Genomic DNA, 71,736 nt, shown 5'->3' on the forward strand with positions numbered 1-71,736 from the left:
GAACAGTTTATCAGTAACAGAAAATAGGATTCTCTGACATTGAGGGGATGCTTGCTGCCTGGGCTCCCCTCTCTCTCCAAAGCGGTCCTCCTCTCAGATGTCGCTCAGCAGAACTGCACGTGCTCAGAGGAACTCTCAGCTATTCTACAATGGTGAATATTACTCAGATGTAAGGCCAGGCCAGGCTTTTGAGGAAAGGTCTTTCTGCTCAAAACGCCTAGAAACCTCGTGCAGACAGTTAAGTGCGCATCTTTCCACAATGGCCGGCTTCAGCTTTTAGCTTTCTGCCGTATGTATTATTGCAAACCGCTCAGGTATATTTTACGAGTAGTGGCACAGAATATTGTGAATAAATTATGTTGTTGTTGTTGTTGTTCATACCCCGCCCATATGGCTGAGCTTCCCCAACCACTCTGAGCAGCTTCCAACAAAAGATTAAAATACAGTAATGCGTCCAACTTTTGAATTATGGTGTTGGAGGAGACTCTCGAGAGTCCCATGGACTGCAAGAAGATCAAACGTATCCATTCTGAAGGAAATCAGCCCTGAGTGCTCACTGGAAGGACAGATCCTGAAGCTGAGGCTCCAATACTTTGGCCACCTCATGAGAAGAGAAGACTCCCTGGAAAAGACCCTGATGCTGGGAAAGATGGAGGGCACAAGGAGAAGGGGACGAGATGGTGGGACAGTGTTCTTGAAGCTACAAACATGAGTTTGACCAAACTGCGGGAGGCAGTGGAAGACAGGAGTGCTTGGTGTGCTCTGGTCCATGGGGGTCACGAAGAGTCGGACACGACTGAACGACTAAACAACAACAATGCATCAAACATTAAAAGCTTCCCTAAACAGATGTCTTCTAAAAGTCTGGTAGTTGTTGTTCTCTTTGACATCTGGTGGGAGGGTGTTCCACAGGGCGGGTGCCACCACCAAGAAGGCCCTCTGCCTGGTTCCATGTAACTTATAATGTAACATGTAAATGCATGAGACCTCAGCTGCCGACCCCGGTGTGGAGCCATGAGGTCTAGAAACTCGCTCCAAAGCGACGGTTGGCGCTGCCCGTTTCCGCGCTGCGGGTGGCTGGTTATTTTGAAATGCTCAAGAGTCGGAAATTCCCAACCACACCGGGATTTCTTCATCCCAGTCCCACGCCCTCCTATAGCCACTGGGCCCGGCAGCTGGTGTGTATATGCTTGCGTGTGGCGAGCCCAGTGCCCTGATGCCGTTGTGTGTGTGTATGTGTGTTTTGGAAACAGTTTGCCCTGCCCATACAGGTTGGGAGCTGAGGAACCCAGAAACACAGTCTCACTCTGTTCTCAGGAGCCAAGAGCTGAGGGCAAGGCAAGGGCAGGCCACAGCCTGCCCCCAAATCACTGCCATCTAGAATGAGCTGTGCTCCACTTTGAATGGCCACCCGTTCTTCCTGCGGCTACTGTGAGGAGGTTGGCGAGGTGCAGAGAGAGAGAGAGCCAGGCAGAACAGGTCAGAGATGGGGATCAGGTGCCAAGGAAACGGATCCTCCTCGCGCCCAAGACAGGAGCAGCCCGGAGGGGGTTTCGCTCGCTGGGAAAAGTGAGAGAGGAGATCCCATCAGCCTGGGTTTGTCAGAGGCTGGCATTGCTGTCACTCGAAAACCCCAAAACAACCGGGGGGGGCAGAGAGTGCAGAGAGACACCTATTTTTGCCCACAAAAATGCCCCTTTCCGGTGTGAGAGGGGCCCGTTTCCAAACTGCTGGATGTGTTGCTTGACCCCAGAGATTGGACCTTGATATTTCAGAACACTTCCTTTTATCATGTTGTTTTAATGCTAGTTTTGTACACCTCTTACGAAGTTTTTATTATTTTTTAAAGAAAGTCAATTAAAACAGCTTTTAAATGAATAAAATAATCTACAGTGGTACCTCAGGTTACATACGCTTCAGGTTACAGACTCCGCTAACCCAGAAATAGTACCTCGGGTTAAGAACTTTGCTTCAGGATGAGAACAGAAATTGTGCTGCGGCGGCACGGCGGCAGCAGGAGGCCCCATTAGCTAAAGTGGTGCTTCAGGTTAAGAACAGTTTCAGGTTAAGAACGGACCTCTCGAACGAATTAAGTTCTTAACCCGAGGTTACACTGTATTGGGATTCTTCCTCTTGTAGATGACCTTAATAACTGCTGATATGTACTATTGCTGTACTGTGTATTTGCGGTCTATGGACTGCAATAAAGCTGGGTGTGTGTTTTTTGAGATGGCTTTTAAACGGGCATTAATAATAATATTTTTTTATTTATACCCCGCCCTTCCCGGTTCAAAAACCGGGCTCAGGGCGGCCAACAACAAATTTAAAACGCGTACTGTAATTGTAAAAGCAGAATAAAATACAGTATAAAAACACGAATAACAATATAATTCAAAGTTCAGAAATCAATTTAGGGGAAATCCATCTAATAAGCATTAGATAATCACCAGGGCTAGCTGGCTGAATTGGTCCTACTCGGGCCAGTGAGGAGGCCAGGGGAGAATTAGCTGTGAGGTTTCAGAGCGGGTAATCTTCATAAAAGGGGAGGGGGAGGGAAGAGAAGGGAAATAAAAGATCCGGCTGAATGCAACATGCCTTGGGAATCCAGAAGGGATTTTGGTTCAATTCAGGGCTTTTCTTCAGCCGGAACTTACTGGCACCTCTCACCAAATGCAGACTTGCCAATCTAAATGTTATCCGATTGCAAAACAAAAACCCTAGCAGATCTGAATTACTCACACCCAAAAATATTTTAAAGACACCTCACTGAAGAAATTTGCAGAAATTAAGTTTCACCCCCTAAAATGGCACGCTCTAGTGCCAGTAGGGTCCCCCGTTTAAAGGCTGCCCTCCGGGGTCAAGTGGTTTGAATGCCGTAATATCCGCGATGACAATCGGAACCGTTCTGGGACAGACCACCCCAAGCCAAGAAATGAAATTTCTCCCAAGGCAATAAATGAGGCAAATAAAGTATTTACTCAGGTTTCTTCAACTGCGCCCCAGTACAAAATAATAATCAATTATCATCTTAAAAGTATCAGAAGATCAACAACAAAAAGCTATAAAGTCATCTTTACAGTATATTACAATTTAAATACATTCAGCCCACTCCCAGCTGGGGTTGGGGATACTGTTACCCTCCCACCCATTGTTCCTCCCCTTTTTCAAATCTGTACAAGTTCTATCTGATTCAGAGTAATGGATTATTCCTATTAATGGCAATAGCAATAATGCATACTCTGCCCAGTAGGGAAGGAGGGAGAGTCGGTCCTCAATTTGGGTCAGCAGCTGGCGGACTTTGGTCCAAATATGCCCAACAAACTCTGGATAACTCAGTTGATACGGCGCGAGACTCTTAAATTGCTTTTTTGTGGGTTCAAGTCCCACATTGGGCAAAAGATTTCCTGCTCTGCAGGGGGTTGGACTCCCCTGCTGGCAATGCGGTAAGCAGAGTATATTGAGGCGGGTGGATCCGTGGCAATGAGCATTCATGATCTTCGTCAACCTGGTGTTTTGGATTAAGACTCCCATCAGCCCCTGTCTCTAATTTCATTAATTTGAAACAAAAAAAATTCCTTTCAGTAGCACCTTAAAGACCAGCTAAGTTAGTAGGTCTTTAACTTAGTAGGTTAGTAGGTCTCTAACTTAGTTGGTCTTTAAGGTGCTACTGGAAGGAATTTTTTTTGTTTTGACTATGGCAGACCAACACGGCTACCTATCTGTAACTTCATTAATTTGGTCAGCTGACGTTGCTGCCTCCTGTATAGTTTTTGGGACGTCGCTCTTTCCCCAGATACTTCAGTTCCCTATTTATGCTGGAAGTTAAACGTGCAATAGGTAATGGTTTGACAAGGATACATTGAACATGTATAATGTATTATTTTGGTTTTCCCAGCTAGGGCCAGGGCCTTTTCAGTACTGGCCCCGACTTGGTGAAACGCTCTGTCACAAGAGACCAGGGCCCTGCGGGACTTGACATCTTTCCGCAGGGCCTGCGAGACAGAGCTGTTCCGCCTGGCCTTTGGTTTGGACTCAGTCTGACCCTTATATTTCCCTCCCCTTATGGTTTTGACTTTTAAAATGAGGCTGCATTTTAAATTGCATTTTAACCTGTATTTTAAATTGGTGTCCGTCCGTCCCCCCATTGTGTTTTTACTGTAATTTTACTGGTGTTAGCTGCCCTGAGCCCGGCTCTGGCCAGGGAGGGTGGGGTATAAGTAATTTTTTTTATTTTTTTTATTATTATTAGTTGCCAGTTCCAGTCTCCTCATTTCTGTGCCACATATAGTTAAGGGTGCGAATTTGAGAAACCGTTCTGAATACAGTGGTACCTCGGGTTACATACACTTCAGGTTACAGACTCCGCTAACCCAGAAATAGTGCTTCAGGTTAAGAACTTTGCTTCAGGATGAGAACAGAAATCGTGCAGCGGCAGCACAGTGGCAACAGGAGGCCCCATTAGCTAAAGTGGTGCTTCAGGTTAAGAACAGTTTCAGGTTAAGAACGGACCTCCAGAACGAATTAAGTACTTAACCTGAAATACCACTGTATATTTAAAACTTGTTTGTTCTTCGATAAACTGATCTCAAGCATTTCCCCGAATTCAAAGAGAACGATAATCAGACTCTTTCCTCATCTCGTTTGAAAGAGCATGCAATGGCTGATGGGAGTCATAGTCCAAAACATCCAGAGGGCACCAGGTTGGTGATTCCTACTATAACCAACAATTCAACGTTTCCTTGGAAGCACCAAGTGCAACTTGGGGTCTGCAATTTACAGGACTACGGCAACCGGGATGGTTTCACAAAGGAGTGGTTAGCAGCTGGGCCACCTCAGAGGCAGATAAGGAGACACAAAGGGGTCCAGTTTTTCTGAAACAGACTCAAACAGGCCATTTGCCAGACAGTCGCAACTGGGAAAAATAAGATACCCCAGGATGAAGGGAAAATACAAGGCCTTTCCCCGGGGCCTGCCCGTGACACTATGCTGCCGGTGTGATGGCCTGGGATTCAGACTCGGAGGCTGAACCTGAGGGATCCCAGCCTGCACAGGATTCCCCGCCTCCAGAACCAGCTGAGCCGGGGCTGGGGCTTGAGCCTGAAGGGTCCTCACCTGTGCTGGATCCTCAGGTGCTGAGTCTGCTCTGGCTCCTGAGGTGATGGAGGACCCATTGCCTGCAGGTGCTCCACTCTCAGCCCCGTCAGGGGAAGCTGAGGTTGCCTCTGGGTCCGGTAACCCTCCAGCCTCTCCAGAGCTGCAGAGGCTCAGGGCAGAGAGGCGGAGGGAACTAAGTTCTCGCAGGGGGAGTGCTCGCCTCCAGGCCAGGAGAGGCGAGTCACCAGAGGATCGGGGACGCCCTATGCCTCAGGGCAGATAAAAGCCAGCCAGCCCCAGTCCCAGGTTGCGGGAACAACATTGTTGGTAGCCTGTTCCTGCCGGCACCCTGTCCTGCTTTCTGCCAGAGTTCCTGATCCCACCCGACTCCCCGCCCTGGACCCCGCTTCAGCTTTGATGGACAGCCTCCATACCGCACCCTTGACCTCGGACTGGACTCGGGCCTCGCTGCGCAGTTAGCCCTTGGGACCAGCACAGCCGAAGGCAAATGGCAAGATGGCGTTGCCTTGTTCTGCGTACAGAATCCAACCAGACCGACGGCGACTCTGATTTCAACACTAGGTTGGCATCTTCCACCACATCTGAAGGTCATCAAGCTAGCTTAGGAGGTGACGAGTCAGCTAGTTTAGGGGAGTTGAGTATTGGGGTGTGTTTGTGTGCAGAAACTGCTGCCACCCGTTGCTAACTGCCGCCTGAGGCAGCTGCTCGCTCAGACTAATAGTAGGGCTGGCGCTAGCTTTCCCCTCCGCAACTGTGCAAACTTAAATCATCTTCTGCAACAGAAACCACAGCGGGCATGTCCTAATGTGGAGCGGCTTCTACATCCCATCATGCATTAGGACCAACATCCCAGCTTATTTGGAGATTACATTTTTAGTCTCAGTTTAGACCAGGGTAGGCAAACTAAGGCCCGGAGGCCGGATGTGGCCCAATTGCCTTCTCAATCCGGCCCGCGGATGGTCCAGGAATCAGCGTGGTTTTTACATGAGTAGAATGTGTCCTTTTATTTAAAATGCATCTCTGGGTTATCTGGGGGCCTGCCTGGTGTTTTTACATGAGTAGAATGTGTGCTTTTAGTAAAAATGCATCTCCGGGTTATTTGTGGGGAATAGGAATTCATTCTTCCCCCCCCCCCCAAAAAAAATATAGTCCAGCCCACCACATGGTCTGAGGGACAGTGGACCGGCCCACGGCTGAAAAAGGTTGCTGACCCCTGGTTTAGACCACCGGACCGTCCCCTTCATGGCTGTGGAGCTGGCCAGGGAGCAGGGGCAGGCGTCAAAGCGCTAGATATCTATACCCAGAACTCGTCAGGTGCTGCTTCCGGAGGCTAGGAAAATTCTCGAGAACGGAAAGTCTTGCACCAAATGGCTCTTAAGAAAGATGGACCAAAACTGGGCATTCCAGACGTTCACTAGACTACAGTTCCCATCATCCCTGACCAACGGCCACACTGGCTGGAGCGGATGGGAGTTGTAGTCCAGTGACACCCAGAGGACCACAGGTTCCGCCATCCCTGGCTTAAAACATCCAGGAGGCACTAGACTTAGGGGGGGGAGGGAACAGCGTGCCCACCCCCACAGGAGCATCCTCTGAGTCACCTGACCGGCTCTTATAGGCAGAAAAGATGACCTTCTGGTCTGATCCAGGAAGGGAGATCTTAGCTTTGATGCCCTGTGACAAGAGATGGCTGATACAATTGGTGGGGATGTAGGGCCTTCGACAGGCTTCTCCTTGGCCCATTTGCCACCCCTCCCAGCAGGGCCGGCCCATCATGACGCTCGATGAGGCAGTTGCCTCAGGCGGTAGGCTGTGATGGGTGGCAGATCCAGCCCTCCAAGGTGTGTGGCACTTGCTGCTTCCTGCGCTTTTTGTCAAAACCAGCCCCCTCTGCCTGCTTTTCGGGGGTCTCCATTCTTCTCCCCTGCTGTCTTCCCTGGCCCTCCTCCAGTCCCCTCAGGCAGAGGAGGAGGCAAAGGCTGGCATTTCCTGTTTTCCCTCGTGGCAAAACCGCCGGCAGTTGTCAGCAATGCTTGGCCACAAGGCAATCTTCCGCCTTGGCCCCCTTGCACTCCATAATGTTGCTTTCCGGACCATGTAGCCAATCGGTGGCTAGGTCCAGATGGGCGCGGCCCAGCTCCTCCAATCCCTTCTCTCCATTCAAATTAGACACACACACCCCTTTAACCCCTTCGGAAGCAGAAGCAAGGCAAGGTGACTTTTCATTGTCCTCCGGCCAACCTGGACTCTCTGAGAAAAGTCCGGCAGCGGAGCCAAAATCCTCCCAGCTTCCATATTGCCTTTGCCAGACTAAAGTTTGGAGGGACGGCTTTCCTCGCATCCAGAGAACTAATCTCCCCAACCGATCCCCCTTTAAGGGGTGGAGTCGTCATCCGGTGACCCAACCTGTTGGGCTTCCGCCTGCCAACGCACGTGTTTCACAGAAGCTGCTCCTCGCTGCCCTAAAGTGAAAGGCAGACAGGAACCCTGGAATCCTTTCCAAGTCAGAAATACAGCAGCGCTGGGCAAGTATGGACGGACTGCTACTACAAAAGGCTTGATTGGTCAGGAAGGTGCTTTGGGGGTCGCACACCCCACTTTTTCCGGGGGGGGGGCAGTGCCACTGGGCTCTTTAGCCCCTGATCGCAGTGCTGACGGAGTCCTCCTTTGCGGGTCCAATTCCCTTCTCCGCCTTTTTAATTTTTTTGCACACAGCTGAAACACCGTCCCCTCTCCCACTGGGTCAGAGCAGAGGCCTTGGCAAGGCCGGGGCGGCGTTCAGCCGGTTCAGTTTGGCCCTCTCCTCGTTGGAGATGTCTGTCTTTGGGAGCCCGCAGGGCGGGCGCGTTCCTGGGGGTCGCCCCGCCTTGGCCGTGGCCTCCTCCTCCCCGGGCCCACCCTCGGCATCGCCGTGGGTGAAGTTGCGGATCAGGTGGACGGCGTCGGGCTGCAGGCTGTTGTTGGTGGCAGGTTCTGGTGCGGCTGGAGGAGTCCCCCGGGATTTGCGGTGGATCCACAGCGCCAGGAGGACCAAGGTGGGGACCGCCAGGACGAGCAGGGCAGCCAGCGGCAGCAGCACATAGAGGATCGTTGGGTCGGCGGCGCCTGGAAGGGAGAGGAGGATGAATGAGGCCTTGCCCGCTGGGAAACAAAAAAAAAAAGGCATTCCCAACCTGGTCTTTCGGGCTACCACTCCCATCATCCTCGGTCAGGCAGCGTGGCTGATGGGAGTTGTAGTCTGGAGGGCTCCGGGTTGAGGAAGGTGGTCCCAAATTACCCCCAGGGCTCTGTAAGCAGAGCAGGAGGCTCCAGGTCTCTCCAGGGATGGGAAAGATGTTTTGTTGGACTACAACACCCATAATCGCCTGAAGAGGAAACGGGGCTTAGTGAGCTGGAGGAGTCTGGCGGAGAGCAGTCCGGAAGCAGAAGCAGAGGCTGGAGAGGAGCAGGGCTAAGAGGCAGAGATCGGGCATGCTGGTGAGGAAACCAGAAAGTCCCACCCCCTCCTGAAGGAATGGGTTTCTGTGCAGTCAGTTTAAAACTGACTCAACCCCCCCCCTTTTCTTGTTTCTCCAAGAGAGCACTCTAAAATGCATAAAACTTGAACTGTTGAGCAAATGCATAACAAGGACAAAGCTGTAAAACAAACTCTCTCCTTTATCAGTCACGGCAAGGAATGACCCTGACTGTACCAGTAGAACAGAGAAGACACGTCTGTGCCTTATCTTATGTCCTGACCACAAAAGACGCACAGACCTAAGTCCGGGAACAACGCCAGAGCATGTTCTCGGAGATGACGACCTCTTCCTCCAAGATAAGAGTAGGAAGAGGAAGATCCTTTTATGGTCAGAAGTACAGGAAGGAATACCCTTTTATGGTTAAGAATATCAGAGCAAGAACATACGTGATGTCAACCTGCGTACATAGGCTGACGTGGTTGGAGTCCTGGGGAAGGAGGAAGAGGGTGCCTGGAGGATATACCGGTATATTGCAGGTAATCTCTGATTTCTTTGGACTTGCTGTTGACTCACCACGCAAGTGCCTTCTGTTATCCGGAGAGCAGAATAAACTCTTTCTTTGAACCAACCTCAGTGTCATTTGACTTCCTTCCTCCTGTCCCGGAGCAACGCAGACCCAATCGGTGAACTCCAATAAGGCTACACTCCTGTTTCAACAAGCTTCCCTCCTGCCTGCTCTCCCAGGACCAGAAGAGGCATGAAATACGCCGTCTCCTTTTGCTTGGAGAAGAGGGGACTGCTGTGGGAAGGCAGGGACTTTCAGCCTTGGCAACTGATTCATGGGCCCAAACCTACCAGGATAAGTTGCTGTGCTCCTGAGGCCTGACACTCAACCAAGGCTGTGCAGATCGTTGGTTTTTTTGGCTAATAAACAGTTAACTCCAACTTCGAACAGTGTGATTTACTGCCGGCTCGCTCTTCGACACTCGGTTTGTGGCTTCAATGTGGCCCTCCGGGCTTCTCTATGTGGCCCCTCAGGGCTTTCCCCAGGCCCGCCCCTCACCGGTCTCACTTTGCAACCGGGCTGTAATGTGCCCTTGAACCCAGACAGTGTTTCTTCAGAGGACAGAGAGAGGGGTGTGTATACAAGTGGCAGCCGTTGTTGACCTCTCCTATAGCACACTGGCAGTGTTACCCTGGGCCCCGCCAGCGGCTCCTGGCACCTACCTTGGCACACGCCGTCCAGGCAGGCCTCTCGCAGTTGCCGGCAAGCAGCGCCTTCGGGGCAGGAGCAGACGTAGCTGCCCTCGCTGCCCACGCAGGAAGCGTTGTCAGGACACGGGTTCGAGGAGCAGGGATCCACAAAGACCTGCCGGATCCAAAGAACAAGGACACAAATTGGTGCGGAGGGGTGGAGAGGGGGCTGCAACCGGGTGGGGCAGAAATGTTCCAGATCGCCAGAGGTGGTTGCAAAGACGGCCATTTGCAGAAAGCCTGGACTCCACTCTTCTCTCTCCCCCCCACCCCCTGAAAAGGCACAATTTGCACAGGCAACGTTCTGCGATGCATACGTCGCTCAAAGTGAGCGCATCTGCGTGCATTTTGCATAACATATTCAACTTTGTGAATGCACTGCACGAAAGCATAGGTTGTGGAAAGCAAGCCTTATGAAGAAGCTGGGACTGTTTAGCCTGGAGAAGACGGAGAGGTGATATGATATACAGGGAAGTTGTTTAATGTTTGATGTTTTATTACGCTTTTATATATGTTGGAAGCCGCCCAGAGTGGCTGGGGAAACCCAGTCAGGTGGGCGGGGTACAAACAGTAAAACTATTACAGTGGTACCTCAGGTTACATACGCTTCAGGTTACATACGCTTCAGGTTAAAGACTCCGCTAACCCAGAAATAGTGCTTCAGGTTAAGAACTTTGCTTCAGGATATGAACAGAAATCAGGCTCCAGCGGTGTGGCAGCAGCAGGAGGCCCCATTAGCTAAAGTGGTGCTTCGGGTTAAGAACAGTTTCAGGTTAAATACGGACCTCCGGAACGAATTAAGTACTTAACCTGAGGTACCACTGTAGTAGTAGTATTATTATTATTATTATTATTATTATTATTATTACAGTGGACGCTCGGGTTGCCAACATGATCCGTGTGGGAGGTACATTCGCAACCCACAGCGCTGCATCTGCGCATGCGCGGGTCACGATTCGGCACTTCTGTGCATGCGCAAAATGCGATTTAGTGTATTTGCGCATGCGCGAGCGCCAAAACCCAGAAGTAACCCGTTCCAGTACTTCCGGGCTCGGCACGGTGCGCAACCCGAAAATGCGTAACCTGAAGCGTCTGTAACCCAAGGTATGACTGTATTATTATTATTATTATTATTATTATTAATTACGGCCATTTCAATCCAAAGGGCTTTCACATGGAAGATGTGTTTTCCACTGCTCTGGCAGGTAGGACCTGAACCAATGGATTCCAACGACCAGAAAGGAAATTTGGAGTAAACATCAGGAAGAACTTTCTGACAGCAGGAGCTGTTAGACAACAGGCTCCCTCGGGAGGTGATGGATTCTCTTTCCTTGGATATTTTAAGCAGAGGTTGGGTGGCCATCTGCCATGGACAGTCTAGCTGACATTCCTGTATTGCAGGGGGTTGGACTAGATGACCACAGGGGTCCCTTCCATCTATTCTATGAAGGCACAGGGGACCACGATCAGCTTTCGAGGCTTCACGAGAAACAACACCCAGATTGATGAAAGAGATCCGATGCCCCATGATCCTTTTAGGAACTGAAGAGTTTTAGCTTGGTTCTTTAATCCTTGCCCCACAGGAAGCCCCAGACACCCCAGGACCAGGGGACAATTACCTCGCAGCGACCAACGTGCTGCCATCTGCCTTATTGCAGGGCAGATTCGAGGGTAAACCATACGTGGAAGGAGTCTGCCCCTGCGGCTTGATGGAGGTAGAAACTGTCTCTCATGTCTTGTTACGCTGCCGTATCTACGGGGCTATACGCTCGGTATTTATCACTCCTGTTATACAAATATCTCCAAACGGGTCCGAACTTTCATAGAATCATAGAGTTGGAAGAGACCACAAGGGCCATCGAGTCCAACCCCCTGCCAAGCAGGAAACACCATCAGAGCACTCCTGACATATGGTTGTCAAGCCTCTGCTTAAAGACCCCCAAAGAAGGAGACTCCACCACACTCCTTGGCAGCAAATTCCACTGTCGAACAGCTCTTAATGTCAGGAAGTTCTTCCTAATGTTTAGGTGAAATCTTCTTTCTTGTAGTTTGGATCCATTGCTCCGTGTCTGCTTCTCTGGAGCAGCAGAAAACAACCTTTCTCCCTCCTCTATGTGACATCCTTCTATATATTTGAACATGGCTATCATATCACCCCTTAACCTCCTCTTCTCCAGGCTAAACATGCCCAGCTCCCTTAGCCGTTCCTCATAAGGCATCGTTTCCAGGCCTTTGACCATTTTGGTTGCCCTCCTCTGGACACGTTCCAGTTTGTCAGTGTCCTTCTTGAACTGTGGTGCCCAGAACTGGACACAGTACTCCAGGTGAGGTCTGACCAGTGCAGAATAACTTTAATGTCTGAAACTCCTGGTAGAGGACAAGGATCTAGAGATCACGCTAAGGGTGGCCAAATTCTGTGCGCCTGCCTTAAAACTTAGGGAACAAGCTGTACTACCAAAATGGTGATGATAATAATAATAATAATAATAATTTATTTATACCCCGCCCATCTGGCTGAGTTTCCCCAGCCACTCTGGGCAGCTTCCGATCGAGTTAAAAACAATACAGCATTAAAGGTTTTAAATGTCAATTTTAGATTATATTTTAGTGATCAAGATTTAACATATATTTTTAACTGCCGCTATAACTGTACTGTCTCTGTTATACCCAATTGCAATTCAATGTATTCCTGTTGTGTTTTATGATTTTCCTGATATTGTAAGTGAGCCGGAACTGGTCTGTGACCCTAATAATAAAATTCATTCAGTACCTCGCAGCGACTGCCACTAAGCCCGGGAGGGCAGTTGCAAAGAAAGGTCTTGTTTTCCATCTCCTGGCATTGCCCTCCGTGCAGGCAGGGGGCGCCACCACAGGCGCTCAGCTCCGTCTCGCACTCTGTGCCTGTGTAGCCCTCCCGGCAGGTGCAGAGGTGCCTTCCGCCTTTCACCTGTTGGGAACAGAGAGGAGGAGGAGAGAGAGGAACTGGCGTTAGCGAGTCTTCGAGTTGCGTAGGGAGGGGAATTGTGGAACACAGGAAGGGGCATAGGAATCATGGAGTCATAGCAGATGGCAGCTAACAGATTGAGGTTGAATCCTGACAAGACAGAAGTACTGTTTTTGGGGGACAGGAGGCAGGCAAGTGTAGAGGACTCCCTGGTCCTGAATAGGGTAACTGTGCCCCTGAAGGACCAGGTGCGTAGCCTGGGAGTCATTTTGGACTCGCAGCTGTCCATGGAGGCACCGGTCAATTCTGTGTCCAGGGCAGCTGTTTATCAGCTCCATCTGGTACGTAGGCTGAGACCCTACCTGCCTGTGGACTGACTTGCCAGAGTGGTGCATGCTCTGGTTATCTCCCACTTGGACTACTGCAATGTGCTCTACGTGGGGCTACCTTTGAAGGTGACCCGGAAACTACAACTAATCCAGAATGTGGCAGCTAGACTGGTGACTGGGAGCGGCTGCCGAGACCATATAACACCAGTCTTGAAAGACCTACATTGGCTCCCAGTATGTTTCCGAGCACAATTCAAAATGTTGGTGCTGACCTTTAAAGCCCTAAACGGCCTCAAAGGCCCAGTATACCTGAAGGAGCGTCTCCACCTCCATCGTTCTGCCCGGACACTGAGGTCCAGCGCTGAGGGCCTTCTGGCGGTTCCCACACTGCAAGAAGCCAAGTTACAGGGAACCTAGCCGAGGGCCTTCTCGGTGGTGGCACCCGCCCTGTTGAACACCCTCCCACCAGATGTCAAAGAGAAGAACAACTACCAGACTTTTAGAAGACATCTGAAGGCAGCCCTGTTTAGGGAAGCTTTTAATGTTTAACAGACCACTGTATTTTAATACTTTGTTGGAAGCCGCCCAGAGTGGCTGGGGAAGTCCAGCCAGATGGGTGGGGTATAAATAATAAATTATTATTATTGAGTTGTTGAGTTGGAAAGTACCCAAGGGTCATCTAGACCAGCTCCCCGCAATGCAGGAATAACGCAAATGGGCTAAAGAGGATCCCATTAAACGAAATTGCGGACAACTCACAGATGAACTTGCACAAAGGGAAACTGGCCCCCCAAGTATTGCTAAACCGCAACCCTTGTCATCCAGCTCATTGGCCATGCTGGGTTGAGCTTGGGGGATCTGCAGTCAAAGAGGTTCCCCATGCCAGAACAAATAATAATAATAATAATAATAATAATAATAATAATAATAATAATAATATTTTATTTATATCCCACCCTCCCCTGCTGAAGCCAGGCTCATTGTGGCTAGCAACAATAAAAGTAACACAGCATTCTAAAATCAATTCATTCTAAAATCAATTCAAAGTCAAATTAATGGCAACCATTGGGCTAGAGTTCTGTGAGGATTACCAAGTGGAAGTCTTCCTCCAGGCAGACGTAAGGCCCACAGAAAGATCATGGGCTGGCAAATATCACAGATCTAGAATACTTAAGCTACTTTATACTGAGGCAACCCATCTACTATATATTTTGGATAGTTGTCCATCCTGTCTGTTCTCTATAGGTTCGGCCGTCTCTTGATATCTCGTTGCCAAAGTCGGCACAAGGGTTTCTGTGGGGTGGCAATCTTTGTCTCTGTGTGGACGCCATGTTGAATCAAGATGGCGGGCCAAACTGGGCCTGACACTCAGCCCAATCTGTGGAGATGGTGTGTTCGCTAGCAAAGAGCTAAATCCGTCTTTGAACTTTGTGATTACTGGTTGGTGGGCTTCTGTGGCAGCAGGGCAGTGGTCCAAGAAATCCAGCAAGGCTGTGAGGGTGAAAACAACCTGGCAGAAAGTCTCTGTAAGCACAGAGTTGGGTGGATTTCTCAGGGTAGCATCCCTAAAACGGCAGCCCCCAATTCTTGATTTTGAAAATTTTCTCTTTCAATCTGACCTGAGCACCCACACACTTACCTGGCAGGTCCCTCCGTTGCGACATCGTCTCCGGCAAGAGTTTTCTCCTATTTGGGAATAAAGGGGTAAAGTAGAGAATGGGTGTGTGATCACTGAAGTTCTAACCAGTTCCCGTGAGAGTAATACACTATTTATTTAAGACAGTGGTTCCCAATGGGTGCTTCCACATAATCCATTTAGGGGTTCTGTGGCACAATTCACATAGCAAAAACTACCATAGAGACATCAAAATTTTCAAAAGTAAAGGGGTCCATGGCTTGGCTTTCGGAAAACAGCCAGTCCGCAGTACTTCGCTAAATTGGGAACCGCTGGTTTAAGACATTTCTATACCCCTTGATTATTCCCCTTTCTCAGCGGTGTACATAAAAAACTACCTATGGAAAACAGGCCAATAAAACAGTAAACATTTTATCCGTAAAACCAAACACTACCTTAAAATCTCTGCTGGAATGAGAAAGTTGTACTTCATATCCGCACTATGCATTGAAATTGCATTCAGTGCAGAGATAAAGCATGTGGCTTTCCTCAAAGAATTCTGGGAACTGTAGTTTTCCCCTCACAGGGCCACAATTCCTGGCACCCTTAACAAACTACAGTTCCCTGATTCTTTGGTGGGGGGGGTGTCATGGGGTTTAAATGTTTGTGGGGTGTGCTTTAAATTGGTGGTATGGATCTGCCCTCAGTCATGCGCCTGATGTTCAGCAAGGAAGCCAACCAGATTGCAAAAGGCCAGGACGGTTTTCAGCTGAGCTGTCTGGCTCGCAAGCAGCAGTCGGCAACTTCTGGTCTATAAATCCACCTTACAACACCTCCATCCCCGCTTTATCCAAATCTCTGCTGTTGCTTGAAACCGCCGTTTTAACACCTGCCTTCTCTTTTGCTCCCCTGACGTGATGCAAATCCAGAATTGTGATGGGGCATCCCCAGTCCTCCAAAGGCGGCTGCGTGACGACAGCCTTACAGTTCTATGTCTATAGGAAGATAGCTGCCTGGTTCAGAGTCTCTAACCAGTCATCCCTCCAGGGCTCAATTCTCTAATCTGATTGGACAAAGGTCTCTCTAAGGTCTCAGGCACAGGTTTCCCCCTAGCCTTGCTAAGGTGTGGATGTGTTCTTAGAATCATAGAATCATAGAGTTGGAAGAGACCAGAAGGGCCATCGAGTCCAACCCCCTGCCAAGCAGGAAACACCATCAGAGCACTCCTGACATATGGTTGTCAAGCCGCTGCTTAAAGACCTCCAAAGAAGGAGACTCCACCACACTCCTTGGCAGCAAATTCCACTGACAAACAGCTCTTACTGTCAGGAAGTTCTTCCTAGTGTTTAGGTGGAATCTTCTTTCTTGTAGTTTGGATCCATTGCTCCGTGTCCGCTTCTCTGGAGCAGCAGAAAACAACCTTTCTCCCTCCTCTATGTGACATCCTTTTATATATTTGAACATGGCTATCATATCACCCCTTAACCTCCTCTTCTCCAGGCTAAACATGCCCAGCTCCCTTAGCCGTTCCTCATAAGGCATCGTTTCCAGGCCTTTGACCATTTTGGTTGCCCTCCTCTGGACACGTTTCAGTTTGTCAGTGTCCTTCTTGAACTGTGGTGCCCAGAACTGGACACAGTACTCCAGGTGAGGTCTGAGTAACACTGGGTAAGAGCCCTTCTCCTTGCTACGGGTACAAATTGCAGTGCGTCAGCCAAATTAAGGCTTGCTTTGCCCCGACTCCTGAATGTATGTCGCACCCCACTGGGCTCCCCCGTCCTTACTGATATTGCAATTTGTTCCAGTCCAGCCATCCAGACAGTCACAGAAATAGCCCCCGATGAGGTTTTTGCACCCACGCGCATGGAGACATGGGTTCTTCTGGCATTCATTCACATCTGGAAACAAGAACATGGGGAATTGGCCAAGTCAAATCAGAGCAAAGGTTCACTGAGGTCAGCACCAACAGCTTCCAACCGTGATCAGCCAGATTTCTCTAGGAAGCAGGGGCGTAGTGGCCTAAGGGTTGCTTCTCACTGGTTGTACCCAGCCACTAGAGGTATACTACTCTTGTAAATGGAGGTTCAGTCTAAGTATGTGACTAAAACCCAAACGCACCCTTCCTACAGCAATATGCCCGGTCTGATTTGTAAAGCCATCTAAGAAGAGTGTATTTTGTGGCAACTGTAATTCACACCAGTTAATCATCAGAGTTCAGAACCTCCATAATGCTTAGATAGAAGTCATGCCCAGGGACTCCAAACTAGCTGACTCAGGAGAAAAACCAGAGAGATTACACCACTTTGCAAGTACCTGGCCTCACGGTTGCAGAGAAAAACCTGAAACCAACACAGAAAGCACCTGATATCAGCGCAGGATTTAGGGCAGTGCAGGTGGCCGAGTCGAGGGGGTGCAAGATTGGAAAGATCCATAATGGGAAAAGATCCATTTGTGGGCACCCAATTTTGGCTTGCACAGGGCGCCACATTACCAAAGATTACCCAAAGCCTGCCCCTGTTTAAAGGCTGAAAGCTCCCGGTTTTTCACCTCCCCTAAGTGGCCGTTCTACTGTGGAGCAGCGGAATGAGCACAAACATTCTAACATCCGAGGAGGAGGAAGTCCCAGCCTTCCAGAATGCTGAAAACAGGGCGAGGGAAAGAGGGGTGTTGATTTGGGGGCAGGAAAGAAAAGGAAAATCACACGGGATCAATTGGAAGGGCAAGGAGGTGGAACGTTGGGAAGAGCAGTGCCGTCTTTCCCATAGGGCTTGGTGGTGCGTCGCGCCAGGGCACCGGCCTCTCAGGGGTGCCCCAGTGAGTGGGGGAGCTGCACAGCTTTGCCGGCGGCCTCCCCTTTCCCTGCACCCTAACCCTAACCATATGGCTGGCGGGTGTGCAGCTTGCCTCCCAAGCCTCCGCGGGAGGAGAGCGATTCCTGCAGAGGCTTAGGATGGAAGCTGCGCCCCGCTAACTACCGTATTTTTGGCTCCATAAGACACACTTTTTTCCTCCTAAAAAGTAAGGGGAAATGTCTGTGCTTCTTATGCAGCGAATGTGTGGTCCCTGGAGCCGAATTGCCCAGGGGCAAAAAGCAAATCATGCTTTTTTAAAAAGAAAGAGGGAAGGGGGTGTTGAAAGGAATCCGCTGATCAGCTGATCAGCAAGCGATCAGGAGGGAGATAAGGGACTCTAGTGATAAAGGAGGCTGCCTGGGAGGGAGGAGGTAAAAGCACATGGCTCCTCAGGAATTTTGCATTGGGTAACCCCAAATTCACCATCAGATCACATAGCATATCCATGGCTACAGCCTGCACCCAAAAACATCATGCATCCACTGTTTCGTGGGGCCGCAATGGCACAAAAACGTGGTTACAAAGCACGGATCCACATGGATTCTTAGGATTTTTGCATTGGGCTACCCCAAAATCACATATCATGTCTGTGGCCACAGCATGAACCACAAAAATCATACATCCACTGTTCCATTCGGAATATTTTTTCCCCTTGTTTTCCTCCTCTAAAAACTAGGTGCGTCTTATGGAGCGAAAAATACGGTATGTGGCTGGCAGTGCGCAGCTTCCCCCCACCCCCATCCGTGGTAATTTGGGGGCGCTGGGCGGATATTTGCACCCCGGCACCGCATCCGCTAAAGACGATCCTGGGGAAAAGGGTAGGAGGGGGTGATGTAACCCAAGGAGGAAGGAGCGACTCTGGACCACAGAATGTCACGCAACGAAGGGCAAAAATCCTCACCGATCTGGCAGGTCTTCCCTGTCCATTGTGGAGGGCAGAGGCACTTGAAGCCGTCAGGGAGGTCCTTGCAAGTCCCGCCGTGGCTGCAGGGCTGTGAGAGGCAGTCGGTCACCTCTAGGGGGCAGCAAAACAATGCGCTGTGGTTAGGAGGATCCGGCAACAGAGGCAGAGGGAAATCCCAGCGCCTTAATAATCCCTTAACTTTACAGCCATCTAACGACAGTGGAATTAACATAGCGCCCGGCGGTTTGCAAAACTGCACTTCAGTTACGGCAAGCTGAACCTAATTTGTCTCAGGAAAAGAACAGAGAGGCTGTTTTTTTAAGGTTTCTGGCTCTTACGGCTACAGCGTTGGGGAAACTGAAACCACACAGAAAGCGTGTGGAATTCAATGCATAAATCATAGAAGAATTGGAAGGGACTCCAAGGCTCATCTACTCCAGGGGTTAGCAACCTTTTTCAGCAGGGGGCCGGTCCACTGTCCCTCAGACCTTGTGGGGGGCTGGACTATATTGGGGGAGGGGGCGAGAACCAATTCCTATGCCCCCCAAATAACCCAGAGATGCATTTTAAATAAAAGCACACATTCTACTTATGTGAAAACACCAGGCGGGCCCCCAAATAACCTACAGATGCACTTTAAATAAAAGGACACATTCTACTCATGTAAAAACCACGCTGATTCCCGGACCATCCGTGGGCCAGATTGAGAAGGCGATTGGGCCGGATCTGGCCCCCGGGCCTTAGTTTGCCTACCCCTGATCTAGCCAACCCCCTGCAATGCAGGAATCTCAACTGAAGCATCTGCGGTAGATAACCATTCAATGTATTGTCGCAAAAGACTTGTCAGTCCAGCCCAGTCACTACCAACCGGGTGTCCTCCAGCTGCTCTGAACTACAACTCCCATCCTGCACTGGGGCTGATGGGCGCTGTAGTCCAAAACAGCTGGGGGGAGGTCTCAGTTGGCTTGTTTTTTGTTGGTTTTGCTGCAATAGCCCAGACATGGCTATTCCACTGGAATGAATTAATACCACTTTAGCATTTACTGCAGCTTTGAAGTTCCCAAACTTCAGCTGTCTTTCTTTGTCTCCTTTGAAAACACCTTGGGCAGCCCAATTCCCTGAATCTGAAATCCAAAAAACCTCTGACACCTTTGCACTTGAAAAAGTAGCCTATATTTTTGATGAAGTTTAGAATTTCTGGGGCCTATCTTTGGACTGTGTCTCATTTTTAAGCATCCATGTGTGTCCCCAAAATTCATCAGTCCTCCACCACCCCAAAAAAGTGGGAGAAGGTCATCTCGTTAGCTGCAGGTACTGATGTATGAAACATCAACATTTTTTTATTATTATTTCTTTAACATCCAGTTGGCATATACAGAGTTTTAATGCATATAATCTATCAGCAAAATTAAGATGCAAAGTCGGATTTTGCATAACTTGGGTCTGAACCTCAATGGAGAAAATAAAAGTAGGGAAAACACTGAGAAAGCGAGGGAAAATAGGAAACACTTATTCATCCATTTGAGGTTCCCTTTCTACCCGGTGGAAAAATTGAACTCACATAAAAATGCATGCGGAATAAATGATTAAGTAGGCTCGGTCCTCTGAAATTCATGCCCATCTATTAAACGGTCTGAATCCAGTAAAAGATCAACGTTTAATAAGCATTTTCCATTCAGATTTAAAATGTGCAAAGCTGAGTGCACACACACACATCATACGCATCCCTCCTCGACAACTTCTACCAAAGCAGAAATTTGTGCATTTCCACCTTTGAAAATCTTTACATCTGTTGCCAAAGTTTGCAAGTGAGAGTGCTAACACTCTATTTCCTTCCTCGTGAGTAAACACTGTCATTTGTTTATTTTTTTAAAATGCCCTTAAGACCTTAAGACTGTTAAGATTGGTAAAAGCAAACATCGCATTGGTGACAGCAGTCACAAAATTAAAAGACGCCTGCTTCTTGGGAGAAAAGCAGTGACAAACCTAGACAGCATCTTAAAAAGCAGAGACATCACCTTGCCAACAAAGGTCCGTATAGTTAAAGCTATGGTTTTCCAAGTAGTGATGTATGGAAGTGAGAGCTGGACCATAAAGAAGGCTGATCGCCGAAGAATTGATGCTTTTGAATTCTGGTGCTGGAGGAGACTCTTGAGAGTCCCATGGACTGCAAAAAGATCAAACCTATCCATTCTTAGGGAAATCAGCCCTGAGTGCTCACTGGAAGGACAGATCCTGAAGGTAAGGCTCCAATACTTTGGCCACCTCATGAGAAGAGAAGACTCCTTGGAAAAGACCCTGATGTTGGGAAAGATGGAGGGCACAAGGAGAAGGGGACGACAGAGGACGAGATGGCTGGACAGTGTTCTCGAAGCTACAAACATGAGTTTGACCAAACTGCGGGAGGCAGTGGAAGACAGGAGTGCCTGGCGTGCTCTGGTCCAGGGGGTTGCAAAGAGTCGGACACAACTAAACGACTAAACAACAACAACAACACCACTCTACCCAGAATCCCTTGCAACCCACTTTGGTTCCATGATGCTGGGAAAGATTGAGGGCACAAGGAGAAGGAGATGACAGAGGACGAGATGGTTGAACAGTGTTCTAGAAGCTACAAACATGAGTCTGACCAAACTGCGGGATGTGGAAGATAGGAGTGCCTGGCGTGCTCTGGTCCAGGGGGTCACAAAGAGTCGGACACGACTAAACAACAACAAAAACAAGAAGCCACTTACCGTTCTGACACAACTCCCCGCTCCATCCTGGGGGGCACACGCAGCGGAAACCGGGTGAGGTGTTGAGGCACGTTCCGCCGTTGGCACAGAGCTCAGGAGCGCAAGTTAATTCAGCAACGGGTAACGGAAGGAGAGCTGGCATCGGGGAGACACGGGAAAGAGAAGGCACAAGGTTGTTCTGCAAACGGGCCTGCCCCAAAGCCACTAGTCCACAGCTAGCTAGTCTGCTAGCTCGCCCTCCCCTTCAGGCTTACGGCCGCCATGGGTTGGGCATTAAAAGAAAAAAAAAGACCCCACTCTCACTAAGTTCCTCTGTTCGCCTGGAAATTATCCTGAGAAGCCACCTGAGAAACAGTTTCTATTCAAGTGCGATTTTGGTTTTAAACACAGTGTAAGGTAGTCTATGGGACGCGGGTGGCGCTGTGGGTTAAACCACAGAGCCTAGGGCTTGCCGATCAGAAGGTCGGCGGTTCGATTCCCTGCGACAGGGTGAGCTCCCGTTGTTCGGTCCCTGCTCCTGCCCACCTAGCAGTTCGAAAGCATGTCAAAGTGCAAGTAGATAAATAGGTACCACTCCGGCGGGAATGTAAACGACGTTTCCCTGCGCTGCTCTGGTTCACCAGAAGCGGCTTAGTCATGCTGGCCACATGACCCGGAAGCTGTACGCCAGCTCCCTCGGCCAATAAAGCGAGATGAGCACCGCAACCCCAGAGTCGGTCACGACTGGACCTAATGGTCAGGGGTCCCTTTACCTTTAAGGTAGTATCTGTGGGAGTATATTGTATTCAATTATGGGGGTATAAGAGTTTTTAGGGGGCTAGCCAGGCTGGGATAGATGGGAATAGCAGGCTTGTTGGTTTCTGAATGTCTGACGTAGATTGTTCTGTGTAGGACAATGACAATAAAGATTATTATATCGTATTGTATCCTCACCTTGCCAAAGGCAATCAGGCAGGCAGTGGCAAAGCTTCATGCTCTGGCACTGGGGGGGGGGGGCAGAGAGCAGGCAGGGGCGGGGCTGGCACGCGTCCCAGGGGCGTGGCACGTGTCCTGGGGGCATGGCACGGCGCTTGTGGGAGCGTGGCACCCAGAGCGGGCAGGGGGGCAGGCGCGATGGCACCCCACCAGGATCGCACTACTGGGGGCGATGCACTCCCCCCGCACTCGTCTTCCTCTGCCAGTGCAGGCAGCCCTCCCAGCTTCTCCAAGCCCCTATTTGACCGCTGTATCCCACCCAATTTCCAGAGCTGGTGCAAAATGGGCGGGGGAGACACAGGTCTTTTCTCCCAGCCTGGATTGGAAAAAGAACCCTCCTCCCTTTATGACCTCTGCCTCTCCTCCTGGAGCAAAGAGCGGAGTCATTTTCCATGCCCAGACTATCATTCCGCCCAGTTCTCTGCTAACAGACCAGCTTCTGATTTTCAGTCCCTCGCATCGCACAGCTGAGAAAACATTTCTGAAGCAAGACAGGGGGGAAAGGAGGGGATTTTGTCCCATCCCAAAATGCAAAGGCACTTCCTGGCTGCAGCTAAAAATGAATCATCTTTTTTGGGAGCCAAAAGACAACCCAGATATACAAGCGACCCCACCAAATAAAATGAATTGCAAGATTATATTTTATGTACCATGTTTCTAGCTCAAACTTTCCCCACAGAGCTGAAGATGGCATAGATAGGAAGTGGGGGCACCTCTTTTTGCGGTAAATATTTATTTCTTAGGAGGTGAAATTTTAAACTGATTACCTGATTAGTCAAATAAACATTCTAGGCCTACTTATAAGTCAGGTGACTCCTAGGTTGCGTGGAGGTTTTCTCACAGAATCAAGTGGTATATGAGTTTTACGAAAGATATAAAAAATAAATAAACGACATTAGTGTATTTGGAAATAAGTTTATATATAGCTCCCAGTTAGGTCACTTTGTTTCCTTGGGTGCTAACAAGGTACCAGTATTTCAGTCAGAAAGTAAGCTGCGTATTCTACAAGGTTTGTTTTTTTGTTTGGTAATTTTAAGATGTCTGCTGTATTTATCCTCTTTTGTTAGTTATTTTGATTGTTTTGTGGTACAGTGTTGCCCCGCAAGACGAACGCCTCGCAAGACGGAAAACCCGCTAGACGAAAGGGTTTTCCGTTTTGGAGGCGCTTCGCAAAACGAATTTCCCTGTGGGCTTGCTTCACAAGACAAAAATGTCTTGCGAGTTCCTGCGGTTTATTCCCCCTCCCCCCCTTTTCCTAAGCCGCTAAGCCGCTTATCAGCTGATCCGCTGATAAGCCGCTTAACAGCTTATCGCTAAAAGCCGCTAAACCGCTAATAGCGCTAAGCTGTCAATGGGCTTGCTTCGCAAGACGAAAAAAACCGCTATACGAAGAGCCTCATGGAACGGATTAATTTCGTCTTGCGAGGCACCACTGTACGTATATTTTGGGAAGTGCGATTTGTATCGCATCCCTGCCCTGAGGCTTTTATGATGATGGGGAGATTAGAAATGTGCTTTATAACAAATGGGGGCACCTCATTCAGTTAGCTCGCTGGCTGACTGGGGGTAGGGACCCCTGCCACTCGTATTCAACTCTGACACCCAACCACTTTGCTAGTTTAGTTTATTTGATTCTACTTTGGTTTATTTTTGTTTAGTTAGAAAAGAGCACCTAAAAGTACAAGTTTAAATCAATATTTAACGGTACAGTGGACGCTTGGGTTGCGAACGTGATCCGTGCGGGATGCACATTCGCAAGCCACAGCGTTCGCAACCCACAGCTGCGCGTCTGCACACACGCAGGTTTTGATTCGGCTCTTCTGCGCATGCGCAAAGCGTGATTTAGCACTTCTGCGCATGCGCAATCGCCAAAACCCGGAAGTAACCCATTCCGGTACTTCTGGGTTTCGGCAGTCCGTAACCTGACAAAAACGCAACCTTAAGTGTCTGTAACCCAAGATATAGGTAAAGGGTCCCCTGACAATTAGGTCCAGTCGTGAGCAACTCTGGGGTTGCAGCGCTCATCTCGCTTTATTGTCCGAGGGAGCCGGCGTACAGCTTCCGGGTCATGTGGCCAGCATGACTAAGCCGTTTCTGGCGAAACAGAGCAGCGCACTGAAACGCCGTTTACCTTCCCGCCGGAGTGGTACCTATTTATCTACTTGCACTTTGACGTACTTTCGAACTGCTAGGTTGGCAGGAGCAGGGACTGAGCAACAGGAGCTCACCCTGTTGCGGGGATTTGAACCACTAACCTTCTGATCGGCAAGTCCTAGGCTCTGTGGTTTAACCCATAGCGCCACCCGCATCCCTAGATATGACTCTATAATTATTTAAGGTTGTTATTATTCTTATTATTATTATCATCATCATCACTATTAGCTTTTATTTTTACGTGTATTTAAGATTGTGTATGATATCATGGACTTCAATTAATAACAATATAAAAGGGGGGGAAAGGAAGTGGCCAATGAGGTGCCCTGAAGATGGGCTACATCTTCCCTGACCGCCTGCGGCCAATGGGAGTTGCACTCCAAAGCATTGGGAGGACTATACCTGTAGCACACCAAAATAGTTGTGCCTGCCCTGAGCACTGTACAGCATTGCAAAGGATTATGGGAGAGACCCTGGGAGACAACTGTCCTGGAGGGGCTTTTCTCACCCGACATTTTGAGTCGCCACTCACCTTCCTCGCAGTTCCGGCCGTGGAATCCATCAGGACAAAGGCACTCGTACTCGTTCGGCTCATTGTTTGCACAAGTGCCGCCGTTTTTGCACGGACGGTGAGACCCGCAGTAGTTCAGATCTGGGCAGGGAGGAAAGCTCAGGTGATTCCTTGGTTCCTGTGAGTTTGCATCTTTCCATCATGAGGTCCAGCTCCGAGGGCCTTCTGGCGGTTCCCTCATTGCGAGAAGCAAAGCTACATGGAACCAGGCAAAGGGCCTTCTCGGTAGTGGTGCCCGCCCTGTGGAACACCCTCCCATCGGATGTCAAAGAGATAAACAACTACGTGACATTTAGAAAACATCTGAAGGCAGTCCGGTTCAGGGAAGTTTTTAATATGTGACATTTTAATGTATTTTTATCTTTGTTGGAAGCCGCCCAGAGTGGCTGAGGAAACCCAGCCAGATGGGCGGGGTACAAATAATATATTATTATTATTATTATTATTATTATCATCATCATCATCATCATCATCATCGCTGTAAAGGTAAAGGGACCCCTGACCGTTAGGTCCAGTCGTGGCCGACTCTGGGGTTGTGGCGCTCATCTCGCTTTACTGGCCGAGGGAGCCGGCGTCCAGCTTCCGGGTCATGTGGCCAGCATGACTAAGTCGCTTCTGGCGAACCAGAGCAGCGCACGGAAATGCCGTTTACCTTCCCGCTGGTGCAGTACCTATTTATCTACTTGCACTTTGACGTGCTTTCGAACTGCTAGGTGGGCAGGAGCAGGGACCGAGCAATGGGAGCTCACCCCGTCGCGGGGATTCGAACTGCCGACCTTCTGATTGGCAAGTCCTAGGCTCTGTGGTTTAACCCTCAGCGCCACCCGTGTCCCATATTGTGCTTTGATGTACTAAGTATCCCCAGTCTATTGGCACGTATGAAGGGCACTTCTATATATCTGACAGCGACCTTGCTATCAATAACATTTATGAAGGATTTGCTGGAGATGTACATATCTGGGTGTACATCACACTAGGGATTGTCATGGTTTGGCTGCTGTGTTGCATAATTAGTTTAAAGAGAAGAAACCGCCATTTAACCTTGCCGCTCTGCAAATGGATCTCTGCTCCTGGCTCATCAGAGGTACAAAGAAAAATGGAAGAGGCCCATCCAGCAGAGAAAATGGCGACTCTCTTATCCGTGGGAATAAAAACTTCACAATGTGTGGCCGCAGAGCAGAAGCTGCAGGATCTTGACCTCTCTGGGTCTTAGAAGTATTTATTGTTGGGGTTTTTTGTATCTTTAGTATATAGATCTAACTGTGGTTTATGTGGAAATTGTTCAGTTTGGTTGGGTATTTGTTTAATATTTTATGTATTGTTTATGACCAATTTTGTTATGTTGTTTTTACGTATTTTTTGATAAGCTGCCTTGAGCATGGTTTGAACTGTGCAAAGGCGGCATTCAAATAAAATTATGTCTGTCTGTCTGTCTGTATGTATGTATTTATCTACCTGTTTGGGCCTGACTCTGTTCCCTTCTCTGGCTTACCATCGCCAGGCTTACTGGAGACAAATTTAGTGACCAATTTCCAGGCGCAACACAAAATAATTTAAAACAAAGGACCCTGTCAGTAGAACATGAAAAGCAATGGCAAAGAACCCCAGAGGTTGGGTTCAACTTGAGTCATAGAGTAGCCTGGGGGAAATTCCAGACTGGCCAATTTCCAGCAGAAGCCAAGCCTCTACTGAGCATGCTCCAAGTGGGGGGGGGGTTCACCTTTGTCACAGAGGATGCCCCCCCAGTTGGTCTCGCAGTCGCACTTCCAAGGCTCGGTGCAGCTGCCATGAACGCAGCCTGGGAAAAGAAAGCACTCGTCGCAGAGTTGACCGGTCCACCCGTAGTGGCATCTGCGAGAAGGAAGGGGAAAGCACAGTGGTTATGAGCGGGAGATGTGAGCCAGCCAGCCAGCTCGAGATGGCCTCGTCACGCAGTTACTGGCTTCATCGTTTTAAATGTATAATGCTAGTCTCACCCGAGAGCATCTTTTTTTAAAATACAGTGGTACCTCGGGTTAAGTACTTAATTCGTTCCGGAGGTCCGTACTTAACCTGAAACTGTTCTTAACAAGAAGCACCACTTTAGCTAATGGGGCCTCCCGCTGCCACCGCGCAGCCAGAGCACGATTTCTGTTCTCATCCTGAAGCAAAGTTCTTAACCTGAAGCACTATTTCTGGGATACCGCTGTAAAGGTAAAGGGACCCCTGACCGTTAGGTCCAGTCGTGACCGACTCTGGGGCTGCGGCGCTCATCTCGCTTTACTGGCCGAGGGAGCCGGCGTACAGCTTCCGGGTCATGTGGCCAGCATGACTAAGCCGCTTCTGGAGAAACAGAGCAGTGCACGGAAACACTGTTTACCTTCCCGCCAGAGTGGTACCTATTTATCTACTTGCACTTTGACGTGCTTTCGAACTGCTAGGTTGGCAGGAGCAGGGACTGAGCAACGGGAGCTCACCCCGCGGCGGGGATTCGAACCACCGACCTTCTGATCGGCAAGACCTAGGAACTGCCTCCCAGAATGGACTGGCTAATGCCATTTCTCACTCTCTCCCTCCCCCCCCCTATCCCTCCAAGTCCCTCAGAATCTACTGTTTTGAGTTTAGTCCTCTGGCACAACCCCCTGACACGGGCAACCGAATAGAAAGCTATGTTCTAGAAAAACAACTACCAGACTTTCCAAAGACATCTGAAGGCAGCCCTGTTTAGGGAAGCTTTTAATGTTTAACAGACCGTTGTATTTTAATATTTTGTTGGAAGCCGCCCAGAGTGGCTGGGGAAACCCAGCCAGATGGGCAGGGCATAAATAATAAATTCTTATTATTATTCCTCGTTTACATCTGCCTCAGTTTCGCACCCCTTCCATCTGCGGTCTTCCCCCTGTCAAATTTTAGACTGTAAGTGCCTCAGGGCAAGGGACTGTTCTTTTGTCTTCATCATGCGGTGATGGCATTAATTAATAATAGAAGATGTGCCCAAAGCAGCTTACAACAAACATTCGAAACATAAAAATACAGAGCACTGTGGGGAAACAAATATACAAATTACAGAGCATGTCACCAAATTCCTATACAGTCATACCCCATGTTATGTTTGCTTCTAGATACGTTCTTTCAGGTTACGCCCCGTGGCGACCCAGAAGTACCGGAAAGGGTTACTTCTGGGTTTCGCCGCTCGCGCATGTGCAGACGCGCAAAATGACATCACGCGCATGCGCAGATGCACTGCTGCGGGTTGCACTCTTTTCATGTTGCGAACGGGCCTCCGGAACAGATCCCGTTCACAACCAGAGGTACCGCTGTATAATTAACAAGAACAACAACAACTTATGCCATGTGGAACAGGGGAAGAAATGGCAGATACTTATCGTATTAAGGAATTGCACAGAGAGGAGGGGAGACAGAGACGTTTCTTCCTCCCCTTTTCCTAACTCTAGAAGTCATTGGAGTTACACAATGACACTGACAATGACACTGGAGTTACACAATGAACAGGCGGGGTGTTAACTTCTGGGACTCACCGCCACAACACGGTGATGGGCACTAGCTAAGACGCCTTCAAAAGGGTGATAGGAAAAATCAGGCTCTTTCCAAGAAACATGGCGGGACTTCTACCTCCTACGCCAATGCAGAACAGCGACAACACCCGAAAGAATTGTGAGGGCCATCGCCTGTCCAGGGCGCTGAGAGGTGTTAGGAGACACATACACACCCCATTCCCCTCACAAAGCTACAATTCCCAGAGCGGTTTGACAACTCAGCCAGATGGGCGGGATATAATTAATAAATTATTATTATTATTATTATTATTATTATTATTATTATTATTATTATTACCAATCCTTCCTCCCAGGGAACTCTGGGAATTGTAGCTCTCTCTCTCTCTGTGGGTGAACACAGGTCTCCTAACCACTCTCAGCACCCTGAACAAACTACAACTCCCAGGATTCCCTGGGGGAAGGCGTGGCTGTCTAGAGGAGGGTCACAGCGCTTGGAAACGGATGGTGTAAATGCATAGCTGTCAACTTTTCCCTTTTCTTGCGAGGAAACCTATTCGGAATAAGGGAATTTCCCTTAAAAAGGGGAAACGTTGACAGCTATGTGTAAATGTGGCATCGGGAACTTTCTGCGTTCCACGGAAACCCCATTTAGCTATCTTTGACGCAGCCGTTGCTCGGCTTGGCTCCCTCCCAGCTTGCCAAAAAAGCCTTCTTGCCCCACCGGGGCCATCGCGCTGGGCGGCCGGTCAAGATCCTGGCCCCTGCCCAGCCTTCCCAATCAGGGGCTGAGCCTCCTCATAACTGCAATCCATGCCGCACCCCATCCTTATCGGCCCTGGGATCCAAGGGTGACATCATTTTTCCTGGCCGGGACCCAGAACTTCCTTCTCCTCCCAGCGGGGCTTGGCTGGCTGTTTCCTGCCCTAGGCCATTGCCCCGGCGTTGGAGGGGAGCTGCCGGGCTTCCACTTGCTGGGGCCGGCCAGGAAATCGGCTCCTTCGTGGCGAGGGGAGAATTTGGGAAGCAGCGAAAGGGGGAGAGGTAACCCAGTTCCCAAACATTATGCACCTCGCAGGGCTGTGCAATCCAATTTTACGCAGAGAAAACCCACTGAAATTAATGGCCCCTGATTTCAACAGGCTACAACCACACGGCACATTTAAAGCACTAAGGTAAAGGTAAAGGGACCCCTGACCATTAGGTCCAGTCGTGACCGACTCTGGGGTTGCGGCGCTCATCTCACTTTATTGGCTGAGGGAGCCGACGTACAGCTTCCCACGCTTGAGAAACCTGATAGATGTAAGGAAACAATGAGCGTTGTGGTCAAGGCGAGTCCTACTCAGAGTAGACTCTCTGGGATTAATGTAAAGGGACCTGACCATTAGGTCCAGTCATGGCCGATTCTGGGGTTGTGGCGCTCATCTCGCTTTATTGGCCGAGGGAGCCGGCATACAGCTTCTGGGTCATGTGGCCAGCATGACTAAGCCGCTTCTGGCGAACCAGAGCAGCGCACAGAAACACCGTTTACCTTCCCGCCGGAGTGGTACCTGTTTATCTACTTTGACATGCTTTGGAGCTGCTAGGTTGGCAGGAGCTGGGACTGAGCAACGGGACCTCACCCCATTGTGGGGATTTGAACCGCCAACCTTCCGATAGGCAAGTCCTAGGCTCTTTGGTTTAACCCACAGCGCCACCCGTGTCCCTTATTTAAAGCACTACGATACCACTTTAAACACACATGGCTTCTCCCAAAGAATGCTGGGAAGTGTAGTTGGTTAAGGGTGCTGAGAGATGTTAGCAGACCCCCTCTATTCCTCTCACAGTGCCGCAATTCCCAGAGTACAAGTCCCATAATTCTTTGGAAGGGGCGAGCCATCGCTACTACTGTTCCCAGGGTAGCCGTTTTTGAAAGGAATGGCACGGGCTGCCCCTGTCCTAATGGACCAAGGCTAAAGTCTTCCCTTTCGTCTATAAAGCACTAAACAACTCAGGACCAGGTTATTTTAAGAGACCACCTTGCCCTCTCCTCAATAGCCCCACCTGGTGCCTGAGCTCAGCTGAGGGGGCCAGCCTGGCAGTGCCACGTAGCCAGTGGGAGCAGGGCCTTCACTGTGGTGTCACCCACATTAGAGAACTCTGTCCCCGTGAGACAGGCACCTCCTGTTCTGTGCTTTAGAAAGCCTCTCTTTTTAATCACTCCTTCCCCAGCTGAATTGTTGTTTTTGGTTTGCGGCCAATACGATCCACAACGCAGGATTTGTATTATTATTTTTTATTAAATTTCTATACCGCCCTTCATCTGTAGATCACTTCTTCTTTTTTTACGATTTTCAGGTTTATACATTTCAGTAATTTTTCAGCCATTTTAACATTTCAAAACTTGAGTTCCTTCCCCCTCTTTCTGCGGATCCTTAAATTTATTTTTAATTTATCTGCATAGCCAAACTAACTCAATTTGTTCATTTATTCATCTGCTTTAAATATATACTCTTACGAAACTGCAGGTTAGTACAATAATCCTGCCAATGTTCTTATCTGTTTTACAATTTGTCTGCAAATATTCAATAAACCATTTCCATTCTTTTTTTAATAAAAAGTTTATCTAGATTTCTTTTTTTTTCCGGTAAACTGTGCCATTCATCCACACTCAGCTGTACATACTTGCATTCTCCAGGCTCATCACAGGTCCCATGCGTTTCGTGACAACCCGGCCGGCAAATGGCTGCAAGAAACACGAGGGGAGGTTATGTGAGCGTTGCAAATTCAGCCCAGGGCAGAGCGATGATAATCATCACCATTACGATCTAATAAATTTATAAATCTAAAAGACAATCCAGATAATTAAAAGCCACAGGCCCTGGCAGAAAAGAAGTGATTTCGCCTGGCGCGCTGATGACGCCATGTGAGTCTCTGTGAGAGAGAGAGCTTTCCACAAGGAGGGAGTGACCACAGAAAAGGCCCTTTCCGGTGGTGCCACCCTCCGGACTTCTCATGAAGAAGGGCCTCAGATGATAATTGCAGGGTCTGGGACAGTTCCTAGGGGGAGAAGCATTGGGGTCCTTGAGGCGTTGGGTCCTGAGCTGCACAAGGATTTATGGGACAAAACAAGAAGTCAAATTTCCCAGAGGTCTGCTCCAAAGGTAAGCATTTAGGAGCTATGAAACGCAAGGTGCTTCTGTTTCAAGAGATAGGTTCTATTAGATAACAATGAAACTTCACAGTAAACACAGCTTAGGTCACTTGGAAAGAAGATATCTGAGCACTCCAAATCACCTGCCCAAGTACGTACAAAGAAAATAGTAGAACTAGCTGAAACTGATCATTGCTAGCAGTGTTTGAAACTGAGATATGAAGGTAAAGGTAAAGGGGCCCCTGACCATTAGGTCCAGTCGTGACCGACTCTGGGGTTGTGGCGCTCATCTCGCTTTATTGGCCAAGGGAGCCGGCGTTCAGCTTCCGGGTCATGCGGCCAGCATGACTAAGCCGCTTCTGGTGAACCAGAGCAGCGCACAGAAACACCGTTTACCTTCCCGCCAGAGTGGTACCTATTTATCTACTTGCACTTCGTGCTTTGGAACTGCTAGGTTGGCAGGAGCAAGGACTGAGCAACGGCAACTCACCCCGTCGTGGGGATTCGAACCGCCGACCTTCTGATTGGCAAGCCCTAGACTCTGTGGTTTACCCCACAGCGCCACCCGCGTCCCCTTCTTGCTGAGATAGCCCCCCCTACTGTCCTTTCGCATCCGGGGGGAAAAGGATTTAAAAGGGGGTGGAGTGATACATGCTCTGGTTTTCTCTCACTTGGACTACAATACGCTCTATGTGGGGCTACCTTTGAAGGTGACCCGAAAACTACAACTAATCCAGAATGCGGCAGCTACACTGGTGACTGGGAGCAGCCGCCGAGACCATATAACACCGGTCTTGAAAGACCTACACTGGCTCCCAGTATGTTTCCGAGCACAACGCAAAATGTTGGTGCTGACCTTTAAAGCCCTAAACGGCCTCGGTCCAGTATACCTGAAGGAGCGTCTCCACCTCCATCGTTCTGCCCGGACACTGAGGTCCAGCTCCGAGGGCCTTCTGGCGGTTCCCTCGCTACGAGAAGCCAAGTTACAGGGAACCGGTCAGAGGGCCTTCTCGGTAGTGGCACCCGCCCTGTGGAACGCCCTCCCACCAGATGTCAAAGAGAAAAACAACTACCAAACTTTTAGAAGACATCTGAAGGCAGCCCTGTTTAGGGAAGCCTTTAATGTTTAATAGGTTATTGTATTTTAGTGTTTTGTTGGAAGCTGCCCAGAGTGGCTGGGGAAAACCAGCCAGATGGGCGGGGTATAAATAATAAATTATTATTATTATTATTATTAATGAATCAATGAATCAATGAAGGGGCTGGGTAGGATCGAAGCAGAGCCTCAGGTTCTCTTTTCCAGATTTGAGGATGTGTAACAAAGCTTTATTACTGGCAGGAGGCCGGGATGGAAAATGGCACTCTGTGCAGGACTCCTGGGTTCTCTCCCCGCCCTCCCCCGGTCCAATGCAGCCCCTTCTTCCTCTCCTCCGCCCCACGCCAGCCGGACGTCCCGGGACATACCCCGTTTACATTCGTCTCCCGTCCAGCCGTCCAGACAGACCTTGTTGCCCGCAGCGTCGCAGCTGTGGTGCCCGAAGAAATCGTCGCGGGGCCGGCACAGGAAGTTGCAGGCCGGGCCGTAGTAATGCTCTTGGCAGCGCACCCGCACCCGGTACTCCAGCGAGGTGCTGCGCCCGTGATGCCACAGGTCCTGCCAGCCTTCGCCAGGGTTCAGCATTCCCGAACGGGTCACCCGCTCCATCAGCTGCCCTCCGCCTGGAAGGAGAGGGCGAGAAAGGCAAGGGGGCGGGAGAGGAGACTCACTGCATCACCCGGCAAATTTCCGAAGACAGAGGCAGAGGTGGAGGAGCCAAAACTGCCTGGGTGCATCAGAAGAGGGGAAGCTACAGTAACTTGCAGCCAGTCGGGCCACTGGTCCACCAAGCTTAATAATAATAATAATAATAATAATAATAATAATAATAATAATAATTTTTATTTATATCCTGCCCTCCCCAGCCGAAGCTGGGTTCAGGTTGGCTAACAACAATAATAGTGCAACATTCTAAAAACATTTCATTATAAAAATTACCGTATTTTTTGCTCTGTAAGATTCACTTTTTCCCTCCTAAAAAGTAGGGGAAATGTGTGTGCGTCTTATGGAGCGAATGCAGGCTGCGCAGCTATCCCAGAAGCCAGAACAGCAAGAGGGATTGCTGCTTTCACTGCGCAGCGATCCCTCTTGCTGTTCTGGCTTCTGAGATTCAGAATATTTTTTTCTCTTGTTTTCCTCCTCCAAAAACTAGGCGCGTCTTGTGGTCTGGTGCGTCTTATAGAGCGAAAAATGCGGTAATTAAAATCCAATTGATGGCAACCATTAAGCTTAAGTTCTGTAAAGATTGCCAAAGGAGGGGGTCAGACTGTGCCCTGGCCAAAGGCCTGGTGGAACAGCTCCGTCTTGCAGGCCCTGCGGAAAGATGTCAAGTCCCGCAGGGCCCTAGTCTCTTGTGACAGAACGTTCCACCAGATTGGAGCCACAGCCGAAAAAGCCCTGGCTCTAGTTGAGGCCAGCCTAACCTCTCTGTGGCCCGGGACCTTCAGGATGTTTTTGTTTGAAGACTGTAAGGTCCTCCGTGGGGCATACCAGGAGAGGCGGTCCCGTAGGTACAAGGGTCCTTGGCCGTATAGGGCTTTAAAGGTTAAAACCAGCACCTTGAACCTGATCCTGTACTCCACCGGGAGCCCGTGCAGCTGGTATAGCACTGGGTGAATGTGATCCTGTGGCAAGGACCCCGTAAGGAGTCTCGCCGCGGCATTCTGCACCCACTGGAGTTTCTGGGTCAGTCTCAAGGGCAGCCCCACGTAGAGCGAATGGGGCAATACACTCTGCACTGGCCGGCAGTGGCTCTCCAAGCTGCCAAGTAGGGGGCATTCGCATCCCTACCTGGAGCAGCTGCCGGGGATAAAAATCAGGACCTTTTCCACACAAAACAAGAGATTTACCACCCTGCTACAGTCCTGCACCTGGACAGCACTGCAAATGGGCCCACACAAGTTACCAGTCCACAATAAGGTCTGTGTGGCAGCCTGCCCGTGAGTCATTTGCGGAGTGGCAAACGCATAAAAGGAACCCGAAACTATATTCATCCGGTTTTGCAGAAGCTTCCTTGCCTCTGTGCCTCCACCACATTGGTGGATTGTCCTCCATCAGGGCCAGGGCCTTCTCAGTGATGGCTCCGACCTGGTGGAATGCTCTGTCCCATGAGACCAAAGACCCTGAAGGATTTAACTTCCTTCCGCAAGGCCTGTAAGACAGAGCTATTCTGCCTGGCCTTTAATTTGAATTCAGCCTGATCTTTTATTTCCCTTCCTTCCCTCCCCTTCCCTTTTTTATGAAGATTACCCGCTCTGGGATCCCACAGCTAATTCTCCCCTGGTCTCCTCGCTGGCCCAAATAGGACTGATTTAGCCAGCTAGCCCTGGTGATCATCTAATGTTTATTGGATGGATTTCCCCCCTAAATTGATTTTTGAATTCTGAATTTATTGTTATTCCCGTTTTATACTGTATTTTATGCTGTTTTTTGTTGCATCAATTAAGTGTTTTGAATTTGTTGTTAGCCGCCCTGAGCCCGGTTTTCTGAACTGAAAAGGGTGGGGTATAAACAAAAAATATTATTATTATTATTATTATTATTATTATTATTATTATTATTATTAGACAGCTAAGGAGCTCTGCTAGATCAGATGAAAGGCAGTTCACCTAGACCTCCATCATGAGTAGTGAGGTAGCCCTAGGAAACCCACAAGCAAGCAAGGTTTGAAGGCAAGAGACCTCCTTTGCTGCAACTGATATTCAGGGGTAGACTGCTCTGAACATAGCTGCCAACTTACAGATTTGAAAATAAGGGACCAGCAGCCTCGAAAATAAGGGATCAGCAGCCAAAATAAGGGATCAACAATTACTTTGATAAAATACATATTTTGTTGTGTGCAAATGGCTTTAGATACCTATTAGGTCCGTAAATTACCATATAGCACATATTCAACTCAAAAAACAGCAACAATTTGTTATTGACAAAGGACAGCTGGACACAGAAAGGGCCGCATTACCTTCAGTAGCTTATTTAAGGGACATCATCAATAAGGGACAGCAGCGGGACATGGCGCTGGGATAAAGGACTGTCCCGCCAAATTAGGGACACTTGACGGCTATGGCTCTGAACATGGAGGGTCTCAAAATCCTAATCGTGACCCTGTCCGGAATCCCACCCTGCTGGCTCCCGCAGGTGAGAGAGCAACTCCTTACCTTGGCTGGTGACGTCAGAAGCGTTGGCGGCATCCCAGGCCTCCAGAACCAGAGAGTACGAGCGCTAGAAGGAACAAGGGATTTGGTTACGGGAGATTTTCATCCTGGGACGCCATACATGTAAAGCACCATGATCCCAATTTAAACAGCCATGGCTTCCCCCCAGCCCCCAAAAAAGCCTAGGAGTTGTAGTTTGTTAAGGGCGATCTGACCTTTGCTATAAAGGACTAATAATTTTTCTTTTTGTAGGAACATGCCAAGCAGTGGCACAGAACTGGAAATCATTCTGTTTTTCTCGTTGGAAACAGAATGTATGGTCAACAGCGGAATCAGGAAAAACTGGCAAAGAGATTGCATGCGTTGAATAATGCAAATGCTGGAAATGATTAAATATAGCGTCCTTTTATAAAACATTTTACTGAAGAATAGAAACCACCGAAATCACAGGTTGGACTTCAGCAAACTTAAATACAGTGGTACCTCGGGTTACGTAAGCTTCAGGTTACAGACTCCACTACCGAAAAATAGTACCTTGGGATAAGAACTTTGCTTCAGGATGAGAAAAGAAATCGTGCTCCGGCGGCGCGGCAACAGCAGGAGCCCCCATTAGCTAAAGTGGTGCTTCAGGTTAAGAACAGTTTCAGGTTAAGTACGGACCTCCGGAACGAATTAAGTACTTAACCCGAGGTACCACTGTAGACTGAACCGTCCCGGAGGGGGATAAAATGGGATTTTGCTTCTGTATTTCTGCTTTTTTTGCTTTTTAATTGTTGTTATATAATAGAAATCAACAAAACTATATTTTATATTTTTTAAAAAGGGTGCTGAGAGTCATTAAAAAAGGTAAAGGGACCCCTGACCATTAGGTCCAGTCGTGGCCGACTCTGGGGTTGCAGCGCTCATCTCGCTTTATTGGCCGAGGGAGCCGGCGTACAGCTTCCGGGTCATGTGGCCAGCATGACTAAGCCGCTTCTGGTGAACCAGAGCAGCGCACGAAAACGCCGTTTACCTTCCCGCCACAGCGGTACCTATTGATCTACTTGCACTTTGACATGCTTTCAAAACTGCTAGGTTGGCAGGAGCTGGGACCGAGCAATGGGAGCTCATCCCATTGCGGGGATTCGAACTGCTGACCTTCTGATCGGCAAGTTCTAGGCTCTGTGGTTTAACCCACAGTGCCACCTGCACCCCAGAGAGTCATTAGGACACCTCTAATTCCCCTCACTTTTTGTTTAATTGTGTCCGACTCTTCGTGATTATCCTCACAGATTCCCAAAATTCTCTGAGGACAGAGATGGATTGTAAAACCATTCTGGGAACTGTAGGTCTGTGAGGGGAACTGTGGCTTCTTTCAGCACCCTTCACAAACAAGAGTACAAGAATGCTGTATTGTTTTTAACACTTGACTGGAAGCCGCCCAGAGTGGCTGGGGAAACTCATCAGCCAGATGGGCGGGGTATAAATAATAAATTGTTATTGTTATTGTTATTACAGCTCCCAGAATTCCTTGGGGGAGCCATGACAGTTTTAAGTGCTATCACAGTGCTTTAAATCAGTGTTTTTCAACCTTTTTTGGGCAAAGGCACACTTGTTTCATGAAAGAAATAACGAGGCACACCACCATTAGAAAATGTTCAAAAAATTAACTCTGTGCCTATATTGACTATATATAAAGTAATTCTCTTGAATAGGAATCAAATAAACACAAAGAAAGTATTTTATAATCACTTTATTATGAAATAGTAAGTAAACAGAAATATGAAAAATTATAAAACACTTTATTTTTAAATCTTTTGAATTTTTCAATTTTTCCCACGGCACACCAAGCAACATCTTGCGGCACACTAGTGTGCCGCGGAACAGTGGTTGAAAAACACTGCTTTAAATGAATGTGGGGAAGGGGCTCTCTCTCCAGCAGCCATCCCAGTAGGGCCAGCCAAAAACCTTTTGCTAAACAAGGTGAATGACAAGATGGCGGCCCCAACATCTACCCCATTCCACATACAGAAGCCAACTGGGCAGGCCGCCAAATCTTAATCCAACACTGGTGACGGGACAGCATGCTCCACAACACCTGAGGCACAAATTTAGGGGCAGGGCAGCAACAGAGGGGCCTGTTACTCCCTACGTCCCAAGCATTTTGCCGCCTGAAGCAGTGGCCTCATTTTGCCTAATGGTAGGGCCGGCTCCAATACCAGGAAATAAAGCAGGGCTGCCATATGTCTGGAATATCCTGGACATAGCCGGGATTCGCCCATCAAAAACGGCATCCGGGCAGAATTTTATTATTATTATTATTTATTGAATTTATATACCACCCTAGACCTGATTTCGTAAATCGTTTTAAATGTCCGGGGAAACCTGCCCATATTGGAGGTGTCGATTATTTTGGCAATTTTCCTTAAAAATAGTTTTAAAACTACTACTTCTTTGCAAAAAATAAACTCAAGAGCTTTGGCCAAGAAGGAAGCTCAACACCTTTTGTGTTCCGATTTTCATTTTTTCAAATATGGCAACCCTAAAATAAAGGAAATACCAGGTTCAATGTCTTTGTATTAATTTACCAAGCCCTGCACCCTCAAATCACAGCTTGATCACCAAAATCAACTGCAGTAACATCATTCGTTGTTTCCCAAGTTTGTGAGGCTTATTGACAATGACAAAAAAACCCCGAGCCTTTAGTGTCTCCAGCCCAGTCCTATGGAACTCTCTGCCACTAGAGATTCAGCAAGCATCTTCTGTTTCAACATTTGAACGCCAGCTGAAAACTCTTCCATCCCACCCAGGCCTATGCAGGCAATTTAGAGAATGCATTTTCATCCCTTTATTTAATATACAGCAGAACCATCATTTTCAAGACAGCCCCCATCAAAGCCTGGCAAATCTAGAAATAGACTTGGATGATCTGATAACGTCAATCGTCTTTCTTGGACTTTGTTATTGTTTTAGCTCGCGCTCAAAGTACTCATTCCTCGTGGCTATTTGACAGTTTCGTTTTTCATCTTTTAATTTCCATCCATCGTTATAAAATGAAATAGTAATTACTAAAGCAGGGTTGAGCAGTAAACACGCTTTCACTTTGAAGTAAATGATTCTTTACTGGTGCAACCCCTCCAGTTCATATGCAGTTCATTAGGAATGTATTGTGATTTTATGCTTGAATCACCCTGAGATCTACGGATTAACAACAACAACAACAACTTTAACCCCCCCCCAAAAAAAGGCCCTTAACAAAATACAACTACTGTACCAGGAATCTTTGGATATAGGGCTATGCACAAACATAATAATAATAATAATAATAATAATAATAATAATAATAATAATAATAATAACTTCATCCAAAAAGGATACATTTTCCCAGAACGCTTAGCTGATTCCCGATTTTAACTTTTTAAAAATATTGCTTATATTGTACGGCTTCTATGTACATTTGTTGTAAACCACTCTGGGTTTTTTTACAGGAATCTTTTTGCAAATATACAAATATTTTATAATATTTATAAATATTTTTATAAATAAAATTTCAGGTCTGGGTGGGGCAGATGGCTGCACCCATTTTCGGGAGGTGGAAACTGAGGCACACAAAAGAGAACAAAGGATCGGTGGACAGAATCCAGGAGTCTGGGTTCCCAAAATCCCAACGCACCCGCGCACACACACATACACGGTCCATTCCAACTCTATGACATACCCCTTTCGCACATTACAAAATTCTCCCAACGCTTCATCTGCACTTGGGGAGATCTGGAGACAAACAAGAGAACGTCTCCCTGGCTCTGAGCTGTAGCCCTCGGACACCACTCCCTCAACCACCACCAGAGCTCCAAAGCTGGGAAGAGAGATTGGCAAGGTTCCTCGCAAATTCCTTCTACCCACACAAAGATCTAGTTTTGGCACACAAGAGAGAGGAAAGGAAAGGGAGAGTCGCAAGCCCTGATCGCCCCCACAGCTCCCCTTTCGGGGAAACCCAGCTTTGCTCGCAGGTAGGGCAGATGGAAAATGTTCACACAGGAATTCGGATCTGAAATCGGATCGGATCTGTCGAAACAGAGCTCAAGGTAGGGGGGGCCACTCAACAGAAAGCCAACCCAAACCCTGTCTTGGAAACGCGTCTCGTGAGATTTCCCACGGTTGAGAAACCCGATAGATGCAAGGAAACAATGAGGGTTGTGGTCAACACAAGTCCTACTCAGAGTAGACCCTCCGGTAAAGGTAAAGGGACCTCTGACTATTAGGTCCAGTCATGGCCGACTCTGGGGTTGCGGTGCTCATCTCGCTTTATTGGCTGAGGGAGCTGGCGTACAGCTTCCGGGTCATGTGGCCAGCATGACTAAGCCACTTCTGGTGAACCAGAGCAGCGCACGGAAATGCCGTTTACCTTCCTGCCAGAGCAGTACCTATTTATCTACTAGCACTGGTGTGCTTTCGAACTGCTAGTTTGGCAGGAGCAGGGACTGAGCAACGGGAGCTCACCCCGTCATGGGGGTTCGAACCACCGACCTTCTGATCTGCAAGTCCTAGGCTCTGTGGTTTAACCCACAGCGCCACCCGCGTCCCATGGAATTAATGTAGGTCCATTCATTTCAGTGGGGGGGGGTCTACTCTGGCTCGACAGAACCCCAAGGACCTGCTCCCCGAAATTTAGAATATTCTTCAGATGTGTTGCATCAAATGGGAGTGAAGGGCCTGCATATTCCTTTAAGCAGCCAGGAACGATCTACCGTATTTTCCCACGTATAAGACTAGGGTGTTTTCTTTAAAAATTCGTTTTCATATTTGCCCTCGTCTTATACATGGGTAGCGCATGGGGGGGGGCATTTGGTTGCAGCCATGAGAAGGAGATTTTCTGTGGTGATGGGGCAGGCGATTGGTGGGTCTGTGAAGGGCTGTTCGCGATTGGCTGTCTCTGTGGCAATAACGCAGTTGATTGGCAGCTGTGGGTCTTTGGGATCATTAGCGGCGGGTGAGCGATTTCTGGATTAGTTGTAGTTTCCAGGTCACCTTCAAAGGTAGCCCCACGTAGAGTGCATTGCAGTAGTCCAAGCAGAAGATAACCAGAGCATGCACTACTCTGGAAAGGCAGTCTGCGGGCAGGTAGGGTCTCATCCTGCGTACCAGATGGAGCTGATAAACAGCTGCCCTGGATACAGAATTGACCTGCACCTCCATGGACAGCTGTGAGTCCAAAATGACTCCCAGGCTGTGCACCTGGTCCTTCAGGGGCACAGTTACCCATTCAGGACCAGGGAGTCCCCCACACCAGCCCGCCCCCTGTCCCCCAAAAACAGTACTTCTGTATTATCAGGATTCAACCTCATGTAAAAATATGCTGATTCCCGGACCGTCCGCGGACCGGATTGAGAAGGTGATTGGGCCACATCCAGCCCCCGGGCCTTAGATTGCCTACCCCTGGTATAAATAATAATAATTATTATTCTTATTCCACTATTTTACCCCATTTTCTCTGTGTCGGTCCCGGCCCCTGCTTTCTCATTCTTTGCAAAACGCCACGTCTGCAGACGGCTCTGTTGCTACTCTTTATTTGTTACCCTACGAAACCTTTGAATATTTAAATGCATACCATCGTACGATCCATTTAAATGAATGCATTCCTATTTATTAAATGCAATTAGAACTTTTCAGTGCTCAGCACAGTCTCGGCTCCGGCTTACTGGAATCCTTGGCAGCGAGTGTGCGCGTGTTTGTGTGTGCCGAGTCGAACCCAAGACCCAGCTGTTGGCCTCAGGCTGTGAGCCAGTTGGTTAGGTTTCAGCTCGCTGGCCTGGGACCTGGCAGAGCAGGTCAGCACGGGGAGAAACATCTCACAAAAACCACCCCGGGCATTGTTGTTGTGTTTGCATCTCCTGCCCGCCAGCCAAGCCAGTGCTCAGAGATGCTGAAAGTTGTAGTCCCATAAAATCCGTAGGGCCACCTCCCTGCTCTCCATATGTTTCTGTTTCCCAGGGACAGTCCTGAATTTACAGAAGCCATCCCAGTTTCTGATTTGATCCCAAAATGTCCCACTTTTCCTTGTTTTGTTGTTGTTTAGTCGTTTAGTCGTGTCCGACTCTTCGTGACCCCCTGGACCAGAGCACACCAGGCCCTCCTGTCTTCCACTGCCTCCCGCAGTTTGGTCAAACTCATGCTGGTAGCTTCGAGAACACTATCCAACCATCTCGTCCTCTGTCGTCCCCTTCTCCTTGTGCCCTCCATCTTTCCCAACATCAGGGTCTTTTCCAGGGAGTCTTCTCTTCTCATGAGGTGGCCAAAGTATTGGAGCCTCAGCTTCAGGATCTGTCCTTCCAGTGAGCACTCAGGACTGATTTCCTTCAGAATGGAGAGGTTTGATCTTCTTGCAGTCCATGGGACTCTCAAGAGTCTCCTCCAGCACCATAATTCAAAAGCATCCATTCTTCTGCGATCAGCCTTCTTTATGGTCCAGCTCTCACTTCCATACATCACTACTGGGAAAACCATAGCTTTTACTATACGGACCTTTGTTGGCAAGGTGATGTCTCTGCTTTTTAGAGACATCACCTTGCCTTTCCTTAGGCTGTCCCTATTTTCATCAAAGAAATGTTGGAGAATATAGAGTCATGCGACCCCTGAGCCAAGGAGATAAGTAAATATACAACATTTAGAACACGCATCCCGAACCTGCGGCCCTCCAGATGTTTTGGCCTACAACTCCCATGATCCCTCGCTAACAGGACCAGTGGTCAGGGATGATGGGAATTGTAGTCCAAAACATCTGGAGGGCCGAAGGTTCGGGACGCCTGCTTTGGAAGATATCTGAAAGCAGCCCTGCATGGGGAAGTTGTTTAATGTTTTATTAGGCTTTGTGTATGTTGGAAGTGGTCCAGAATGGCTGGGGCCACCCAGTCCGATGAGCAGGGTATAAATAATAAAAATATTATTATTAATATTATTATTATTATTATTGAATAGGATGTCCCTTTTTTAAATCAGAGGGTATTGTGGGGGGGGCTTGGACTTTTAGAACATAAGAAGAGCCAATGGCCCATCTCATCCAGAATCCTGTTCTCACACCAGCTTGTTGGAAACCAGCAATCAGGATTCGAACTCAAGATTCGAACCAGCAACTTCGATGCCTCTGACTGTGGCGGCAGGAGAGAGCCATCGTGGCAAGAAGATATCACAGGCTTCTCATCCAGCCCTCTTTTAAAGCCACCCAAGTCGGTGGCATCGCAGCCTCTGGTGGCAGTGAGTTCCACAGTCTACGCGCTGGATGAAGAAGTCCTTTATTGTATCTCCGGCTCGCTGGACGTCCACCAGTTCCAGAAAAACTTTCCTCTGTCCCGCCTGGTTTTATAAACTTCCACCCCCCTCGCCTGTTCTCTAAACTCTTCTCGCTTCCTTTCTGCTGTTTGGGAGTACTGGGGTCTGAGCCAAACTCCTCACAGCTGAGCTGGCAGAAAAGCAGCAGGGATGTTTTCCGAGCCACAAGGTATGATTTCCTGGAACTCAAGGCAGGCAAAAGAAAGTGCTTCTGCAGCCATGGGCCTGGTTAAACTACGGAACTCCCTCACACTAGAGGCAGAGATGGCCTCGGATGGCTTTGAAAGAGGATCAGGGAAATTTGCAGAGGAAAAGGCTATCGAATGGCTTGTCCCCCCCCCCCCCATTTAAACCCCCCACATGCTAAATCCAAACACTCAGTGTTAGGCCACATTCGCAATGTACATATAAAGCACTTTGATCTCACTCTAAACAGTCATGGCTTCCCCCAAAGGATTATGGGAGCTGTAGTTTAATAATAATAATAATAAGAATAAGAATAAGAATAAGAAGAAGAAGAAGAAGAAGAAGAAGAAGAAGAAGAAGAAGAAGAAGAAGAGCTGTTTTTCTAGAAAAAAGAGATGCCAAAACACTTCACTTATAACGGCAATGGAGTCTACCTGAGAGGTGCTGGAACTGAGTTCCGGATGGAAAAAACCAATAATAATAATAATAATAATAATAATAATAATAATAATAATTTATTATTTATACCCCACCCATCTGGCTAGGTTTCGACAGCCACTCTGGGCGGCTCTCAACAAAATATTAAAATACTAATAACCTATTAAACATTAAAAGCTTCCCTAAACAAGGCTGCCTTCAGATGTCTTCTAAAAATCTGCTGGTTGTTTTCTGTTTGACATCTGATGGGAGGGCATTCCACAGGGCGGGTGCCACTACCGAGAAGGCCCTCTGCCTGGTTCCCTGTAACCTCACTTCTCGCAGTGAGGGAACCGCCAGAAGGCCCTCGGTGCTGGACCTCAGTGTCCGGGCAGATGTTGTTGATGATAATTTTATTATTTCTTGCCACCCATCTGAATAGGTTGCCCCACCCACTCTGGGAGGCTTCCAACAAAATATTAGGGGGGGGAATATAAGGATGCTGAGAGTTGTCTGGAGACCCCCCGATTCACCTCCCAGAACTAACATTCCCAGAGTGGTTTAACCATCAACCCATCTTTCACAGGGAACTCTGGGAACTGTAGCTCTGGGAGGGGAATGGGGGGGTGTCTCCTAATAACTCAGCACCCTACCAAATGGCAACTCCCAGGGGTTTGGGGGGGGAAGTCACAGCTGTCTAGAGCGCTTTAAATTTATAGTATGAACATGGTCTTCCTTTGGTCTGCTTTACAGCAGCCTTGCCAAGCTACAGAATGTGGTATCAGGAATCTCTTGAAGCTTCCCACCCTGCTTGCCTTGGCTCTCAAGTCTCCTAAATCAAGTTTCTAGTCCATATTAAGATACCATATTTTTTGCTCTATAAGACTCACTTTTTCCCTCCTAAAAAGTAAGGGGAAATGTGTGTGCGTCTTATGGAGCGAATGCAGGCTGTGCACCTATCCCAGAAGCCAGAACAGCGAGAGGGATTGCTGCTTTCACTGCGCAGCGATCCCTCTTGCTGTTCTGGCTTCTGAGATTCAGAATATTTTTTTTCTTGTTTTCCTCCTCCAAAAACTAGGTGCGTCTTGTGGTCTGGTGCGTCTTATAGAGCGAAAAATACGGTAAATAGTTTAGGGTTAGATGTATTGAGTATTATATATGAAATATGCAGCGTTTAAGAGCAAATATGGAAACCGTGGAAGGCGGGTGGGACAGGAAGTATGTAAGGTGCTGTTTTGTTTTGAAAAATCAATAAATATTTATATATTTTAAGTTTCTAGTCCTTAAACTTGGAAGACACATGGGAGGCACACAATACTTTTCCTCCGCCTTCAGGAAACCTCAGCTGAATCGCCTGGCTTAGAGGAAACAACTTGCGGGGCCAAACCAGTCCCCACAGCTCTGCCTTAAAAAAATTCATGGGGGGGTGTGGGTTTGACCCACAGAAAACCCAGGCCCCAAAATTTCCACCTGCAGAGCTTTGCCCGGCAGACGCAGAGCGCTGCTGCGGAGAATTAAGCCGTCATCTGGGGAGGAGGCGAGGAAAGTGACTTTGCATCAATTAAGGAGAGAGACTTTAATTAAGTTATTTATCTCCAGATCTCGCTCCTCTTCTCTGCCCTCCCCCAACCCCAGAGGGATGGGCAGAATAACACAAAGAGCTGGGGGGGAGAAGGAGGAGGAGGAATCCCAACCCTTCTTTGCCCTCCCAGAGCTGGAAATCCCCTGGGAGAGAGAGAGAGAGAGAGAGAGAGAGAGAAAGAAAGAAAGAAAGAAAGAGAATATCAAAACGGCCACATTATAGGCTCACCTTTCCGCTGCGCACGGAGATCTTGCATCACATTTAGCAAGCTCATTTCCACCTTCTGAAATGCAACCCTTCAGAGGCTGTGGGCAGGCGTGGTGGGGTATTCAAGCCCAAGGAAGCAGCACTCTGCACATGCCTAAGAGCTCCTCACCACACTGAGCTCACAGGCCTGGCTCTGAGTCAGAGTCACATCGCAGCACCTTGAACAAATATTGCTTTGATACCACTTTAACTATTGCAGAGTCCTGCAAAGAATCCTGTTGTTGTTTTTTGAGGGGGGGTGATGAGGACCCCTGGCTTGTTGAGGGGGTGATTACAGACCCTCCAAGTGTCCCTATTTTCCAGGGACAGTCCCGGATTTACAGAAGCCGTCCCGGTTTCTGATTTGATCCTGGAATGTCCTGTTTTTCCTTAAAGGTAAAGGGACCCCTGACCATTAGGTCCAGTCATGGCCGACTCTGGGGTTGCGGCGCTCATCTCGCTTTATTGGCCAAGGGAGCTGGCGTACAGCTTCCGGGTCATGTGGCCAGCATGACTAAGCCGCTTCTGGCGAACCAGAGCAGCACACGGAAACACCGTTTACCTTCCCACTGGAGCGGTACCTATTTATCTACTTGCACTTTCACATGCTTTCAAACTGCTAAGTGGGCAGGAGCAGGGACCGAGCAACGGGAGCTCACCCCGTCGTGGGGATTCGAACCGCCGACCTTCTGATCGGCAAGTCCTAAGCTCTGTGGTTTAACCCACAGCGCCACCCGCGTCCCTTTTTTCCCTTAGAACGTCCCTAATCTTATCAAAGAAATGGGAGATGTCTCTACATTCACTGGAGAAATGTCGTAAGGTACGGAATGGGATGTCCCTATTTTCTTCAGAGAAAGGTTGGAGGATATATGATTGTGAGGAATGGCTCACCTGCCTCTCTATCCCTCACCTGGAGAAAAGCTTTAACAATGAGCGACACAAACGTACGCATGCTTACTCAAAAGTAGGTCTCTTCAAGTCCCATGGGACTAATTCTCAGGTAAGTGGGCATGGGCGACGCAGGTGGCACTGTGGCTTAGTTAAACCACAGAGCCTAGGGCTTGCCGATCAGAAGGTTGGTGGTTCGAAAGCACAAAGTGCAAGTAGATAAATAGGTACCACTCCGGCAGGAAGGTAAACAGCGTTCCATGCGCTGCTCTGGTTCGCCAGAAGCGGCTTAGTCATGCTGGCCACATGACCCGGAAGCTGTACGCCGGCTCCCTCGGCCAATAAAGCGAGATGAGCGCCACAACCCCAGAGTCGGCCACGACTGGACCTAACGGTCAGGGGTCCCTTTACCTTTACCTTCAAGTGGGCATAGGATTGCAGCCTTAAGCAAATGCCCTACCAGATTGGGCCAATGGCTCACCTGGGAAACCAGAAAGCAGGACTTGAACACAGGATCACTCTCCTCTCTCCTGCGATCTCCAGCAGAAGCGTTACTGCCTCCATCCATGAGAGCACAGCCACTGATAGCCTTCCCTATCCATGTATTTGCCCAATGCTCTTTTAAAGCCATCCAACTGGGTGGCTCTTTCTGCCTCTGGTGGCAGTGAGTTCCAGAGTTTAACTCTGTGCACTATTCCTCGTGCACCTTCCAGCTGCCCTGGTGTGTTTTGAGCCGCTGATAACCTATTGGAGAACAACATCTTTTTTTTCTGTATATCTCCTTGAGCCAAGAACCATGACCCTCTTATAGGTAAAGGTAAAGGGACCCCTGACCATTAGGTCCAGTCATGGCCGATTCTGGGGTTGCGGCGCTCATCTCGCTTTACTGGCCGAGGGAACTGGTGTACAGCTTCCGAGTCATGTGGCCAGCATGACTAAGCCACTTCTGGCGAACCAGAGCAGCTCATGGAAACGCCGTTTACCTTCCCGCCGGAGCGGTACCTATTTGTCTACTTGCACTTTGACGTGCTTTCGAACTGCTAGGTTGGCAGGAGCAGGGACTGAGCAAAGGGAGCTCACCCCGTCGCGGGGATTCGAACTGTCGACCTTCTGATCAGCAAGTCCTAGGCTCTGTGGTTTAACCCACAGCGCCACCTGCATCCCTATGACCCTCTTAGGGTAACCATTTTTGCAGAAGGCAATCCTCTCTTCCAAAGGTTGTTGCTGCAGTGGTTATCATTAGCAGGGTTCAAGTTCCTCACTCAGACATGATGCTCACTGGGTGACCTTGGGCCAATCTCCATCTCTCAATCTAACCTACCTCACAGCCTTGTTGCGAGGGTGAAATGAGGGAAGAGAACCATGTACACCACCTTGAGATACTTGGACAATAAAGGTGGAAGGAGAAGGAAGAGGAGGAACCCTAATCTAGAACAGCAGGCCAAATGGGCACCCAGACTGCTTTCATTTCTGTTTATAAATTGGAGTTATTTCTAAATTTTCAGCTATGCACAAAAATTATGCAAATCTCTTTTAGCCTTTTTTTAAAAAAAAATACAAATCTCTTTTTGGCAATGCGTTAAGTGGCCACCCCTGTGAAAGACCAACATTTGCAGAGTAAATTAATACAAAGCACAGATGGCAGAATTTGGCTTTCGGCTTGAGCAGTGAAATCTACAAGACGCATGTCCTTCTTTTCGCAAGTGGCGCCGCAGAACTTGTCTGCGTTCGTCCTCAGGACCGGCTCAAAGTTTAAGGGTGCTTTGTCTCAACAGAAGAAGAATCATACGAGTTGCAAGGGACCCCAAGAGTTATCCCTGGGTGGACTCGAACCACCAACCTTCTGGTTAACAGCCAGACGCAACTAACCCATTGTGCCAGAGGATTAGAGCTACTCCCTTGGTGTTTCTTGTCCGGGGGCCCTGGCATGCCTACCTGGCGATGGCGGGCAGAGAGGCATCTACTCACCATTTAAATATCCCACAATGCCCTGGAACGTGGCTAAGTCCGGGGCATTCTGGGAAATTAAAATGGCAGCTAGAGGCTTGGGATTCCCAGCACTGCTCGCTGGTGGGGAGAACAGAAAGCTAAAGGGCACAGAGTGCGAGGTCTCCAACAACAAATGCCCAAGGATGCCAGATTCTGGTGCCAACCTTGCTTGTGCCAGCAAACTTTTGGCACAGCCCTGACCCCAGACAGGTATTTCCAAAGCGATTTCCGCCTTCCGCTCGGAGAAGGGAAAATGAGAGGCAGATGGACAGAGCGGAATGTACAAGCCAGCGAAAGCTTTTAACCCAGAGCCAGAGCATCCCACCCACTTAGCCGCCGTGCCCTTGCGGCGGGGAAAGGCATCTGGGGCGGGCCCCATAGAGTCAAAGGTCATCGGTGCTCCGTGACCTTTCCCAGGGCCGGAGGAGAGGAACGGCTGGGCTTCCCTCGCTCTCGCTGCCTTTCCAAATCCAGGCGGACCTTTTAAAAGGAACAAAACAGAAAGGGCAGCCCAGCCTGTCCAAACAGAGATTGCGCCCCAAAAAAGCATCAGTAGGGTATGCTGGAGGCCAGTTGAAAAGCTTCGACCAAGACACTTGAAAAGAACACTTTTGGTCAGGTTAAAAGGAGCGAAAGAAAACACTCTCTGCCCATTAATTGGGGAGGAGATCTTTCCCCTGATTTGGATGACATTATGGGACGTTTCAGTGTCGATAAAAATAAGAGGCCTCTGAATTTTCAGAGAAAGTCAACACACACTTTGTTTTTAATAGGTAAAGGGTAAAGGGACCCCTGAGCGTTAAGTAAGATCGTGGCTGACTCTGGGGTTGTGGCGCTCATCTCGCTTTACTGGCCGAGGGAGCTGGCGTACAGCTTCCGGGTCATGTGGCCAGCATGACTAAGCAGCTTCTGGCGAACCAGAGCAGCGCACGGAAACGCCGTTTACCTTCCCGCCAGAGTGGTACCTATTTATCTACTTGCACTTTGAGGTGCTTTCGAACTGCTAGGTTGGCAGGAGCAGGGACCCAGCAACGGGAGCTTCGAACCGCCAACCTTCTGATCAGCAAGCCCTAGGCTCTGTAGTTTAACCCACAGCGCCACTCGTGTCCCTTCTTGTTTTTAATACCACAGCTTTAAAGAGCTGCAGGTGCCTAGCACCCTCTTTGTAGAATCATAAAGTTGGAAGGGACCTCAAGTCAAACCCTTTGCAATGCATGAATCCTCTTGGTAAAAGAGGACTGAGAGGGCACCCAATTGCCACATCAAATTATTATTATTTATTATTATTATTAGCTGCTTTGTTCATAAAAATGACTTGAAGCAACTTGCAAGCACAGCAGAAATCAGTTACAGTGGTACCTCGGGTTAAGTACTTAATTTGTTCCGGAAGTCGGCACTTAACCTGAAACTGTTCTTAACCTGAAGCACCACTTTAGCCAATGAGGCCTCCTGTTGCTGCCGTGCCGCCGGAGCACGATTTCTGTTCTCATCCTGAAGCAAAGTTCTTAACTTGAGGTAATATTTCTGGGTTAGCGGAGTCTGTAACCTGAATAATATGTAATCTGAAGCGTATGTAACCCGAGGTACCACCGTACAATGAACAGAATCAATGAAAACCTCAACAAGCAAACACATTGATACAAGTAAGAAGCAGGTCTAGCAGATCCTGTCTCACCAAAACAAGTTGTTATGGGTTACATTCGATTCTCGCGAGAGAGGGGATGTCAACAGAAGCAGCCGCACCCATAAATGCTGGGAAATCTATCCTGGCACAGATCCAGCCCATCACTTGAGCCACAATGTGCTGGGGAGGGGGGTTTCCTTAGCCCCGGGACCTGTTTCAAATAGCAGCTCCCCACCACGGAATACTTAAACGGCTACTCATATAGAGAAGAGTACCTCTGAACACGTGCAGAGCGTCTCTTCCCTATCCGGCAGGCCAGGCATGAGCGTCAACCCTCTTTTTGGAAAACAAGGAGGACCACACCCGACACCAGATCTAGATCTGGTAGAGGCAGAGAGCAAAGATCGCTCCAGGTTAGGAGCGGATCCACGCCCTGTATTTTCACCCTTTCAAGACAGAATCTGAAAGGGAGAGCGGGTGGGTGGGGAGCCAAGAAGGCGTTTCCCCTCCCCTAGCAACCGTCTGCAGGTCTTGACTTTGAAAACAAGGGTTGCCACATCCAGGTCTTTGCAGGTTCTTCTGCTGTTAAGAACGGCTTGGAGAGACAAGTTGGCCAGGATGCAACTTTTGCCCTCCCTGTGTTTCTGTGAGGGGAGAAGCTGCAAGTGGCAGGATTCCCCCTTCCTACATATAATCACAAAAGGAACAGGAGTCTTCCCAGGTCCTGGGGGTCCTGGCGCTAAGACCAACCCTATCCTTTACGATACGATAATCTTTATTGTCATCGCCCCATACAAAACAACGAAATTGAAATTTTCGAAATTGAAACTGTCCCACCTCCTGCAGGCATTTGGGGGTGAAGAACAAGAGACGGGGTTCCCTCTGCTCAGAATCTTCCCCCCATTTCCCACCGGGCTAATACAATCAGAGACCTAATTAATTAGAATGAGGAAATGGAACGCACACACACACACACCTATCTCTGTGTCTTTGGCATCGGAGGCAGCCGAATAAAAGCTCCGGAAATCAATAAATCACTAGGCAGACAGTTTGTACAGGAGCTGCCTTGCCCAGTTGATTGGCCAAGTGAGATATTGCATCTGCCTCAGTTCCCCCAGGGGAAAAGAGAGTCTAAGCAAAGTCCATCTGGCTCTCATCTCCCCTGGCTCTCTCCTGTTCCCTCCCCCTCGGCCCCTCGCCAAGAACACCTGGGTCCCGCGCTAGCAAAAGAAACTGGCTCCAATTTCAGAGGTTAACACCCCACCCTCCAAAATATCGCCACCCTTCAAAGGGAGATTTTTGTGGGGTGAATGGAAATGGTTTGCAAGTGGATAGACTTAAGGCAGCAGGAGGAGGGGAGAGTATGCAAGCTTCTGGGTTTCACAGAGCTCTGCGCCATCCCTGACGCAATGTGCCAAAGCGTTCTGTGAAACGCTAAAGCTTGCACACCGGTTTCAGTTAACCCAGGCATTTCTCTCTTTGTCTGCACCTCTTCCTGTGCTTTAGGTTGTGAAGTCAGGGCAGTGCCTGGAATGAGTTTGTGCCCCTTCCCAGTCAAGGGGAAATGGCTGACAAGACGCCTGGTTGTATTCTCAGCTCCAGAAGGGGAATGTTACCTAGTGAGGAGAATGACAGGGAACTGGGCTTCAGATTTCAGGGCCCAAAACTGCCTAAGGGCAGCCCCTGGTGATGTCACGATGGGAGGCCCTAGTGATGTCACAAGGTAGACCCAGGAGACGGAAGTTAATTGGGAGAAGGGAGCAGAGGGGGTAACATTCCTCAGAGCATCTATGCAATAATTTGCAGCCAGTTCCTGCTAGGCTGAAGCTTGTAAACTGCATGCACAGTCTTCTTAATTAATAATAATATATTATTATTAATTATTATTATATTTATTTATATCCTGCCTTTTCCCCAGACTCAAGCCGGCTCACACAAATCAAAACAACAAAACACAGAAGGCTGACTGCCTACAGAAGGCAATAGTTGAAAAGCAATTGAACTGTATCAGTATTAGAACATTTCTGTTTAAAAGACAAATACTGAAAACAGTGCAGCACTATTTAAATTAAAGCCACTCTCGCCCACCTGGAAGGGGGAGTGGGCAGACTTCAGGTCAGACCTGAAGATCTGGCACCCTAGCAAAGTGAAGAGAGCCCCTGAGCATGTGCAGAATGCCATTCCCCCCATCACCACTGAGCCAGGGCATCTAAGTCAGAGGGCTGTAGCTGCCAGCTTCCTTAAGCTCCGGCGCTTATTTCCCTCCCTGCCCCCTGAGGAATTTGCAAGCTCCCCTCTTAGTGGCACCCACACCTGCCACCCACCCACCCACCAAGAGAAGGACCCCGAATCCACCTTACCGGCCAGGCAAAATCAAACGGGATCACCACCCTGCCGGCGTGATCGCTCTTCTTCGGGTGAGCGGTGGAGAAGACATTGCCCCCTAGGACGGGTGTGGTGGCGGCTCCCAGCACGCAGGGCCCCCCGGGCAGAGCCCGCAGCTGGTATTCCTTGAGGCAGACCCGGAAGAAGGTGTGGCATTGCTGCGCCACGGGGCACGGCGGATCCAGGCCCCCGCGGCAGCACCGCCCGTCAGCCAGCACCCCTTTCTCGTTGCGGGCAAAGCGGATCTGCAGCTCGAAGGTTCCTGCCGCCTCGGAGACCTGGAAGGGGCAGAGAAGAAAGAGAGGAGAGATTGGGACGGTTGAACCACGGAACTCATTGCTACAAGAGGCAGCGGCGGCCCCCAATTTGGGCAGCTTTGAAAGAGGGTTGTAGACAAATCCATCGAGACACCTGGCCTTCAAGGCTGGAGGCAACAATGCAGGAGGGGAGAGAGAGGGGTCTTGTGTTCGAATCCTAGCGGCTGGTTTCCCACAGGCGTCTGGTTGGCCCCTGTGAGAACAGGACTATGGGTAAAAGGGCCATTGGCCTGATCCTGCAAACTCTTCCTGTGTTCTTAGGAAAGAGGCCCACTTGTCATTAAAAAAAAAAAGATTTTATTGAAGTAATCAAATGAATGGATAAAATAAAAAATTGAAAGTACAAAAAATCAGCACATCTGGCGGAGACTTAATATGAGGCTGCGAAAGTACTCAAGGCCATTAAAACCAAATTTCATCCTGTACTGTCCACCGCTCAGCCAATGCTAAACTCCAAGCAAAAACTGGCATCCGAATCTGTCCTCCTGGTCTGACAGTGATTTCGGATTTCAGTGATTTCACACCCAAAAGATCGGCTGCATCCAGAGTTCTGATGCTGTCGACAGCAGCAAGGCCAAATACCTCTGGGTGTTCACGGGCAGGCAAAATATTTTTCGTTTTCATGTTCTGAAAGGTGCTGCCCTTCTCCCCCAGCTCTGCCCACATCCCAAGTTGTCTGGACTTCTTGGGGGTTTTCACATGCGCACACACACACAGCAGAAATTATGCCCCTATATCTTGCTATCCTGGCTCAGGATCAGGGCTGGCTGTGAATCTGAGCTGGGCCCCAGAACCTGTTCCATAGATTCACAGAAATGTATAGTTGGAAGGAAAAACAAGGGTCACCTAATCCAACTCCCTGCATTGCAATATTTCACCCAGCACGAGACTCGAACCCACAGCCCCGAGATTAAGAGCCTTATGCTCTACCGACTGAGCTATCCAGCCTTGAGTGCCAAGGCTTGATTCTTAAGCTACGCATAATCCCGGAAATGGTGTATCTGAGCATATGTGGAGTGCACTTCCTTATGCACAGCCACCCAAACAACTATGGCTGTGCGGTCCCTGAGCACGTGCAGAGAGGTGCTCCTTTGCTGGAGAGAAGCCCACCCAGGTGTTCCATTCACAGTGTCACAAACCTCACACGTGGCAGAAATTTCCAAGCTTGCCCTTGTGGCCTGTTCCCTGGCAAAGGAACATCTGCACATGCTCAGGGGAACCCACTAAAAAGGAGCTTGCAGAGAAATCTCACTCTCAGACTGGGAACGCCAGCTGCACATCTTTGGCTGCGGATAGGAAAACGAACTCTGCACATGTTCAGAGGCACCCTTTCCATTATTGCACATGTCACACTGCGAGGTCAAAGCAGGTCCTTCAAGTTGGTTGGGCCCCGATCCCACACCAAGATAACCAGGTCTCAGGGCATGATTTCTACACAGGGAGGGGCAAGAGCCCCCAGAATTTAACGCCCACCTCTGAGATCCCCACTTACGAAACTGCTAAGAATTAATGTATTTTGTGTTGGAAGGGAGAGTGTTGCCCGCTGGGGGCAGGGGGTCGAAATGTCCCCCACCTCCTTGCCCGCTCGTAGCGGGGGAGGCCGGATCCGTTCCCTGCCCTCCCCAATGAGGAAATCCATCTTCCCTAGGGGGATGCTGGGCGTTAATGGAATCGCAGCAGACAGGATTTCACCTCTGCCCCCCTCTCCTGCAGAGAGCCCTACGGGCAGGGAGGCTCCTCATTCTGCCCTTTGCGCCCGCCAGATGTGGAGCCACAGGGATGCCAAATGCCACCAGCGGGAGGGGGGCTGCTGCCCACCTGGTCCAGCCCACCCGGCCCTTGCCAGCTCCCCACAGGACTCTGCGGCCTCCGGAACATTTGCAGTGGCAAAAAAGGAAGCTTTTCTCTCAAAAACACACACACACACGGACGCACCAACCCTGCCAGCCTTTTGTTTCGTGTCTGAACAAGGAAATCAAACCCGAGCCAGCAGCAGGCGCCCCGGGTGCGAAATCCACGGAGCGCCCCGCCTCCATGCCAAGCACCACGGGACCCGATCCACTGGGAAGTTCCCATTCCGCCGAAACGAAACAGGAGGCACGCAAGTGCTCTTGCACAACGGGAGGTGGGCCCAGAGAGACAGCGGGGTGCAGTGGTTAGAGCAGGGGTAGGCAACCTAAGGCCAGGGGGGCGGATGAGGCCCATTCACCTTCTAAATCCGGCCTGCAGACGGTCCGGAAATCAGCGTGTTTTTACATGAGTAGAATGTGTGCTTTTATTTAAAATGCATCTCTGGGTTATTTGTGGGGCATAAGAATTTGTTTATTTCCCCCCCCCCAAAAAAAATATAGTCTGGCCCCCCACATGGTCTGAGGGACGGTGGACCGGCCCACGGCTGAAAAAGGTTGCTGACCCCTGGGTTAGAGTGTCGGACTAGGACCTGAGGGACCTGGGTTCAAATCCCCAGTCACTGCCTCTCAGCCAAACTTACCTGCCAGGGTTATTCTAGGGATAAACTGAGAAGGGGGCTGAACTCTGCAAGTTCCTTGGAGGAGAGGAAGGGTAGAAAACAAACAGCCTGGGATAACTCAGCTGGCAGAGGCTCTTAATCTCTGGGTTGCGGGTTCGAGTCCCACATTGGGCAAAATATTCCTGCATTGCAGGGACTAGATGACCCCGGGGTCCCTTTCAACTCTACAACAGTTCTAGGAAACAAAATCTGTTTGGCCCCATGATGTTGGAATAGACAGCCCTTTGCCCTGATCCAACTATAGCGCCCCCCGCAGATGATATTAGGGGCTCCGACACGGTCCACTTTCCATGCGGCTTCTACAGAAGACCCGATCAAAGGATCGGGGCCCTCCGATCTTCCTCTTAATGGTGCCCAAACCTCACAGCCTGAAAAGGCTCGGCCGGCTGTGCCTCCCTAACCCGCTCTGACTTCTGAGATGCTGCCAGTCGTGGGGCGAGCTTGACTCAAAGCTGCCTCTGGGATGGGGTGACTGGTTCCCTCCCAGCCCAGAGATGCAGCTGATTCTGGGGTGGAGCAGAGCAGCTGCCAAACGGCCACACAGCACAGTAGCACAGTAGCACAGTAGCAGTCGAACCAAAAGCAAGATCCATGCCCTCTTCTCACCCCGGTTGGTGGCGGGGAAAACACAGGGAGGTTGGAAGAGCTTCATCCTATAGGTTCCTTGGAAGTGTGGGGGGGCAGACAGGACCCTCTAGGATCCTGCAAACAAATGTCCCAGCTGCAAACGGAAGCCCAGTACAACAGGGTCTGATCCAGTGCCAGAGCTACCCCGGGGGATGAAGCTGGTTCAACACCAAAGAGATGCATCCACACCTAACCAGTTTAACCAGGTTCCTTCCTCCCCCTTCCGGGACTGGGAACTGGGGGAACTGTAGTTCTGTGACGGGAAGGGGGGGCTGGGAAAATCTCTAATAACAGAGCAGTCTAGCTGCCTCGTCAAACTACAAATCCCGGCCTTTTTTTTAGAGGGGGAGGCAGAAAGTGGTTGCTCAACCGGTATATCAAGCAAACCGAGAGACCGATCCGGCGCATGTTGCCTTCGCTGGGGCTTTCTCCCAGCAGTCGGTGTGTCACCAGATGCCCCAAAGATGGTGGCATGTTGACTCAGGCAAGGGAGCACCCCCCCTATGATCACAGATCTCTCCCCCAGTCTGTTCCCCGCCCCCTGAAAAAACATCCCCTGCCTGCCTCTCTCAACCCCATTTCAGCAGCTTCTGGGGCAAAGACACAAAACCAGCTCAGAATACAACCAAGCAGGCACTGGAGCGAGTGTGGAGGTGCAGACATGCTCTCCACATGGCGCATTGATGCTCCCTGCCTTGTGGCTGGCCAGCAAGACACCACGCCTAGCTCTCAAAGGGATTGCGCCGTCCAGTTCTCTCTCTGGACAGGGTGCGATGCGCAGAGACGAGAGCGCAAAGGGTTCTCTGAGGTTGGCATGGGCAAGGTGGCACCTGGAGGCGGTTCAGAGCCGGGAGACGGGGGCAAAGCAGCCCCCGATGAGCCTGATGCTCAGCGGTGCCCACACCCAGCCAAAGAGCCCGGGTGCCCTGGTGCCTCTCTCCAAATGCCACCCCAGAGAGAATGCCAGGCACCCCTACCACCCAAAACCTGCAGCTCTCAACTTGGGGTAAACAGAGGCTTGGGCATGCCTGGGCAAAGTTGGCACCTGCCTCTCCCAGCGTGGGGTTGGTGCACCCATTTCAAGCGCCCACCCCACCCGCGAGTGTTGGAGAGGCGTGCCTGGGTGCCCCAATCGGGCACCTCCCGGGCACCCAGCAAAAGGGTTCGGGTGGGTGTCCCAGAAGCGGGGGTCTCACCTGGGGCCTCGCGTAGCAGAGGAGGAAGACGAAGGTGCACAGCACGTCGCCAGGGGTCCTCCGCCGTCTCATTGTGCTGGCGGCGGTGGGTGGCGGGCAACCCCCTGCCCCTCGGCCGCGGCGCCCCGGCAATGGGAGCCCCTGGCCGGTCGCCCAGCGCGGGGCATCCAGGACTCGCTGCCCAGGCCACGCCGCCGACGGGTGCCCAACCTCCCGGGAGCGCAGCTCCGATTCGGATCGGGAAGCGGAGCCAGAGCCGTCGCTGCTGCCGAAGACGCCCGGCTGCGCTCTGGCTGCGCTGGGCAGGGCCGCCTGACATCACGCGCGCCGGGGTGGAGCCTCGTCGCCCGGCCACTTTCCCTGGCCCTCCGCCCAGCCAAGGGGGCGGCGGCCGCGGCGGCAGAAGCAGCAGCATCGTTTCCCGACCCTCCGGGGCAGGGAGGGGGCGGCACCGGGACCGGCCAAGAGGAGCAACCGGTTCCTTCGCGGCGCGCGGGGTTCATTGCGCCCAGGGCGCGCCAGCCGGAGGAACGCTGCGTCTCCTCCTCCTGGCGAGGGATGGAGCGCGCGGACACGGGCCGGCAGTGCGCCCCTGGGTGCCTGCACGGGCCGGCAGCAGCAGCAGCAACAGCTCCTTTCCGGGGTTTCCGGCGAGGGACTGCCCCAGCCCTGCGCGCACACGGCTGCAGCCCTTTCTCCAAAACGAAAATCTAAGGCGCTAGTCCTCTTGGTTAAGAAGAAACGCGCGCGGGGCCAGTTTGCGTTCAGGAAACGCGGCCGGGGCGGCTGCGTCTCTTCTTCCTCCTCCTGGATGGACCGGCGACTCAGCCAGCCCCGTGATGCCTGCACGGGCCGGCAGCAGCAGCAGCTCCTCTCCGGGCTTTCAGGCAAGGGATGTCCCCAGCCCTGCGCGCACATGGCCTGATCAGGGATTGGGGTTTTCCCGCGTGCCTGGCAGACGCGCTTGCCACAGAGCTGCTTCCCTTTCTTGCAAAAGGAGAAGCTAAGGCGCTAGTCCTCATGGTTAGGAAGAAAGGGTGCGTTTGAGTAGGTGGGTGGCTGCCTTCTGCCAAGTCGTGGAATCACGCATTTGGAGAGTTGGGAAGCAACAAAGGCGAAGGAGGGCAGCTGCCCACCCCCCAAATCATGCGAATAAATAAAAATACTTAACTAACCGACCAATCGTGCCGCAAATAGCTCGGTTCAGACCTCCCCAACATAGATCCTGCCGCCGCCCCCCCAACATAAATCATGGCTACGCCCATGGTTGGAAGGGACCCAGCGTCATCTAGCGCAGCCCTCCCGCAATGCAAGACTCTTGCCAAACGGGAGGCTTGAACCCACGGCCCTGAGATTAAGAGTCTTGTGCTCTACCCACTGGGCCATCCCACCTGCGACGGGTGTGTTTGTGTGTGGGATCCACCAGGGGCCCTCCTGCCGCATTCTGTTGGGTGGTCCCAGCCCCTTCCAGTGCCTCTCCACTGTGGGTCTCTGGACTACGACTCCCATCCTCGCTAGCTAGTAGGACCAGTGGTCAGGGATGATGGGAATTGAGTCCAGCAACAGTCAGCTGGGGAGCCAAGAAGCGCTGCAGTTACAGACTCTCTCCAGTTAGGCCAGCCCAACTGGCTGTTGCAAGACCCCCCCCCCACTCCCATCAGCCCCTGCGGCAGCCCACAGGGCTAGTAGTCAGGGCTGGTGAATGTCCAACAATGTCCGAAGGGACCCGCTTGGCTCCACCTGGGTGGAAGGGAGCAGGGAAACTGGGGCTGCAGCTGGCCAAGGTCCAGGGTGGATGAGGGGAGTGGCTGCTCCAACATCTGGAAGGCTGGACTTGCCGTATTTTGACTCATGGAAAGAGGTCCCCTGTGGAATAAGGGGCTGTGTTTGCCAAAACCTCAAGACAGCGGCTTTTGTGAGATCCTGGAAGGAAGACAAAGCTCTTTCAATTAATATACACACACACACACACACACAGTGGTACCTCATGTTACAGACGCTTCAGGTTACAGACGCTTCAGGTTACACACTCTGCTAACCCAAAAATAGTGCTTCAGGTTAAGAACTTTGCTTCAGGATGAGAACAGAAATCGTGCAGCAGCAGCAGGAGGCCCCATAAGCTAAAGTGGTGCTTCAGGTTAAGAATAGTTTCAGGTTAAGAACGGATCTCCGGAACAAATTACCGTAAGTACTTAACCTGAGGTACCACTGTATATATATATATATATATATATATGCAGGTTTTGGTGTCCTCGGGTGTCTTCCCGTGTAAAAGTTGGGGTGTCTAGGCGACGTTTCGACGAGGTCTCACTCGTCATCTTCAGGCTGGTGCTTTCGGCTTCTTGTTACTGGAACAGAGCAGGATCTCAGTGTTTGAGTTCCTATAAATACTGTTGAGGGGGTGTGGTGTATAGCCTCCAATGTTCTGGGCAGAGAGGAAGTTCCCAGGCTAGTGTGCCTTTTCTTCTTTTGTTCCTTAATTACTTGAGGGATATCTTGAGTGATTTCTTGAGTGATATCCTGAGTACCACTTAGGTGGGTCATTAGGTGTGGATTAGTTGCTAAAGTCTTTGTGTCTTGACCTCTTGAACTTTGTGAAGAGTTTTTCTGAGAAGATGGCTGTACTGCACTTAGTTGTGCTCTGGCTTGGCTTCGTGTATAGGGGCGAGCTGTGGTTTTGTGGCCTGTGTCAGCCAGATCTGTGTAGGGATTGCAGGGGGGTGCAGCATCCGGAGGTGCCACCATGGTTTGGCTACTGGATGGTGTCTGTAATTTATCTGTGGAGAGGGTCTGGGTTTGGGTCTGGTGTGGTTGATTGGTGATGGCGTTCTGTGTGCCTCTGGATCTGGTGTCAGTTTTTGTGGGGAGGGCTAAGTGCAGTACAGCCATCTTCTCAGAAAAACTCTTCACAAAGTTCAAGAGGTCAAGACACAAAGACTTTAGCAACTAATCCACACCTAATGACCCACCTAAGTGGTACTCAGGATATCACTCAAGAAATCACTCAAGATATCCCTCAAGTAATTAAGGAACAAAAGAAGAAAAGGCACACTAGCCTGGGAACTTCCTCTCTGCCCAGAACATTGGAGGCTATACACCACACCCCCTCAACAGTATTTATAGGAACTCAAACACTGAGATCCTGCTCTGTTCCAGTAACAAGAAGCCGAAAGCACCAGCCTGAAGATGACGAGTGAGACCTCGTCGAAACGTCGCCTAGACACCCCAACTTTTACACGGGAAGACACCCGAGGACACCAAAACCTGCATTCCTGTACCCGTGAAAATCTACGAAAGCATATATATATATATATATATATATGGACGCGGGTGGCGCTGTGGTCTAAACCACTGAGCCCAGGGCTTGCCGATCGGAAGGTTGGTGGTTCAAATCCCCGCGATGGGGTGAGCTACCGTTGCTTGGTCCCTGCTCCTGCCAACCTAGCAGTTCGAAAGCATGCCAGTGTAAGTAGATAAATAGGTACCACTCTGGCGGGAAGGTAAACTGCATTTCCGTGCGCTGTTCTGGTTCACCAGAAGCGGCTTAGTCCTGCTGGCCACATGACCCAGAAGCTGTACACTGGCTCCCTCAGCCAATAAAGTGAGATGAGCGCCGCAACCCCAGAGTCAGCCACGACTGGACCTAATGGTCAGGGGTCCCTTTACCTTTACATACATACACACACACACACACATATATGAATACGACAGAGCCACAAAACTGGCATATGATTAAAATGGTGTGTGATTAAAGGGAGAAACACTTTGCTTTTAACCTAGAAACTGGTGCTGCACTGTGGTCTGCCTGGCTGGGGGTCTTCAAGCAGTTGGTGTGGCAGCCGCCTGCTGAGAAGGCTCAAGTGTGGCTTGCTTGCTCTGAGGAACATCAGAACAGCATCCTCTTCTCACAATGGCCAACTGGCTGCCCTGAATGGGAAACCTGCATGCAGGATTCGAACCCACTCCCCTTCTGTGGTTTCCAGTGGGGAGACAGAACCATCTGGAGGCAGTTGGAGGATGGATGGCAGCTAACAGATTGAGGTTAAATCCTGACAAGACAGAAGTACTGTTTTGGGGGGACAGGAGGCGGGCGGGTGTGGAGGACTCCCTGGTCCTGAATGGGGTAACTGTGCCCCTGAAGGACCAGTTCTGTACTCACAGCTGTCCATGGAGGCGCAGGTCAATTCTGTGTCCAGGGCAGCTGACTGCCAGCTCCATCTGGTACACAGGCTGAGACCCTACCTGCCCACAGACTGTCTCGCCAGAGTGGTGCATGGTCTAGTTATCTCCCGCTTGGACTGCTGCAACGCGCTCTATGTGGGGCTACCTTTGAAGGTGACCCGGAAACTGCAACTAATCCAGAATGTGGCAGCTAGACTGGTGACTGGGAGTGGCCGCCGGGACCACATAACACCGGTCCTGAGAGATCTGCATTGGCTCCCAGTACGTTTCCAAGCACAATTCAAAGTGATGGTGCTGACCTTTAAAGCCCTAAATGGCCTCAAAGGCCCAGTATACCTAAAGAAGCGTCTCCACCCCCATGTTCTGCCCGGACACAGATCCAGCGCCGAGGACCTTCTTGGCAGTTCCCTCGCTGCGAGAAGCCAAGTTACAGGGAACCAGGCAGAGGGCCTTCTCGGTAGTGGCACCCGCCCTGTGGAACGCCCTCCCACCAGATGTCAAAGAGAAAAACAACTACCAGACTTTTAGAAGACATCTGAAGGCAGCCCTGTTTAGGGAAGCTTTTAATGTTTAATAGGTTATTGTATTTTAGTATCTTGTTGGAAGCCGCCCAGAGTGGCTGGGGAAGCCCAGCCAGATGGGCGGGGTATAAATAAATTATTATTATTAACGTTGCCTAAACTAGAACATCCCGAATTCTGCAAAGTTTCTGCACAGGGGAGTCTCTCCACTCCCTTCATTACTTTGGTTGCCCTTTTCTGAAGCTCTGCCAAGATGGGTCAGCCCCAAAATACAAAAATTAAAAATAAAATGGGGTTGCCAGCTTTGACAGTGGCCCCTGTCCTTACTCCTTTGTTAGCAGCAGTTTAAATCACAAGTATTAGCAAATGTTTGTTTCTGTCCATGCCTAAACAAGCCTGAACCCCTTATTTATTCAGATGCAGACGCTGCCATAAAAGGCACAGCCACTTGTGCTGGTTGGAAAATTGGCAACCCTTGGGAATGTAAGAAAGAAAAAAACTTCTGGGAAATGATATATAATGAGATGAAAAAGATGTTGAAGTATACATTTTTTAAAAAACCAGAAGCATTTTTACTTGGTATTATAGGTGACATCGATAAACAAGATGTTAAATTGTTCTTATATGCAACAACAGCAGCAAGAGTATTGTTAGCCCAGAAATAGAAGCAAGAAGAAATTCCGACAATAGAAGAATGGCAGACAAAATTAATGGACTACGCCGAATTAGATAAAATGATAGGAAGGATTCAAAACCTGCGGGACCAGAGATTCACAGAAGATTGGGGAAAGTGTACAAATTATTTGAAGAGCAACTGTAATCAACAAATTACGCTGGTAGGACTACAATAAATTTTGTAAGGAGAAATATATGAAACATTACGAAGTAGAGAAAGAATAGAGATATTAGTTATGAGACTTAAAAGTAATAGTGGAAGTAAGAAATGTAAATTAAGTGAAGAGACTGGAAAATTTTCAGATGTGATTGATGGAAGTCAAAAAAATCGTATAAGATATAAAAGTATGTTTAATTATTGTTGAAAATGATATGTTAAAAAACTAATAAAATTTATATATATATAAAAAAGGGAAATTGGCAACCCTTTTTAAAACTGAACCCCTTCTCTCCCCATCCCACAGCATGTTGCATGTTACTAAGAAGTTCTGCTATGTTTAATTGGTCCTGGTAACAGGAATATGGGTATAGGATCATCTTGGATTCCGTTTATCCAATATACCTCCAGCACATCCAGGAGGAAATTAATCTGGCCATTGCCGGATCGCTTGGACAATTCCAAGAACTTTGCCTTCTGTCCAATGGAGAAAAATCAGTGAGAGCTATGAAATTTGCTTTAGCCACACAGGCCAAACCTTACGCCAAAGAATAAACGGACATAAATCTGACATCAGGAATCACAAGACAGAGAAACCAGTAGGAGAACACTTCAATCTCCCAGGACATTCTATACAAGATCTCAAAGTAGCTGTTTTACTACAAAGGAATTTCAGAAACAGACTGGAAAGAGAAGCTGCTGAATTGCAACTTATCACCAAACTTAAAACCATGGAGAAACCTGGCCTGAACAAAGACATTGGATTCTTATCTCATTATACATGACAAAGCCACTTTTCACCTTCTCACCCCTTGCTTCTTCCTGTAATACCTATTGCAGTCGTTAAGAGTCGTCAACAGGCTCATCACAGCTATCCGCCAATCACCCATTCCCACCACCCTTCTGAGTAATACCCCTCCCCACCTTCTCACTATATAGAAGGGTCTGGAAACTTCTGTTTCAGTGTATCTGAAGAAGTGTGCATGCACACGAAAGCTCATACCAAGAACTAACTTAGTTGGTCTTTAAGGTGCTACTGGAAGGAATTTTTTTTGTTTTAGCCACACAGACACTGAAAATATCATTCATGGCAGCAAATGCCATCAACTGTCAGACAGCACACATTAAGATATAACTTTAAATGTATGGGCTGCCAACCTGCACCCTGTTTGCTGGCGTGTTTTGTTTCTGTTTTACTTTGGGTGCAGTTTAATTCCCGATTTTATCTGCTTGCGGGAATGACAAAATCTTGGCATAGGCTAATTCATTAAGCAATAAACTTGGGCTGACTGATCTCCTTATCTATCTGTGTATGAATCTGCGCACACAGAGAGAGCATGACCGTTGTTTCTCTGCGCCTTTCTTATTTATATATTGCCATGAATGCGTCAGCTGCTCCACAATGCTCCACAAGCCAGAAGACCTTTGCAATTTTGATTGTCGGAAGCCTGGCAGAATCCGAGACCAGGGAGAAGAGTCGGTGGAAGAAGACTGGAAAAAGTTTAAAGGCTATTTACAGAAATACTGTAAAAATTAATGAATGTTAGAAAAATGTTGGAATGAAGTTATATGGCTTTAGTAGAAATAAGGAACTAAGTCCAAATAGATTATTAGTGTATTAAAGGGAAAAAATAAGGTTAGAATATGTTAAGATAATTACAGGACAGAAAACAGAGGAAGATGGAAAGGAATTGCTGAAACGATTAACTGAAGTGGAATACAAAAAGGGAGGTGCGAGGAGGTCGTTGAAACAAGTGAATGAAAGATAAGATATTGAAATTGTTTGATGTGTCTTAAATTGTTTTTGTTTTGTTTTGTTAGTTTAATGTCTTAGTGTTAGTGTTATGTAGTGTTTTTGTTTTTGTATTGTACTGTATTGTATCGTTTTGTTTAACTTTCTTTTTCTTTTGTAGTGTTTAAATTGTTGGGAAAGTAATAAATATTATTTTTTAAAAAAATAAAATTGATTGTCGGAAGCGTGGGAGAACACAAAGGGCAAGGAGAGGCTGGCTTTTCGTATCCTGGTTGTGAAACGCCATTTCTGCATCTCACCTAATTCACGCCAGTCAGGGCTATAATCCACTTTTGAACCTTCTGTCCCATTTATTTGCATTAATAGCTCACCACCTTCTCCAAAGAGCTCAAAGTGAGGTACAAGTTTCTCCCCACTCTTCATTTAAGCCCAACACAACAATTCTTCAAGGCAGGTTAAGCTGAGAGGCTGTGACTGGCTAATAATAATAATAATAATAATAATAATAATAATAATAATAATAATAATTTATTTATACCCCACCCATCTGGCTGAGTTTCCCTAGCCACTCTGGGCAGCTTCCAATAGAGGGTTAAAAACAACACAGCATTAAATATTAAAAACTTCCCTAAACAGGGCTGCCTTCAGATGTCTTTTAAAGAGAAGATAGCTACTTATTTCGTTCACATCTAAAGGGAGGGCGTTCCACAGGGCAGGTGCCACCACCGAGAAGGCCCTCTGTCTGGTTCCCTGTAACCTCACTTCTCGTAATGAGGGAACTGCCAGAAGGCCCTCAGTGCTGGATCTCAGAGTCCGGGCTGAACGACGGGTGTGGAGACGCTCCTTCAGGTATACTGGACCGAGGCTGTTTAGGGCTTTAAAGGTCAGCACCAACACTTTGAATTGTGCTCGGAAACGTACTGGGAGCCAATGCAGATCTCTTAGGACCGGTGTTATGTGGTCTCAGCGGCCGCTCCCAGTCACCAGTCTAGCTGTCGCATTCTGGATTAGTTACAGTTTCTGGGTCACCTTCAAAGGTAGCCCCACATAGAGCGCATTGCAGGAGTCCAAGCAGGAGATAACCAGAGCATGCACTACTCTGCCAAGGCAGTTCGCAGGCAGGGAGGGTCTCAGTCTGCGTACCAGATGGAGCTGGCGGACAGCTGTCCTGGACACAGAATTGACCTGCGCCTCCATGGACAGCTGTGAGTCCAAAATGACTCCCAGGCTGCGCACCTGGTCCTTCAGGGGCACAGTTACCCCATTCAGGACCAGGGAGTCCCCCACACCTGCCCACCTCCTGTCCCCCCAAAACAGTACTTCTGTCTGGTCAGGATTCAACCTCAATCTGTTCGCCGCCATCCATCCAAAGTCACACCCAGTGAGTTTCATGGCCAAGTGGGGATCTGAACCCTGTTTTCTCCTAGGTCCTAGTCTGACACTTTAACCACTGCACCACACTGCTTCTTTAAAATGAAACTCCCATTTAATTCCTCTTGATGAAGAGCTCTGTGCTTCTCACAACCTTGCACACTTCGTTGGCAGTGATCAGTGACCTCAGTAAAGTGCATTTCTGTATCTCTGCACATTCTTTACTGATCTTTGACATACTGCCCACAGGTACCCAATCCCATGCGCATGAGCATCACCGCACACGGCCGTCTTTAGCATATGCGCCGCCAGGGCACAAAGATCTGCCCTGCACCCCCAAATTTCACATGCATGGCGCCGTTGAGAATGACAAACACCACCATTGTGAATGACAAGTGCCACCGCTGGCACGGCGCATCTTTGGTAAATGAGCACACAAAGTCAAAAGTCCTTTAGTGAAACAGTAGGTATACATTTTGGTAATACGTAGGTATATATGTATGGAAGTGTATATGTATATGTATATGTATATAGGTATATATACATATATATGTATACAGGTGTATATGTATATATGTATGGAAGTGAGAGCTGGACCATAAAGAAGGCTGATCGCCGAAGAATTGATGCTTTTGAATTCTGGTCCTGGAGGAGACTCTTGAGAGTCCCATGGACTGCAAGAAGATCCAACCTCTCCATTCTGAAGGAAATCAGCCCTGAGTGCTCACTGGAAGGACAGATCCTGAAGCTGAGGCTCCAAGACTCATGAGAAGAGAAGACTCCCTGGAAAAGACCCTGATGTTGGGAAAGATGGAGGGTACAAGGAGAAGGGGACGACAGAGGACGAGATGGTTGGACAGTGTTCTTGAAGCTACCAGCATGAGTTTGACCAAACTGCGGGAGGCAGTGGAAGACAGGAGTGCCTGGCGTGCTCTGGTCCATGGGGTCACGAAGAGTCGGACACGACTAAATGACTAAACAGCAGTAACAACAATAGGTATACAGTGGTACCTCGGGTTACATACGCTGCAGGTTACATATGCTTCAGGTTACAGACTCCGCTAACCCAGAAATAGTACCTCGGGTTAAGAACTTTGCTTCAGGAGGAGAACAGAAATCGTGCGGCGGCAGCGGGAGGCCCCATTAGCTAAAGTGGTGCTTCAGGTTAAGAACAGTTTCAGGTTAAGAACGGACCTCCAGAACGAATTAAGTACTTAACCTGAGGTACCACTGTATATGTATTCTGTTTCTCTAGCTTGATCAAAATTATTTATTATTTCATAACAGGTAGATAGTTAAGAGCTTAGGTGGCTTCAGCAGCGGGTGCCTGGCGCCCCCCAGAATTCGGTGCCCGGGTGCCCCGCACCCCTTGCACCCCCCAGGTAAAGGCGGCCCGGTCTCTGCAAATTTCCCTCAGCTGACTATTTAAGTCAGAAACAGGATGCAGTCTCCCCCTTCTGCTTAGCTACTGTAAAGACACCCACCTATTGAGGGGAAATCTAGGAATTGTTTCCAGCACAGCAAGAACTTTATATCGGTTCCTGCACCGTTCTTGCCTTCTGAATGGAAAGGCAACTGAGTCTAGCAGCACCTTAAAGGCTAAGAGATCGGTTGTGGCAGAAACTTTTTTGTACGTCTCATGAAGTGCTCCCTTAGTCCATCAATACTTTTGTGGGCATCCGTCTGCCTGTGCTACCGGGTTGTGAAGACAAACCGTTGGAGAGTCGCAGCGCTTGTTGTGGCTGTAGAGACCGATGCAGGAGAGACATGTTTCGTTACAGGAAGGGCATATGAAGGCATCCGGTTTTCCTTTTACAGGTGCATTGCGGCATTTTGTATGCCTCAAATAAATCAGTTAGTGCAACAAGATATTGGTGTTTGTTTTGCAGCAGAGAAGCATTGGTGTCGAAAGCCCCAAATGACTTATGTCCCAAATGTCTAAAAGACCGCCTCATTCCCTGCAGACCCTCTCAGGCATTCAAGATGGGCAGAGGGGTCCCTAAACAGGGCTGCCTTCAGGTGTCTTCTAAAAGTCAGAAAGTTGTTTATTTCCTTGACATCTGACGGGAGGGCGTTCCACAGGGCGGGCGCCACCACCGACAAGGCCCTCTGCCTGGTTCCCTGTAACCTCACTTCTTGCAGGGAGAGATCTGCCAGAAGACCCTCAGAGCTGGACCTCAGTGTCTGGGGGTGGAGATGCTCTTTCAGGTATACTGGGCCAAGGCCGTTTAGGGCTTTAAAGGTCAGCACCAACACTTTGAATTGTGCTCAGAAACGTACTGGGAGCCAGTGTAGGTCTTTCAGGACCGGTGTTATGTGGTCTCGGCGGCCGCTCCCAGTCACCAGTCTAGCTGCCGCATTCTGGATTAGTTGCAGTTTCTGGGTCACCTTCAAAGGTAGCTCCACATAGAGCGCATTGCAGTAGTCCAAGTGGGAGATAACCAGAGCATGCACCACTCTGGCGAGAGGGAGGGTCTCAGCCTGCATACCAGATGGAGCTGCCCTGGACACAGAATTGACCTGCGCCTCCATGGACAGCTATGAGTCCAGAATGACTCCCAGGCTGCGCACCTGGTCCTTCAGGGGCACAGTTACCCCATTCAGGACCAGGGAGTCCTCCACACCAGCCCGCCCCCTGATCCCCCAAAACAGTACTTCTGTCTTGTCAGGATTCAACCTCAAAGACACAATAAAACACTAAACCTTAAAAAAAAATCCCTACACAGGGCTGCCTTCAGATGTCTTCTACTCCAACATTTCTCTGATGAAAATAAGGACGTTCTGAAGGAAAAAATGGAACATTCTGGGATCAAATCTGAAACTGGGATGGCTACTGTAAAGGTGGGAATGTCCCTGGAAAGCAGAGATATTTAGAGGGTCTGTAAGATCGGCTTCCCCCAAATATGCACACCCTCCAACTTTCCTCCAAAAATAGGGACATTCTATTTGACATTGATAGAAAAGCAATGACAAACCTAGACAGCATCTTAAAAAGTAGAGACATCACCTTGCCGACAAAGGTCCGTATAGTTAAAGCTATGGTTTTCCCAGTAGTGATGTATGGAAGTGAGAGCTGGACCATAAAGAAGGCTGATCGCAGAAGAATTGATGCTTTTGAATTCTGGTGCTGGAGGAGACTCTTGAGAGTCCCATGGACTGCAAGAAGAACAAACCTCTCCATACTGAAGGAAATCAGCCCTGAGTGCTCACTGGAAGGACAGATCCTGAAGCTGAGGCTCCAGTACTTTGGCCACCTCATGAGAAGAGAAGACTCCCTGGAAAAGACCCTGATGCTGGGAAAGATGGAGGGCACAAGGAGAAGGGGACGACAGAGGACGAGATGGTGGGACAGTGTTCTCGAAGCTACCGGCATGAGTTTAACCAAACTGCGGGAGGCAGTGGAAGACAGAAGTGCCTGGTGTGCTCTGGTCCATGCGGTCACGAAGAGTTGGACACGACTAAACAACAACAATTCTACATCAGCATCACTGCTTGAGCATTTCCTACCACAAAAGTTATTAGAGGAATCATAATAATAAAAATTAAAGGACCCACCCTATTTTTCTGTTTGGAAATTGTTTTACCTGATCTTAATCTAGATATTTTTTTAACGTTGTTGCAACCTGTTCTGGGATCTTACGGCGAAGGGGAGGTAAATAACGTCTTAGAAGTTGCTACACCAACATGGCCTCTGGGATTTTAAATATAAAAGAGGAGGTTTAAGGAAGCTGCTCATGAGAATCTGGATGCAAGATGGGGTACGTTTCTTGGACGCCAGATGCTTGGAGGAGGTCAAAGGTGCTTTTTTAAAAAAAAAAAAATCCCTGCACATAAAAAGTTCTTTAAAATGTGCTTCTAGTGCCATGTAGAAACATGCTGTCTTGGATCACTCATAGAGAAAAATGAGTTGATGAAAAGCCTCCAGCCTTTGTTTCCCAGGATAAAAACCATCTCCAACTCTCTGAAAGGGCTTCTTAAATCTCCATGTGATCCAAGAATGAAAGGGGGAAAAATCAGGCCAGCGTGCTCAGTTCCCAGTCAGTTGGCACTGCAGGGATCTCTTCTGGGCTGAAGTCCAGATCCCGTAAGCTGAACGCAGCGCCCCAGCTTCTGCATCTCAATATTCTAAAACTATGCCTAATGTCCCCTGGGCATGCACAGAGTGCCTTTCTCCCAAGGGAAAACAACATCTCTCTCTCTCTCTCTCTCTCTCTCTCTCTCTCTCTCTCTCACACACACACACACACACACACACACACACGCGCGCGCGCGCTAGAGGAAAGGGATATTTAAGCCAATACAGAGCGGCCTTCTCCCCAGGGAAAAATAATTATAAAAACTTCAGAGAAACTGCGGGAAAATTGTCTCTGGGCACGTACAGAATGCCTTTCGCTTCTGACAGGAACGCTGTCAGAGAGCTTCCAGGGGTTTTTTGGGGGGGGGGGCTCCCCAGACACCTCAGTTAGGAAATGATGGAAGAATTTATCACATTCCTTTGTTTTCCCATCCTTCTTGTCCTTTGAGCTGGGCTAGGAGAATGAAACTCTGCTCCACCATCAAACCCCCCCTCCTCAACCCAAAAAGAGTGGGGTAGCAAATGAGCCAAGAGGGGAAGAGAAGACCTGACCCTACTCAGCCTCCCCCCCCAAAAAAATGGACACTGCCCCCTTTTCTGTTTGTTTAAGGCATTAGAAGCCACTCACTGGAAAATCTCTCCAGAAATCCCACAAAACCTCTTTTGTTCTCTTGGAGAAGGAGGGGGGCAGCTGGCAGAAAGGAGTCCTGGGAAAAAAGAAAAGCCCCCACTGGCTGCAGCCAAGGGTCAGGCCTTTCTCAAGCCTCCCCCCCCCCCCCCGCAAAAAAAGGGAATTAACCCTCAGCTCACCAGCAAGCAGGGCTTGCATTGCCTTAGGACAGCAGCACAGTGAATTCCATGCAGAAAACAACCCTCTCCTTCCTTCACTCTGTGCTCTAAGCCTAGGGGTGTTTGGGGTGGGTTTTTTGGGGGGGGTGTTGCAGGGTGTGTATGTGATTACAAGCAAGCATTGGTCGGAGAAATGCAAAGATGGAGGGCACAAGGAGAAGGGGAGGACAGAGGACGAGATGGTTGGACAGTGTTCTCGAAGCTACCAGCATGAGTTGGACCAAACTGCGGGAGGCAGGTGTGGAAGACAGGAGTGCCTGGCGGGCTCTGGTCCAGGGGGTCATGAAGAGCCGGACACAACTAAACAACTAAACAACAACAACAACAAATAGCTCCTTATCCAAGCATGGTTTGATATTCTTCTCCCAGTGTTTGCCTAGGCAGGCTCCTCCATTTCCCAGCTCTTGGCCTGACATTTCCTCTGTCTTGAACCTGTTCCTTCTTGCCCTCCTTTAAGTGTTTCAATGCTTCCTTCCTCTCCCTTTATAGCCTGTCTTTCAAGTAGGCAAATGAAAGTCCTGCAGCGTTTTCCAACCTTCCTGCTGCAGAACAAAGAACATTTTCCACACTGTCCGCTCTTAACCCAGAAAACCACTGACTTTGGAACCAAAGTGGGTTGCAAAGGATTCTGGGTAGAATGGTACCCAAGATTATAATAGGTCTGGAAACCGAGCCTTATGAGGAATGGTTGATAATCCCTTGCAACCCACTTTGGCTCCAAGGTCGTGGTTTTCTCGAAGCATTTAAAAACTCCATCATGGTTTTAAATGCATAATTAGGGCATGTCATTTTAGGGGGCGAAACTTAATTTTGCAAGTTTCTTAAGTGAGGGTTCTTTAAAATATTGGCTGTGAGGAATTCAAAACTGCTCTTTTGTTATTTGACAACATTTAGCTTGGTAAGTCTACATTTGATGAAGGGCATAAACTGCTTTTGGAAACCCAAAGAATCTTAAAATGTCAAATATTAATGGATAACTATTTATTTCTATTCAATTTTACACACATTTTACAGAGCAAAACTATAAAGGGGCAGCTCCAGACAGTGTTTTTTTTCTTGGAGGATACTCAGTACTGGCAC

The 71,736-nt window shown here is 49.1% G+C and overlaps 1 protein-coding gene across 1 annotated transcript; it reads right to left on the bottom strand.

Annotated features, from left to right (window-relative positions):
• Nucleotides 1-7,724: 7,724 nt before the first annotated feature.
• LOC309375819 (uncharacterized protein) lies at nt 7,725-57,991 on the bottom strand (the record flags this gene model as incomplete). The annotated part of the gene is made up of 15 exons (XM_081921743.1): nt 7,725-8,220; nt 9,801-9,942; nt 12,598-12,774; nt 14,740-14,786; nt 16,500-16,613; nt 18,469-18,582; nt 21,207-21,341; nt 24,868-24,987; nt 26,627-26,757; nt 31,065-31,125; nt 32,998-33,252; nt 35,785-35,848; nt 52,379-52,681; nt 57,074-57,385; nt 57,500-57,991. 15 exons carry the CDS (start codon nt 57,989-57,991, stop codon nt 7,859-7,861), a joined length of 2,829 nt encoding a protein of 942 aa, XP_081777869.1. The 3' UTR covers nt 7,725-7,858.
• Between the last annotated feature and the right edge of the window lie 13,745 nt (nt 57,992-71,736).

The sequence above is a fragment of the Podarcis melisellensis genome, assembly GCF_964234715.1.
Source record: "Podarcis melisellensis genome assembly, chromosome: 8".
Classification (NCBI taxonomy): Eukaryota; Metazoa; Chordata; class Lepidosauria; order Squamata; family Lacertidae; genus Podarcis; species Podarcis melisellensis.